Source organism: Pseudorasbora parva, chromosome 22 (assembly GCF_024679245.1).
Source record: "Pseudorasbora parva isolate DD20220531a chromosome 22, ASM2467924v1, whole genome shotgun sequence".
Classification (NCBI taxonomy): Eukaryota; Metazoa; Chordata; class Actinopteri; order Cypriniformes; family Gobionidae; genus Pseudorasbora; species Pseudorasbora parva.
In genome coordinates, this window is record NC_090193.1 from 34,922,611 (window position 1) to 34,994,699 (window position 72,089).

Below are 72,089 nucleotides of genomic sequence, written 5' to 3' on the forward strand. Positions count from 1 at the left end.
AGTAGTCAGTACCAATTTTGGTACCACAGCAAAATGTTGTTTTTTTTCTTCTTTTTTTTTACTATTTAAAAAAAAAATCAATTGAATTTAAAATGTTTATTATTTATGATGATAATTATTATAAGTAAATCATACATTTAAACATTTAAAGGCCGTATGCTGTTTAAAAAGTAATCATTGTTTATACATAAAATATCAAGTGAAAAATAAGGAACCATCTAGGCATAATTATTATTATTATTATTATTATTATTATTATTATTATTATTATTACATAGAGATGTAGTTACATCTACTGTATAGGCTGCAACAGTAGCCAAATATAGTCTGTCAATTTATCAACGTTAAACCAAACTTTTATAATGACGGGTTGCCATGAAGACCTTTGAGTGTCTGTGTTCATATGACAGCTTACTTAATAAAATGTTAAATTCTCATGAAGTGACAGTTTATGTGTCCGTGTGTCCTCATAGTAGCACACGGCAGAGACACGCGAGTGTGTGTGTGTGTGCACGTTCTGGCGCGCGCTGCCGCGCCCTCGCATCTGCGCCTGTTATTCACGCAGAGACGCAGAATTTGCAGGAGTAATATTTAAATAGTAATTTGCAGTTTAATATTCACAGACACTAGTATATATTCGGCTACAGTTTGGAGCCCTGCGCTTGGATTAACACGAAAGCTGCGTCTACCGAATATACTCGAGAGTCGGTACAACCGGTAATACAGAAATGCTGGTATCGTCATTTATTTATTTTTTTATTTCACTACCAACATCGTACTAAAGTAGCCTACCTGTACCTGTGACAACCCTACATTTGCATGTTTACATTGACATAAAAAAATAAAAAATTCTAAGTCAGTCTAAATTAGCTCACTCTGATTAGATGCAAAGTAGCCTAGGATTTGGCGAGCTACTTCCAATCAGCCCACGAGCTACTGGTAGCTCGCAAGCGACGTGTTGGAGACCCCTGCAATAGTCCATAAACCGAATCAAGAACTCCACTCTGCGCTCAATCACATGCAAAATAATAAAGCACCAGGACCGGATGGCTTCCCTGCTGAGTTCTACATTCATTTTTGGTCAACCTTATTCCCACTATTCAGTAGAACAATAACAGAAATAAAACAAAATGCTAAATTCCCATCCCACATGAACACAGCGCTTATATCACTCATCCCTAAACCTAACAAAGACCACACCCTCACATCTAACTACCGTCCTATATCACTTATAAATGTTGACATAAAAATTATCAGCAAAGCATTATCCTATAGAATTGAAAAAATAATACCACATATCATCCATCCTGATCAGACCGGCTTTATAAAGGGTAGACACGCATCCAACAATACTCGCAGATTATACAATTTAATGCATTACTCATCAGTACAACAGAAAGATACTCTCATTGCCACCTTAGATGCAGAAAAAGCTTTTGATAGGGTCAACTGGAAATTTTTATTCACCACACTACAAAAATTTGGCTTTGGAGAGTCATTTATTAACTGGATCAAGATTTTATACACATCACCGTCTGCCACAGTCACAACCAATGGACTAACATCACAAAGCTTTGCACTGCACAGGGGGACGAGGCAAGGATGTCCACTCTCTCCATCTCTATTCACCATTTTTATTGAACCTCTAGCAGCAGCCATCCGCCAAAACCCATCAATCAAAGGCATTGAAACACCACAACAAACACATAAAATCTCACTTTATGCAGATGATATTCTACTATTTATACAAGAACCTCTAGTGTCTTCACAAGAAATAATTAAAACAATCCAGTCTTTTTCAAAAATCTCAGATTACGCAATAAATTGGAACAAATCATCCATCCTCCCTTTACATAAAACCAAATGGGATGTGGCACCCCACCAATCACCCATACCTATATGTCATGATCACATCACTTACTTAGGCATCAAGATTTCCTCCAGACTGTCAGAGTTGGTAACACTTAACTTCACACCACTACTAAAAAAAATAGAAGATGACTTGCTTCGATGGCTCAACCTTCCAATCTCCATAATTGGCAGAATAGCAGCAATTAAGATGACAATTTTACCAAAAATCAACTATCTATTCTCAATGATTCCAAGCCACCCCACACTCACCTGGTTTAAATCATTAGACTCCATTATCACTCGCTTTTACTGGAAAAATAAAACACCAAGGATAAAACTCACCACACTACAAAAAAACAAGGCTCAAGGAGGACTAGAAGCACCAAATTTTTATTATTACTCGATAGCTAACCAACTGCAATACATATACAAATGGACCCACCCCACCCAATCCGATATTATATGGCTAGATATAGAACAATCACTCTGCAAAGAATTAAATATAGCTGACATACCATTCCTCACAAAAACAATCAAACAACACACATGTTTTAAGGCTGTAACTATAGCCTCCACTCTGACAGCCTGGTGGAAATTTCACCAAATCACAAATTCTGTACTAGCTCCATCTATCCGCACCCCATTGTGGAACAACCGTGACTTCATTAGCAATAAAAAAATACTGAACTTTCACACATGGGCTGAAAAGGGTATCACTCATATTAACCATATTTTCAAATCCAACACATTAACAACATTTCCGCATTTGGCCCAGGAGTTTGGCATCAGGAGCAATGAATTTTTAAAATACCTGCAACTCAAATCTTCTGTTCTGGCAAAAATAAACATCCGAGCCACAAATTTAGAACTTCCACCAGCAATATCAGACTTGGTTAACATTTCATCTCCAAAGAAACTTCTCTCCAAAATATACAAAATCATTTCAAATCAATTTCAGACCATATACTTACCAACAATAAAATGGGAAAACGATCTCTCAATAGTTCCTGATGCCAACTTCTGGACCCAAATCTGTAAAAACATCTATTTCATGTCCAAAAATGCTAATCTTCAATTGATACAATACAAAACACTTCACAGAACACACTACACGGCCAATAGATTAGCTAAAATGGGTTTCACATCAGAAATTTGCACACATTGCAGTCAGAAATCTACAGATACATACATCCATGCAACCTGGCACTGCACTCCAATCAAACACTTCTGGGAAGAGGTCACACAGTCATTATCCACTATAGTGGGCTGCCACATCCCACTATCGCCCTCTCTTTGCTTGCTTGGGGACCTCACTATAATTACAGATAAAACTATAAACTTTAAAACTCTCCTCATAGCCCTAACCATTGCCAAGAAAACTATCCTCATGAACTGGAAAACCCGTAACAAAATACACATTAACCACTGGAAAAATCTTCTCACCGACTTTATTACAATGGAATACACATCTCTCCCCTATAATCCCTCATCTGAAAGCGACCTCTGCCATCCAACACTTTCTGACCTCTTACAACTCTGAATCCTCTCTCTCTCCGTAACTCCGTCTCCTCCCATCTCTTAATCAATCCACAGGCATTACTGCATAATTCCAATTATTGTCAATATTGTTTCATTGTTTCATTATTGTTATTGTTATGATTGCTATTATTTATTATTATTATTTTTATTATTGTTGCTGTTTCCATTGTTGTCTTTGCTTTCATCATTGTCGTCATCATCATCATCATCATCATCATCATCATCATCATCATCATCAACTATTATTATTGCTGTTTTGGAATTTCAAACCTGGTTTTCATTGTCACCACTACTACTATAGTAAAATCGATTGATTATTTCTAATTTTCCCCCTAATCTTTTCATGTGTTTTTAATGCACCACAATGTAGAAGAGAAATGTGTGTTTGTATGTATATTTAAATTGGAAAACCTCATAAACACTAAGGCAGGTAGGACAGGCGAGAAATGGTTTCTCTAGGACAGCATCTCTGTCCTAAGTTGAGACACTCGCACAATGTCCCCCTTCTTTTAATGCACCTTAGACACTACACACAACATAAAAATAAAATAAAAAATAAAATAAAAAGTATAGGGACTGAAAAGATGTGGGGGGAGGATTATCTTATATTATTATTATACTATGTGAAACTTATTGACCCATTGAAAGTGGTGACAATGATAAATATTACATAGGAAAATAAAAAATAAAATAAAAAAAGGGACACTGATTATTACAATGATGATGATGATGATGGTATGATGATGATAAGTGGTAGTGATAATATAATAAATAATAAATGTGTAATTTTGCTTTTGAATACACACCCACACCTACACTCACCCACACACACCTTATACATTAACACACTTTTATTTCACTTCTAGAACTATGTAATTACTCGATTGTCAATTACTGCACTATTGTGGTTTGTATGTCTGTATGTCAATAAAAAAAAAAAAAGAAAAAAAAAAGAAAAAAAAAAAAAAAAAAAAAAAAAAAAAAAAACCGAATCATGTCCTCATAAACTGCGAGTAAAGACACACAAATGTTAACAGGCCACTAAATACATACCACAGAGACGGACGTCCTGCTGTTGCTGTTTCTCCTGTTCAATTTATTTCAGCCTGATTCTGGATCATGTATTAGCTGAATCCGATCGCATACTTGAGTTTCTCCACTGCTTTGTGCACGCTCGTCATTCTTTAGCTCCGCCCACACGATACGCCTCCAGGCGCTCTGTTTTTTCCGGAAAGACTCGGTACAGCCCATATTTCTTTTATAAATATAATAAAACTAAAGACTTTTCGGAGATATGAAGGATGCAATACTACTCTATTGGTACTCAAGATTGACATGAGATTGACTGAAACTGAGTGTTTCACCCCCCCTTTAAAGGTAGGGTAGGCAATTTTGGAGCAGCTAGTTTTGGAAGCATAGTTGCGTCCAAAATGACACATGTATTATTTAAAAAAAAAGAGTCAGAATTCTGAAATATAAACTTGCAAATGTGTGATATAAAGGCATAATTCTGACTGAGAAATAAAGTCAGAATTGTGACTTTATATCACGGAATTGCGAGTTTATATTTCAGAATTCTGACTTTTTTTCGCAATTACTCTTTTTTTTTTTATTTAGTGGCGGAAACAGGCTTCCATAATGATACTGTGACGAAAAAATGTCATTTTACGTTTGCCGAGATATGTCATTTTTACGATATAAGACGTAAGATCTCGTTATTACGACATAATTGAGTGAAAAAAATATGTATCACCTTGCGGTTCAGGGCTTCTGTACTTCCATAGATGCCCCTCCACTATAGGTATTACCTCATGTGCTTTTGGGATTAACATAAATACTATTTGGACATGAACCCTTGCAAGTCAAAATTTGAATGCGATCAGCCTGTAATCATGACTTCAGAAGTGGGAAGTACGAAATTTCTGATAGCACATGAAGGCGGCATAAAGACAGTTGAGCGCTAATTAATTTAGTTAGTGCATCATCCTAATGAACGCGATTAGGGCCATTAGTCTTTAACCGAAAAGTGTGACTTTTGACCGTGTCAACACGCAGTTTGTCCTTGTCAAGGCAATTTTTTACGCGTTTCTTTGACACACACATTCTGGTCACACTGTTTGTCCGCGTCAACGCGCCAACACGCACAGCAGCCAATGAAATTGTTGTATTTGAGACTATATTGGCATATGCGATGCAATGGTACCTATGGCTCTGGTTGGTATATATAGGCCTACTTATATGTCAGATGTCATATTTATTCATGAAAGACGTGGTAATGGTATGCTGGTATGCACGTGTGATGCTCTAGTCTAGGCTAAGTGTTTCACTTTTAAATATTTGTTATTATAGGCAAGACAAGACCAGTGTTGATTTGAGAGGCTAAAGCGTTGTGTTCACTGTCGGCCGCTTGGTCGGAACTTAAAAAAATAAATTTAACAAACAAAAAAAGGCTCAAAACATTTTTCTAAATTAACTTAATAAAGAAACAAAACGAAATATAACTAATTTGACATTAAAAATGAAACTGAATTTTAATGGCTGTAACAATGTGTAATAAGGAGGATACAAAAGGGCCGGGCTAGGGCCTAGACTGAAAAAAAAGTCCGTAAAACTAGGGCACAATGTAGCCTACTGTATAAATATGAAGGAATTTTCAGTAGGCCTATTCGTTTTTTTACAGGTGTTATACCTGCATTTTGAATTACACATGGCATTAGTTTGTGTTTTAAGGGTCAACGGAAATTTCCGTAATTTTATGCTACTGGATATCTAGGCTACTGGCAGAAAATTTACATTTTTCGTTTTTAGATTTGTACTTTTTGTCTACAAGCTTTCATTTTTCACAAAAGACAGTAATTAATGCGAGTAACAAAATTATTTTTAAGAATTAAAGCCATGTTTATAGGTAAATAAAATATGAATGGGCTAATATAAATAAAAGGAATCTGAAAACATTTAAATATAATGAACTCATTTTATTATAACACTTATCAGCCTGCAGCAGTCAACATGATGTTCGAGAGAGAGAGAGAGAGAGAGAGAGAGAGAGAGAGAGAGAGAGAGAGAGAGAGAGAGAGAGAGAGAGAGAGAGAGAGAGAGACTAGCTACATTAACCTTAGGCTATTTTACTCTAGGATAGTAGCTAGTCAGTTAGGTAATTTTAGCTCATTCGTACTGAGACTTGTAGAACATGTCCCTCCACACATTAGCGCTGAGGATGTTTCCCTACACGTGTGTAACTCCATTGTGCTTGTTTGATTCAGGATATCCTCAATAGTAGTCTTCCTGTGCTTACCGGGACAAAATGCGGGTCACCATCCACAGGAGACAGGCAAAAGTTCAAGGAGGAAACTGGAAGTGTTTGACCAGGTGTGGTGCAAAAGACTCAATTCATTTGGGGTTACCAGAGAAATTTGGCATTTTAATGCACAGTACAGATTATTCTAGCATATAAAAGAAAAACAAAAAGAAAAAGCAAAGGCAAATGCACACAAACAGATCCAACTCTTGAAATTTTAATGGAATTTTTTTGAATAATTATTAAATTATTCTCCCACAGTTGAATAGAGCGAAAACATGATACAGTGTTTTTCACAATATTTCACAGTATTTACAAACTCCTTATCAGTGCCGAAAGCGTCGCTACATTACCGTAGCGCCTCCTGCTGGTCTCCAGCAAACACACACTTGGGTCTATGCCAACCTAACAACCCAATACACTCCCAGTTCAGTTAAATATACAAAACAAGTAGAAATATTAAAGATATAAGGATAAATGAAACATTATCTGTACATTGTTTCAGTACATTCACACACAAAAACTGATCTTAAATAAAGCGCAAGCTGTGAAGCCGACCTGTTTGGTATCATAAAAATTCAGACACAGATGCTTCCTGTAAACATCCCTTTTAAGAGAAGAGGTTTAAAAAGGGACATTTACAAGGTCATTAGAGAAAATAACGTGTGTGTGTGTGTGCATATATATATTATACATATAGACATACACACACACACTGAGGTGGTGCTATGAAATGTCTAAGATGTTAAAATTTACTCTGTTGCACCATAAGTCTCAATTCCAAAGGGAATAAACAGTTGTGGCCACATTGAAATTTTCATATTAAAGTGGAAAAATATAATCTCGCTTCAACAAAATTAACTTTTCAAAAAACAGGAATGGTGCTTGTAACCTCCCCCCCTCCCCTTCACATTAGAAATATCCTTCACATCAAAAAAGAAGATTGATAAGAAACTAATATTTTACAAACAGAAGTGGTTTTCTTGGTGGACACATTCACATATGTACATCTACACATATCTTGCCATTGCACTCCTGTTATATCAAATTCATAGCATTCTTCATGCATGTATGGAATATGCAGTTTATATAAATATGTTTGATTTTTCAGTCATCAGTTATCAAGGACCATAAAGTGACAAAGATCTAAATACATCAACTGACCTTAAATGTTGAATCTTATGGAAACCTTCAAGAGCATATCTGGGTCATACTTCACAAAATTAAGAAAAATGACATTATGATTAAAGAATGTTAAGCTGTTTTCCCCCTTATGGCAAGTCTATTTGTAAAGTACATCTACAGTATTTTTAATAAATGTATTTATGCTTATTTTATTTAGAATTTTTGGAGAATCTTTAATGGTAAATTTTCCAGTATGCAAATACATTTTTTGTGGCAATATGACCTGGAAATGTTTTCACAAGATTTACCGTAAAATCACAAGCCAAGTTTTAGATCTAAACAGTGACAAGTGAACAGAAGCGAAAGAAAGTATATTAGCACAGCGCTATCAGGCAGTTCCAACTCATTAGAGAAACACTGGCTACAAAATTATTCATGATTTTGTTGAAGGGCCTCTTGCTTTCAGTCGTCGCCTGCGGCTCAAACCGTTTCATTATTAACCTGCACCTGACACAAAGCCAGAGACACCTCCGAGATTTCACTGTGACCCCACGGCACCAACGCAGCGTCTAGCTTCAGTTTCAAGACGAGCCATTCTGAAAATGACGGCTGTACTAACTGATCAGGGACTGATCTGATTGGTCAGTAAAAGGACACTTGGGTTCAAGAAGCTGCCAGAGAGATAGTGATTCCAGTTATCCAGATGATGACTCCTGAGTGGTGCAGGTATGACGTCAGAACCCGGACGTCTAATTCGCTGCTGGTTCCTTTGAGATTTTCCTATGGGGTTCAAAATGAAGACTGTGGTAAACATAACTGGACGATACTTTGACGTTTTGTTCTACAACGTACACTGCACACACTCACCCAAAGTCTCATCTACTTATTCAACATTTCTGTGTGGATGTGTGTGTAACTTACGTTGTAGTCAAGTTATGTTTACCACAGGCTTTATTTTACACATGGATTGAAAAACCTCATAGGAACACCTGGAAGGAACCACCGGCAAATTATTCTTCAGGGTTGGGATGTCATACCTGCACAACTCAATAGAGAGCGATCTCCCAAAAGCATTACAGGTCACATTTAACCACAAAATTAACAACATTTAGCATAAAAAGCAAGTAGAGCTCTCCAAATTCGTACCACTTTACTTGTTCTTCTCAATGATTTCCATTGGATTCTCATTACTTCAATAGTCATTTGAAATGTGCATGCTAATTGTCATGGAAATAATGTTACAATGCAATACATCTTAATAGTCACAGAAAGGCTTCTCTTTGCAAAATATAATTTCTTTTTCTTTTGGGGATATGGCCTGGCATGCTTTTGATAGACTCCCCCAAATATCTCTCCTCTGAGTTTACAGTACAATGAATGAGGGACTAAAATGGTGCAATTCTTGGCATTTTCGATATGCATGACGAAATAAAAAGATGAATTTTGTGCTTTGCGGGGCTCAAACTAGTTTCTACTGGAATGTTTTAATCAGACAAAAAAGGACATCATTATATAGCAGAAGCATGACAAAGAAATAAAATGCTATTTAAATAAAGAGGCTGGGAATTGTGAACTTATCTTCTATATTGAAGTCGAGAGAATTTTAGATGGACAGTTTTGAAACTAGATGGAATTCTTACCGTTTTGAAAGGGGACACTTTAAAACCCATATACAAACAGAAAGTCCAGGTATTTAAAGGGTTAGTTCACCCAAAAATGAAACTTCTGTCATTGATTACTCACCCTCATGTCGTTCCACACCCGTAAGACTTTCGTTCATCTTCAGAACACAAATGAAGATCTTCAAATCATTGACAGCTACGCAACTACCACATTGACGCTCCAAAAAAGTAAAAAAAAGAAAGAAAAAAAGCTCAATTCATATGGATTAATTTTTTGATTTCTTTATTCATTTTTTGAAGCTTTAATGTGGTAGTTGCGTAGCTGTCAATGATTTGAAGATCTTCATTTGTGTTCCGAAGATGAACGAAAGTCTCACAGATTTGGAGCGACATGAGGGTGAGTAATCAATGACAGAAATGTTCTTTTCGGGTGAACTATCCCTTTAAGGACCTTCTCAAGTGAAATGGAAATTACATTCCTAAGTATGTATTTAATATTCTGAACTTAAATAATCTTCTCCTTTTTGCTCCAGGACACTGAGTCCTCACAGATGGTGACCTGAATCAAACTACACAACACTGTTACATAAATGTTGCCCCCTTTTCCAGTTTTGGAGAACCATTAGATTGACATTTAAGGCGGGGGTGACATTAGGAATGAGATTAGTGATCATTGAGCAGATAATGACTTTCAAATCTCAGTTTGAGCTTTGCCAGGTGATGCAGGCACATTTAGGACAGAGAGCGAGAAAAGGAGGGGGACGCGGGAAGCAGGCTGTAATATTCCACAGCCTCTGACAAGTGGAAAATTCAACAGAACTTCTCACAACCATAAAAACTAAATAGGTGGAAACACGGTCCAACAGACATGGAGGTTTCTCGCAGCCCTGACTTCTTGGGAATGTCTGAAGTAAGGTGCGATCGACTTCATTGGTTACTTAGTTACTTGCCTTTTAGCTGACGCCATTCATCCAAAGTGACTTACGGAGGACTTATTGCAGGGGTTAAGTAATTTGCTCAAGTGCGTAATAGTGCAGGACAGGGCAGGATTTCTTGACCTCAGTAACTATCTAGTTTCTGAGTCTCCCCTGACTGACCGAAAACCTTTGTATTAGCAACCCAGATTTTTAGCCATTACCCCAATTTCTTCACATTATTAAAGCGCTGTGAGATCAATCTGAAAGCATTAGCACATTTTCCGATCTTTGCACATTTGTCATTGCAAGAGAAACAGACATTTTGACACCACAGGTGAAGATGTTTCAGAACGCCTGCAGTATCAACAAACATCCTTGCTGATCATCACTACAGGCCTCCTTCACAGCAAATCATTCTGCATAAGTTTGCAATGGCTCTCACACTGCAAAACCCATATCAAGAAGTTCCCAAGCAAAGTCGGCTCCAAGAATGGAAGGACTACTTTGGTGCAAAATAAGTGCCCTGTAACAATTAATAAATAAATTGTATTTAAAACATAAAAACACACTCATTTTATGGGAAACTTGATCAACTAGAAGTGGAGTCCCAAAGAGAAACATTTTTGAAAAAGGAATCAAGAATTTGTGGAACTAAGACTTGGCAGACAAGTTGTCAACCAGTCTTTGCAGGTCCCAGTGCTCACCCCTGCTGTACCTCATACCCTCCCCTGACTGTAAAGGCCTCTGATTCAATGGTCAAACGGTCAACAATGAGGCCAGCAGATACCAGCGCTGTCCCCTCAGTTTTGATGTCTCATTTGGGGATTTCCAGAGCCATTAATGCAGGTTTGGTCTTGAAGTACTGATTGAAACGTAGCACGGCATACCTAGAAAAAGAATGAGACAAAATCAGAAATGAAAGTCAAAAATAAGAATGGGATTGAATTAGTTCTCAGAAATTATTTTTTTTATTATTATTTAAGGGCATATTTATCTCCAGTCACTGATATAATATTTTTAAGCAGATATTTTTAACAAAAATAAAATCATACAATGAGTCAATCATTTATGTTAAAGCTGCAGACAGTCAGTTTTGCCTCTTTGTCACCATCTCTGTTTGAAAGCTGCAATTGCAGTTAGTTGTGGAATTATTATTTTTTTGTGGGTTGTGCATTGTCACGGCTCTTCGCTGATGATTGTCATTTTGAACTTTCTGGATTACAGTCTGCCATCATAATGATAAGTTTAATGAGTCCCGCTGCTGTGAGAAAAGACTATAAATGATCCGCCACCTGCAGCATCTTCACATGCGAGCCGGACTCCTTGAGCAAAGACGTACTCCTATCAAAAAATTTCCTGTCAAAGTCCATCAGTACCACTCAATCTGGCTAAGTTCTGAACACTTAATGGATATGTACTTGCTCAAAAATTTATTTTGGATAATATATATCTTTTTTTTACCAAAGCAAGTTACAGACTGCAGCTTTAAATATTTTAGTGGAAGATAGTTTTGACCAATTATGGCTGTTATTTATAAAATCAACACATTTTTTAAATGCATTTATGTGTTAAGTATTATGTTTGTAGCCCTTTTGTGTAGGCTATAATATAAAACACAAATAAATGCATTATTAAATATAACTATGACTGCAAAATCATTTTCAAATACTGAAAAATACATTTAAAAAAATGTTATGGTTCCTATTAAATATATCAAATATTAGATAACATTAAAAAAGGCATTACAGAGGCAGCATTTAGTCAATTTCAGTGGCCTTTTTGCCCCGAGACCTGATTTCTTTTGCTCAGAAAGACATCAAACTTTAAATAAATTTACATAATAATTTTGATCCTTTTTTTTTACATGCAAAGAGGCTGATTTTTTAAACAGGCTGTAAGACCCCCCCGATCTCATCTGCGCAGGCAGTGATTTGTTGATAAAGGTTCAGCATGAGAGGAACCACGACCTGTTGCTTGGAAACTGGCGATGTAGGAAGTTTACAGAATATATTACTTGAGCCAGTTTAATAAAAGTGAGCCACGACACCAACAAAAATATCCTCAGCCTACGGATGACATAACTCACCCCCTCCGAGAAACCAAGTTGAGAATAATTTGAGTAAAGTTTCATTGTGCTACAGTACAGATTCACAACAGCAAAGATTTTGAGTGCGGTTTAGGTCAAGTGCCATAGTCACAGATGGTGGCAGGCCGCAATTCATTTGGCCTGAATCAAATCTGCTTTCACCACTTGAAAAGGAACACCAATGACAGGTTTCTATGGGGAATAGAAATAACAGTCCACACCCATTCATGCGCAGTATGTGGGGGAGTTTCATATAAGACGTTTACCTCCAACTGAGGCATTCATACAAAGATTCAGCTCTAATGTATTAAGTTGCAAAGACAATGGACATTGTTTTAGGACTATGTGCTATGAACCCAAGAGATCTAACCTTCAATTTAGGTTTTAAGTGTTTCTGTCATCTGTTAGATGGTTTGAGGCAATTTCTGGTCAATGAATCACTTGGAAACTGAACTTTGGCCAAATTATAGGTCCACTTACATAAAATAATATATCTAAAAACACAGTCAATGCATGAACAAGTTAAATCTGAAATTAAAGGTTATATAGGTCACCATATTTGTAATATTAGCAGGTATTTGTTGTTTTGTTTTTGCGTTTTTTTTAAAAGGATATTCGTCTGATTTGTGGTCTATTCTGGATTTTTTTCCATGTATAGAATTTAATATTAGGTTACAAAAGTGTATTAGGTTACTTGCGTGCTTATTGGCTGCATTAGCTGCCTCTATTTTGTCACTTACTGTACACTCTTTATCTTCCTTTAACAACCATTTCTCTTGCTGATAATGATCTTTATGCCTGTAAATAAATCCTCCCTCATCACAAGAGATGAAAGGTTTGCTGAGCTGGATATGCCGCTTACCCAAGGAAGTCAAACTCGATGGTGGAGTACTTGGCTTGGATCAGGGCCCAGAAACCCCAGAAGAAATGCGAGGCCTGCCAAAGAGGAAGAACAAAAACTTTAGGGGAAAGCCTTCCAGCTCAGTCCACACACAGGTCTACGTATCACTGGCAGCAATCATTATGCAACAAGCTTGGGATACAATACCTTGGAATAAACAATCATAAATCAACTTCATAAATCCTGCACTATCAAAACCTCTTCTCTGCACATGCAGCACTTACCAGAGCAAATTTGTTGACTTGTACGTAGAGTGTTTCCAATTCACTCTGGCTCACCTCCTCACCCTTCTTGGTAAAGAGCTTGTAGGCCTGCAGGTAAGTGTGCAACCAGTCTAACTGCATCTCTCGACTAGGATAAAGGTTATAGTCGGGTTCACTCATGCCTAAAGAACACACACACACACACACACACACACACGTAATGTAAATCAGTTCCCAGAGCATCATATTTTATGAGTTATATTTTATTACGGTGCTTACCTGCAAATTCATTGAAATGGTTTCCAATGTCAAAAGCTTGATAGTTGTAACTTGAATATTCATAATCGATGAACCGAACATGACCTGAAAAAAGCAAGAGGTTTTGATTTGTAGTAAACAAGACAAAATATCAGTCTTAAATACCTTTAGAATTAAAATCCCTGAATTGAATGCCTTAAGTGAAAAGTGTAAACACTTTGCCTCTATGCTGTTGTCAATATTGCTTTGTTTGTTTGAGCGGCCCAAATTCTGGCTCAACCAAATGCAGGACGTCATGTTTGCCTAAACAATAAAACACGGGAGGAAGCATGGAAGAGGTGGCGGTGGTGTTTGAGAAACCTGGCCCCAGCCAACATTATTGCTATTCTAAACTGTTGCTATATGAGTACTAAGACATGATATGCAGTACATTTCAAAAGTTGGGGTCAATAAGAGTTTTTGTTTTCAAAGAAATTAACACTTCTATTCAACCATGACACATTAAATTGATCAAAAGTGACATTTATAATGTTACACAAGATTTGCATTTCAAATAATGCAGTTTTGTCTTTTGAATCCTGAAAAGTATTATTCTCATCACTGATAATCAGAAATGTTTCTTGAGCAGCAAATCATCATATTAGAATGATTTCTGAAGGATCATGTGACACTGAAGACTAGAGTAATGATGCTGAAAATTCATTTTACATTAACATTTCACAAATTTCACACTATTACTGTTTTGATCAAATAAATTCAGCCTTGATGAGCATAAAAGACAAAAACATCCCCCAAAATATTACAGACTTTATGAACAGTTGAAATTACACTATTTTCCCCACTCGTATGACTTCGGTTACACCAGCAGAACAGAAAAGCTGTTCCAGAAACAGAGCAGTTTAGTGCAGTTTGATAAAGTGTTTATGATTATTAAAGCTAACTTTTGTACACAATAAGACCAGGGACATTTATTATAATATATTATTGGTAAATAGGGTCAATTTGATTTCATATCGTCATGATGTTGACACAATACGCACCTTCCTTCACGTCGTGAATGATGTTCTTGCAGAGCAGGTCGTTGTGACAGAGCACTACAGGAGAGCCCAGCTGCGACAGGTGTTCCTTCATCCACATCATTTCCTGTTCAAGCACTTCCTGACTAGGCACTTCCTGCTGAATTCTAAATAATAAAAAACACAAAGTTATCAGTTGAGTCAAGCAAATGTTTGTTTAGTAAACTATTTGGTAAGACTTTATAATAAGGTTTCATTTAGCATTAGTTAACATCAACTAACAATAAATAACACTTCTATCTACAGCATTTATTAATCTTAGCTAATGTTAATCTCAACATTTACTAATATTTGTCTTATCATTATTTCTCAATGTCTCATAAAATATATATATTTTTAATCTATCTACTGTTTTAATTATCCTTATTTCTCATTTTATTTTTTTTACACATGGTATTCTTATTTATTATGCATACGTTAACACTATTTTAATTCATTTCTATGTAAAGCACTTTCAATTGCTATTGTGTATGAAATGTGCTGTATAAATAAACTTGCCTTGTCTAATAAATTTTTTTTTTAAGATCAAAAGTTGTATCTGTTAACATTAGTTAATGCACTGGAAACTAATATTAACTAACAAAGATAGATACATTTGTTGCAGTATTTATTCAACTTTGCTAATAAAATTTCATAAAAATACATGTTCATTGTTTGGTCATGTTATCTCAGGTCCATTAAACAACATTTTCTCACGGTCAAGTTGTTCCAAACCTGTATGAGTTTCTTTCTTCTGTTGAACAGAAAAGAAGATATTTTGAATAAAGTTGGTAACCAGCATGTTGATGGGAGCCATTGACTTCAATAGTTTTTTTCTTTCTACTATGAAAATAAATGGCTGAGCTGTTTGATTACCAACATTCTACAAAATATCTTCTTTTATGTTCAACAAAAGAAAAAACTTCATACAGGTTTGGAACAACATGAATGTGAGAAAATGATTTTCATTTTTGTGTGAACTATCTCTAAGTAACTAACACAGTTAACAAATGGAACCTTATTGCAAAGTATCACCAACAATATCAACTAAATACTTAATTAGGCATTTAGCTTAACAAAGGATGGATTAACAAAAGAGAAATTAAGACTGTGATAATGTGGTCCAGTCCCACCAATGAGAAGCCTGTCTGAGTGACCATTCTCCCCTTATAATGGGCTTAAGGAGCTATTTCTAGAATCTCCTTTTGCCGTGAAGCGGCTCACTCAATACCCAGCAGTCTCTCTGCCGGATCTGTGATTTGTTTGTTATGAAAATTATGACTTGTATGAAGTATCAGAAAACTACAAAGTAAAATCGTCATGTTAGATATTGGAGAGGGCTATAATCTCTACCAGAGAAACTCTTATGAAACTAATACTCTAATGACTGATGACGTAAATGACTTTTAATGTGCATGATCTCTGGCTCCTGATGAACGTCAGAATGCAAACAGCCTCCAGCTTTTAAGAGCGGGCATCTTTGTAAGGAAGACAATTGAGATGATTGTGTGACATAACAGCGCTGAACAAGAGATTAGATGGACAAATGCAATCCGGGTCTCATGAAACACCTGTCTTAGCAAAATTTAAATTCAAACGGGTCTCATTCAGTCAGATTTCTGAGTTGTGATGAGTTATGATATGAATTTCATTTAGACAATTGAAGATTTAAAGGGGACCTATTAAGCTTTTTTTACATTTTAAAATTAATTTTATTGTGTAATGTTGCTGTGAGCATGACAAAGTTCTGAAAAGTTACAAAGCAGAAAGTCACTCCACTGAGTTAAGGACCAGGCATACTTGATTTTCCACATTGTCGTCTCTGCACAGCTTTCAAAGTATACTAAACCGCAGATGAGACAAGTTAGATAGACAAGTTCTCTACAAGACATCAGAGGGCAGCACTGAGTCCTGTCATTTACAGGCCATTCGCTCAGAAGGAAAAAACAAAGAAAAGATTTTTGCATGCAAACTTTTGAACAAGAACCAAAAAAAAATAAAAAAATGTAGAATGACATGCTGCTTTGTGTACGGTTCTTGGTAAAGCGTGTTGTTTTGTAATGCCAAATTGTGGGCTCTTCTGTCTCAAAATTCACCTTGCATGTACACACACCATTCATCCGACACATTACGACACATATTAACGACTGAGGGTTACCTGACGTTAGAGGCTTGGTCTGTGAACTCCGTGGCCACTAGCGAGAAGTACTTGCGCATTTTGATCCACAGGTTGGGTTTGGGGATGCAGCCATTGTGTGCGTGGATGGCGTGAATTCGGGCCATTTCACGGGCGATCAGTCTGCCAATAATAACAAAGGAAGACAGGTTGGTCAAAACAGCAATGCTCAATTTCAGCCTAAACACAATGCCTGGAAAAAGCTGTTTATGTGGAAAATGGATATTATTCCAAGGTCACCTGTGTAATTTGTGATACGGTTCACTGTGTGCCTGGAAGGAGATAATGTGACCCTCATGAAGCCAATGAACACTTCGGTCCGAATGCACATTAAATTTGTAGTTAGCTAAGACTATATGAGGAACATTTCCACAAGCCATTCTTTAATATTTAAAGATGTTTCAAAAATGTGCCTATTATAACAGCTTATATGCTTTTTATCATTACATAGATTACAATTTTATTCAGCAAGGATGCATTAAATTGATCAAAAGTGACAGTGAAGGCTTTTACATTGCTTCAAAAGATTTCTATTTCAAATAAACATCACGACTGTTTTCAACAGTGATAATAATTAGGAAGGTTTCACAACATCAGCATATTAGAATGATTTCTAAAGGATCATGTGACACTGAAGACTGGAGTAATGATGCTGAAAATTCAGCTTTGATCACAGGATTAAATTACAATTTAAAATATATTCAAACAGAATACAACAATAAATAATATTTCACAATATTATTTTTACTTTATTTTTCATCAAATAAATGCAGCCTACAAAAAACTAAAAAAATCTTCTGAATGCCACTGTAAACTGATTTCAGTATGTATGAAAAAACTATTTTTTCTTAATTTTAACTCATCACATTGCATTCTGAGATTCTCTTATTTGCTAAGAATACATGATCTTAGCATCTGGTCAAATTAGATATAATTATGTAATTAGCTTAATAAATATGCATGTAATACAAGATTTTGGACTGAGCTAAGGTCAGGTTTAATGACTTCAGTATTATGGTCAAAAATACTCCAAAATATAGGCCAAACACTAAGATCAGAAGTACTCCACGTTCTAACCCAAATGCTAAAGTCAAAAGATCAACCAAATGTGTTATTTTTAGAACGAACACCCACACTTCTATTTTGTGCCTTGTGCCTAACGGACCCACCTGAGTAACACAGGGTCCCTGACGTCTTGAGTATCCAGAGCGCGTCCTTGCATGAACTCGTAGCAGATGCCATTCTGGAAGGTGCAGTAGAGTCGAGGTGCGCAACCGTTGGCGTGTAGAACTTGGAAGCTCTTCAGTTCATTGTCTCGGTCCACGATCAGCTCCGTCTTGTTGCCGTACACCCTGACCAGCACCACATCCTCATCGCAGTCCTCCACATAACACCCCACCAGTTTGTTAGTTGTGCCATCTGTGAAAAGCTGAGGGGACCAAAAAAAAACATAAGGATGTCATGAACAAACATATCAACTGCAAACACAGCTACTTTCCGTTGCAAGATGCATATACATTACAGTCAAATTGAAATGGCATTCAAATGCAGTTTTATTTCCGTAATGTGATGGATGTGAATGACTGAAACTACTTAACAGTGACTGTCAGTGGGACAGTATATGGCCTTTTTCCAAATCACATATTTTAATAATCATCATAAATTAAGCATTAGGTTTTGATATCGGCTATTATGTTACCTTTTAGCGGTCATGTTTATTAAATATTTTATTAAACTTGAAAAATACACATCTGTGGAAAGACTCAAGGTTCCATATTTGATTTTGTGATAGCAGTGATATTGTGACAAAAATGGACTAACAGGAGATATACAATCTACCTGACTTTACTGCAAAAACATGCATTCTTTTAATTCAGCCAAGAGGTCACATAGTGACATATCGATTTGCTACTAGTCACGTCTTCATGTGACGCGAAATTTGCAGGTTAGCTAACCAAACTTGAACTTTGGAGTGCTTCCGGTCTGATGCATTCACACGTGGGCTGTGTAGTTGTAACCACCTATTAGCTCTTGTATGTTTGCACTCTAAATATAGAGAGAGTACTTTTATTATGGTTGCATTTGATTTGATTATTGGTATTTTATGATTTATATGGTATTTATTTCAATTTGTGGAAAGGAGTTCAACTGGGAGGTCACAAGGCCTAAAGCAGAAGTTCTGGAAGCTCATAATTCATGTGCAGTAAGGTCTAAAGAGATGCATGTGAAATCATAAAGGAGAGAAGCCAGTCAGTTGAGTCGGTGGGAAAACCTTTTCCAGCACTCAAGTATTGCGGTCTTTCAATGCATTTGATAATTCGTACTTAGAAAGTAGAACTTAAACGACATTCATTACAAGATGATTAGTTAAAGAGTTTCAAAATGCACTATTTTTCCAGTTATGAATTTTATCATTGAGGATTTCTTAAATAGTGTGCAAAAAATCTCGTCTCATCTTGTCTCGTTCTCGTGAAGCTAATCTCGTGTCTCATCTCGTGAGCTCGTCACACCCCTATTGAACATACACACACTTCTTTAAAAAAAAAAAAATTCTTCTTTGTCCCCTTTAAAAATGGACCAGGCCTGTTTTTTAAAGCATTAATTAATATTTAATCTATTTAATTTAGATGTTCACATCTATGCTCAATAAACTTTTAAATCTGAAAGTTAACATATTTTAAAGATATTAAAATGAAAACTAGCCATTGTCAATCTTTCAAATATCAATCATGATGGAGCAGCATATGATAAATTGGCAAGACTCTAAATGCTTTGTCCTTGAGACAATGTATTCCACAATTCATTGCACTGGCCTCGCCACCCACCAATGCATTTCTGAGATTCCTGAAATGACTAATGTACAAATAGCGGCAGTGGTGGCATACAGAGAATGAATTCATCTCTGAGCAGGTGCTGTTTTGACAGTTCAACAGTTTTGTCGAAAGGTTACAACACTTACAGTAAAACTTGCAATGAACCTCAATAATAAATGGGTTTAAGATCAACTGTGCTGAGTGAACTATCTGAGCAAACTTTGAAATTAACAGCAAGCAGAAAGTGATATGCCGAATATAAAAATAGTTTGAATGGTCAGTGTTTACAGTTGAGTCCAGGTCAGGTGGTTATCATCAACAAACACAACACAATGACTAACCCCTTTGGCCAGTGTCACATGACCATGCGTCTCTCCTAAACGGCTGGAACGCCAGGGCTCATCTGATGAATGGCATCAAAATGCCACGCGCCAACAGAGCAGCTTTATTTTGAGCATTCTGGCTTCATTCAAAAGGACTGTACCAAAGCAGCCATGAACAATATGTTTGGGCACAATGCATGTTTTTCATTGATGAAAACTATGCTGGCTATCTGTAAACAGTACCCATCTGTGTGGAGGTAGAACGATATTAGGTTCATTCATTTCTGTCTTCAAAACAGTGGCAAACACAACTCATGTTATGGCTCAAGAGTATGGGGGTGAATCTCTAAAATATATTTGAGTCATAGGTCAGGTCAATCCAAAATCATAAGCATGCAAATGTGAAAATGAAGTCTATTTTCTAGGACTGGGAACAAGGATTGGCCAGCGTAAGAGTTTTGGGCCATTCTTTGAACGTGTACATGTATTTTTGTCTCATGCAAATGTAGATACATTGAATATCGCTGTGTGTTTTGCTGATTTAAATGTCACCTAGGTTACATTATCTAGCTGGCTGACGTAGTTAAGGTTTTGTTGAAATAGCAACAAGGACTTGAGAAAAGGAATGGGTTATATTATAAACTAATCAGTAAGGTTTGCATCATAAACAGTCATATTCCTGGAAAAGTGTTGTGTGGATCCATAATGTGTATTTAAAGGCACAATATGTAAGTTTGGCTGCTCGAGGTCGCTTATTTAATACAAAGGCATAGCTTGATGACGCCGTAAAAGAATGTGCAATTATGAGAGTTGTTGTCTTCACCTCCACAACTAGTCGATGGAAAGCAATCCGAGGAACACAGATATCATGTTCATCGATGAGCTAATGCACTTAAGTTGAGAGCCTTGACATTTTACGTTTCTGTTTTTTTTTACATTTCAAGCCGAGTTTGCAGTCGTTCGCTTCCACTCTTTTCATTTAGTTGTTTATGCATATTTTACCATTAAAGTTTGCCCTACTCCTTCCCTGAACTTTGTTACAGTTACGTTTGATCACTTAAATTCAAATTATTTTCATGAAACCGCCACAAGTACTGACTTACTACTCATACAGGTCACTTTATTTAAAAAAATTAAATTGTGGGGTTGCGCAACGCTGTTTTACTTGGTCAAAACCATCATATTAAAATATATCTGAGTGTGTTGAAAGTTGTGTCATAACCAGGGCTTGACATGAACTTTTTTGCTCACCAGCCACTATGGTTAGTGGTTTTCTGAAGTTATTAGCCACTCAGCATTTTCACTGACCACAATTTTGACATTGATACCATGAGGAAAAACTGCCATATCGATATTTTGGAAACACTTTACAATAAGGTTTCATTAGTAAATATTAGTTAATGTATTAACTAACATAAACTAACCATGAGCAATACATGTGTTACTGTATTTGTTAATCTATGTTAAGTTAACGTTAGTTAATAAAAATACAGATGTTCATGGTTTGTTCATATTAGTTCACAGTGCAGTAACTCAAGTTTTAGATTTTAATATTGTATTAGTAAATCAATTCAATTCGATATTGATTATTGTGGATATATTTCAGATACATTACATGGCAAAGTTTCTAATGTTGTAAACTATACATGGGTGTCAGTTGGTACTACATTACTGTATTAATTTAAATAGAAACAAATTACACTCAATATATTTTATATTAATAAAGTTATAATACTAATTTTATAATCACAAGATCATATTTCTACTCCAATTTTTTTTTTTGAAATATTGTGGAAATTGCTGTGAATAACAAGCGACAACTTCTCACGTTGAGCACACAAGTGTCTCGTTTAATCACCAAAAAACAACAGAAACAAACCCCCCCCCCAAGTGGGTGTTAACCAACGTCAAAAGTCAACGCGCATCAGACAAACTTAAAGGGACCACGATCCCTGAACAGTACTGTGTTAATCCTCAGCAGTATATAGAACCATATTTAATAACAAGAGTGAATTATGTACGTCTCATTCACTACAATATAAACATTTAAATGGTAGCAGTCAGGGCTGGACTGGGGCTAAAATTTGGCCTCGGCAAGCCCAGCATATTCGGCCCCTGAGTTCTATGTGAATGTTTTTGCTGGGGTTAGGGCCTTTAATTGGAGTAAATAAATAAAACTAGGACAATTACAAATAATGATAGATATTATCGAAGTTGCTGCAAATGCAGATAAACTTAATATTGCACATGACAGTAAAGCTCTGATTATTTTGAGATAAGATGCAGTAAAATAAATTTACTGCTTTTAAAATGCTATCAGCATTTACTCACTCTCGTGTCGTTCCAAACCTGTATGACTTCCGTGAAACAAAAATTTTTTTTTGAAGAATGTTGGCAACCAAGCCATTTTGGTTAGGCTACCATTTGAATATTGTATGAACAAAAAAACAAAAAACAGATTCAAATTATTTTATTTTATGTTACACAGAAATAAACTCATTTCTGAAATAAACTCATTTCTCAAGGACCGAGTGTTGTGGAGCTGAGCACGGCCGCTGGAGCGATTGTTACACAAACACACGGCTCGTGAGTACCGGGACTTTTATTATGACGGGACGGGACACTGCACTTATGCTTTTTCTGGTCATGAGTATGAGGTAACTCAGCTCTGTTTATCATATTAGATACATTTATGTGTGTTTAAAATTATGTTATGACGTTACTCTGTGTGTTCGCTCGGCGCTGCTGTGGCATGTTCACACTGCTAATAGAAAAGCGCTTCTGCAGAATAAAACCGAGGGTAGCGCAGATATGACGCGATTGACAGGCGACTCCCTCAAACGCTATACTGAAACGTCCCGGTCCTTAGGTAAAATAGCAATTTTCTTACAATTTACAAATAGTTGGAAACATTTGGGATATTGTAAGAACTCAACTGAACAAAATATATAACACTGGCCTAGTGGTTTTTGGATATTTTACTGCAAAAATACTACATAGTGCACCTTTAAGTAAGACACTGATATCTATCTTTCATGAGGCTATCACTGAAATATAATTTAATTATATTTCATTAGATCTATTCAAAGGTTCATAAAACTTTTAAAGACTGTGCTTTAGACTGTGCTTAAGACTGTAGTTTAACTGTAGGCCAGTTTCATTTAAATGTAAGATCATGGTAGTCACAGGGTAAAAACATAAGACTGTAAAACCCCATGCTCCTCATTATATGGCTATATGGTTTCTAAATATATAAAACATATATAATAAACTATTATATTTGAAATTTAAAAAATTGCAAACACCTGTAGAAAATACGAAAACAGCCTCTATAAAAAGTGATTTATAGTCTGTGATTTATAGTTTATACGGTGAACGTTTAATCTGTCAACTAGCTCTTCTTCACCTTCGTTGCTCTGGTTGGTTGTAGCGCTATCCAATCGCGTGCAGAGGGAATATGAAAGACGACCTTTATCCAGCACCTCGGATTGAGCTGTCAATGGTGAGTTTCCAGACCCAACATCTTGATGTGGGTCAGGCTTGTCAGGCTAGCTCACCGTAATAATGTGTCTAATAAAACATTATTATTATTAAAGTGTCTTTGGTGTTACCATGGTTCTTACGGAAGAAAAACTGGAAAACGAGTGTAATTTGGCTATGACATCACTGACAGGTGACATTACACAGGTTAAAATGGCTGATTTCTCCGGATTTAAACATTGCTGAAAACATTTAGGATAATGCAAGTACATAAGTCATCAAAACATCATTGTTCTAGTGGTTTTTCGGAAATTGAATACAAAAATCGTACAAATTGTGGCTTTAATTGCAATTATAAATCACAAAAATGTATATGAATATAGCTAGAAAATGTGTTATCTGACAAAAACTATTATTTAAAAATATTTTGAGAGCTCTATACATTCCAATTTCTATTACTGATTTACACTTCATAGATCATTTTTAGGAAAATCATGTTAAAATGCAAGTATCAAATATGATCCATAAGGCTTTTGAGGAATGTTTATTTGTACATCTCTCAATCATCATTGCATTTCAATGCATTATATGTGTTGTCCCAACAATTCAAACTGCAGAGCTTAAAACTAATCACTAAAAACTTAGATATCATCTAAGGCATGTTATTGGGCGATATAGAGCAAAAAATGTTTTGTTATATTGTTTATAAAGACCTCAGTGATTCACATTTACATCAATTTCATCATACTTTTGGCCATTTAAATATCAGCAACTCATATTTTGGCTCAGTTTAGGCCTGTAAATACATTTTGGCTGTTTTTTTCCCTCCTCGAATACAAGCTCCATATTCTCACTTTATCAGTCATAATATATGATACTCGAGAAAAAAAAAGAAAAAACATTTGCAAGCAGTATACATATATTGCTTAACAGGGCTAATATTATAACATTAATAGCAAAAATAGCAAATATCTACTATTGCATATTAAAAAGCTAACAAAAACCCTTAACATCTAAGAACAAAAAGGATTAAAAATATATCAATATAAAACTGCTATAAATGACAAAGGAATGCATTACAGTAAAGATATTTTGGGACGAAAATGTGCTTAATATCATGATTTAAAAAAAAAAATCAAATGATTCATCTTCTTTAAGTGCACAATATAATATTTATGCATTTCCCTTGCTCTTATCGGGTGTGAAATATGATTTGTACATGTTCTTGAGAGCTTTCATGAGATTCATTAGTGACATGGACTGGGACACACCGTCTCTGCTTAAAGACAAACAAACAATAATTACACTGTTCGTTAGTAAGCTTCATTTCCAATCAGATGAAATGATAACACTTAAACATATATGACATATTCAGCACGTGAATCTGCTTATCAGTGCAATAATGCAAAGTTTATAACTGTGCTAAACGTGTAGCATTTCTGGCTTTGGGTGGAGATGTCAGGTCAGCCAGTAAACGTGAGTCACAACGTCTAATCAGGATATTAAAACAGCTGCATAAGGATAAACTCAAGGCAGCATTAAGGGAAGCTTGCTTTATTACTATTAATAACTGTATTAAAGTTCTGAATATTGTGCGCCTCCTAAATAAATGAAAAATTTTTTTTTCCATTGTAATCGTGAAACACTGATTCGATTATGCAAATACAATAGGCTGATCACTTTTGAATAAAATGTGTTTTTGGGTCGAGTCAATCTAATCAGATCAAACTAGTTTCAAACCAGAACGCCAGGTGGGAGCTGCTCTATCTGTGAGATAACCTCTTATTCAGAGGTGATAAGGAACAGCTGACCTGTGTCAAGGACAAAAGAAGAAAAACACACACATATTTTATATATACACTTATAAAATATGCGTGTGTGTGTGTGTGTGTTCATACAAGTACATCAAGATGATGGCAAAACATGCACTTTATTTATAGGGATAATTCACCCTAAAATGAAAATTCGGTCATCATTTACTCACCCTCAATATGTTCCAAACCTGTATGAATTTCTTTCTTCTGCGGAACACAAAATAAGTTATTTTAAAGAATATGGTTAACCAAACGGTTAATGGACCCCTTTGACATCCATAGTTTGAAAAAAACAAATACTAACTGAAGTCAATGGGGTCCATCAACTGTTGGTTACAGTGATTCTAAAAAATATCTTCTTTTGTGTTCGGCAGAAGAAAGAAACTCATACAGGTTTGGAACAAATAGAGGTTGAGTAAATGATGACATAATTTACATTTTTGGATGAACTAACCCTTTAAGCAAAGTCATTTCACAGAACTTACGAGTTATTGAGGTGTCAACGTGGTTAAACTGGGATATGCAAACATAACTGTGTTGACACTATGCTGGATACAAATGACCTTAACACAACATTATAATATATATATACAAAATTGGAGATTTTTTTATTTTCATTTTAATATTTTTAGCTACGTAGCAAAGCAGTCACCACCAGCTGGCCAGTGACGTATACAGGACGTATACGCACATCACGTTAAAAAAATTAAAACCTCTTTTCTTAACTGGCGCAAATTGTTAAATTATGACTTTACCAGTTGTGTTAAAGAATTATGTGTGATTACACTGGGTGTAATGTCCAGCAGCTGGCTAAGTTAGCCAGGCTAGTTTGGAACGTCACTTATGCGGTCATAGCTAATAATATGACGTGATAACGCATAAAACCTTCAGCGTCATTCACGCTATATGAAAAATCTATATTTCACAAGAAAAATGAAAAACGCAAAAAAAAAAGAAAAGAAAAAAAGGCCCTAAACACGCCTGGAGTGGATTAGCTCTAGCTAGTCACACCTACCTTAGTACGGATCAGGTTCGGGTCCCAGCCTGGTCTGAGCTCTTTAATCAGCTTCATCGCCCCTTCCGTAACATTATGTTCGTCCACGAATATCGGGAATTTTCTGATCGTCGGTGACCCGACCGGCACGTGGATCTCCGTCTCCATCATATGATTTAACTGTCTATTAATGCCCGACATTAAAGTTTCTGAATCTATAAGTATTAAATAGCTATGTTAGGTGTTCAATGGGTCTAAAGGTTTTTATTTTAACATGTACTGGAGGTCCAGTCCGGTCTAGTATGTGCAGAGAAAAAAGGAGCGACTCATATGCCGGTACCGTTGCTTTCTGTCATCACGGCAGGAAAAAACGGCGCTTCTTCCTTCTGTAGGCACCGCCCACAAGAAATCATCCGATGACGGAGCCCAGCTCATGAATAATAATTAGATTATGCTGACGAGCTTTACAACCATCCAATAGCGAAGGACTGGCTTATTAATATTGATTAGATAAAATTACGTCGCTTTGTAGTCTTCCATGGTAAAGGTTGTGGCTTATTAATATTATGAGAAACACTGAATTGTAAGAACCTGGCTTTGTGTCTCTCAATAAACATATGCTTATTATTTAGCCCTTTTTAAAAAGTATAATCTTTTATGTACCGTGGTATTAGAACGAAAGAACACTATATGAAAAAAATGAAGTCACAGTTGAACCTGGGGAAATGTAAACAATCAGAATATTTAGCCAAGCATAAAGGACTGCGTTGTCTAAACTCATCTTAGGTTTACTGTAATCATTCATGAGTCATTATCGCATGTAATGATTTCTATGAATCAGGCATTCATTCAAAATTCATTTTTTATAACATGAGCTAAAGTGCCCTCTGGTGGATAAGATTCCCATACCACAAGGTTCATGATAATGATGTGAGTTAGCAAATATTATAATTATATTACAAAATATATTAAATAATTTGTGAATAATATAAAAGCTGCAAAAGAAACATTAAAATGCAGCAGAATGTCGCAGAGAAAAATAAAACACAAAAATGTCAGTTTATAGTTTTATTTATATTTTTTTATATTATATATATATATATATATATATATATATATATATATATATATATATATATATATATATATATATATATATATATATATTTGTATTTTCATTTTTTTGTCATTTTTATAAAACATGTTTTTATTTTTTATTTAACATTAAGTTAAATGAGAAATTAAATTATATAATTATAAATGATAATAATAAATAATAATTAAATTAATATTTTTTTGTAGCCTATGTTTTAGTAACCTTTTTTTAGTTAACTAATAACCCTTGTAGATAGCAACATTCAACCACTAGATGTCCCCACAACTTCTTCAAAGAGTGGACTGGCACAGAGCCTGCGTCCGAAAGCCTACGGTAGGGTTACCTCATGAAACTGATCTCTTCCAGACTTCTTCTGAGGCAGCATAGCGGTTCAATAATCTACTATAAAATAAAGAGAGCTTTGGTGGTAATAATAGTCTAAATTTTAATTACAAAAACTGTAATTTCACTCTAGAAATTCTATCAAAAGTGGAAAACGTTGGTCAAAAACGTACATTTACACAAAAACTGACCACCACGTTCAGACACCGGCTGCATCCGAATTAGCATACTTCTATACTAGCCTATAGCCTATAGTAGGCTAAAAACACTATATGTGACTAAAGAAGTATGTCCGATTTCACAGTAGGGGAGAGTGGGGTAAGATGAGCCAGTGGGTAAGCTGACCCACCCCCTTTATCTTGGCAACCGTACACTCTTATTATTATTATTGCCTTGTGACTATATATTTTGGAACGACCCATCATTTCTGCCAGACTGTAAAAGAAGAAAAACATGGGAGCAGTGGAATGCAAACTCTTTAAAAACTAAATACATTTTTTTGCATAAAAGATGTAATGTTGTTACATCAAAGCTAATTTGTCCAGGTCGAAAATATTGATGGTCCATATTGGTGATTTAGCAATGCATAAAACCATGCAAATAATTTAGCTAAATATTAGGCTGAACTGGTAAGCTAGCTATATTTTGTCCAAAATGGCTGCTATGGGGCAGAGTGAGCCAAATGTTGTGGGGTAAATTGAGCCAGCATTTTACAGCAGCCTTATAAACAAATAAACAAATTAAAATCAAGAGATAAACTAAACCAGTTGCATATTACATTGAAAATGAACAAATGTATACTTCAGAGATTTGACTTAAGTGCCGTATGATTGGGTAGCCTAACAATGCCCAAGCACCTTTTCTGATAAGAACCAGAAATCTTTCCACCTGTAGTCCCTATTGGTCTAACATGATCAACATTGCAAAATAATAATAATAATAATAATAACATAAAACCATGCCATGAACCTTTTGACTAAAATATTTATGTTTCAGTGACATTTATTTTTTCATTAATTTTCATAAATAAGTTTTATTTAATTTTACTCAACAAACTCTTTTTGGGAAGATTACAATTTGCTGTTTAACATATTGTTTTACAAATGCAAACGATTAAATATATTAACATTATAGCATCATTTGATTGGTTTTATGTTAAGCTTTAAGAAAGTATGAGTATTTGTAAAAGAGGTCAATTATCTTTTATATTTCAAATGGGTTTGATTCAGATTCAGTAGTAACCTGGGGTAAGTTGAGCCCACTTTTTTCTATTTTATAAAAAGCCATATTTTTAGAACTCTTTGTCATAGATGTATTCTGATAATGTAAAATGTTAAGAAACTTCCTGAAATTTCTTTAGATGCTTTCATTTCTGCCTAATTTTTTCGTATCTTGAGGATCACACAAGTAAAAACTGGCTCATTTTGTCCCACTCTCTCATCAGAAAACCAAGTCAGCTGACTAGTTGCCTCTCGCCGCCTTGCAGGCAATGACTTGTAAGGCAGCGTTCGCGCACAAAGGCGTCTCAGGAAACTGACTTCTGAGGCAGCGTAAAGTTTAATGATCTACAGCAAAATAAACTGAGCTTTAGTGAGAACTATAAACAAATATTACTACAGTAATAATTTCTCACTACAAATTACATCAGAAGTGGAAAATGTCGTTTAAAAATGTACACAAACTGACCAGCAACTGAAGGATACATCTATGCTGCCTTCAAAAATCAATTAGATGAAGGTTTCTCAGGAAGTGAAGCTAACATGTGCCTTGATGCCTTCCTACCTTGAATTGTGTCCTCCGAAGGCAGAATTTTCTAGTTTTCGGACACAGTCAACTAATGCTGGTCACATGATATGACAGCATGGCGGATGTAGTGTGTCCAGATTACATTCACACTACACACTCATACTATATAGCACATACTTTTTAATGGTTGTGAAGTAATTTCAAATTCTAATGTAGTATACCTACTCAGACAGTGATTTCAGACGCTGTGAACTGACACTGGTAGATCATGTGATAATGACAACATGGCGAATGTAGTACATCTATGCTTCCCTACTATATAGTTTGCGAAAAACAGTACGGCAACAGATTAGTATGTCCGAATTCACAGTATTCGAAAAGCAGTCCCAGGATGACCTATTACTTCCGATAAGATTCTGATTTGCACATTTGATTGACACTTTACACATTTTAACATGGGGCTCAATGAGATTCTGCTCCCTTCTGGAGCCTGTCCCTAGCGGCCAGTCAAGGAATTGCAGTTTAAGTCACTTCCGTATGGCTTCAAGAGAAACTGCGGGAGGTTGCCAGTTGTTCAAGACGCGAAACAGCTTTAAAAAAAAAAACCTTAGTGGTGTAATACTGATGTATTTTTTTGTCTTAGAATAAAATGTGAAAGTGTCTTGAGCTAGTGTTCACCACAGACCTTACTTTAGCAATTTAACCAAAATCCAATTAAAAAAACACACCGACTTCGGGACGAGGGAACCGGAAGTGCTAGTCCTAAACTGGTCCTAAGAAGCTAGCTCCAGCTCATGAGCAACTAAAGACCAGCTCAAACCTTTTTTTCAACAGGGATAGGCAGTGAAGGACATATGCCGTCTTTAAAAATCGATGAGATGAAGGCATCTCTGAGGACAGGAAGTGAAGCTTTTGGTTTCGTACGTGCATTGATGCCTTCCTACCGTGGAATACATCCTCCGAAGGCAGTATGTTCCAGCTTTCGGGGACAGCCACTGATTACAGCATGCAGTATGCGAAAATACGCACTATACACTGTTGCATTCCTCTTTATCAATTTCAACTGGAAATATGCTATTTGAAGGAGAGGTCCTACAACACTAATTAACTGATTTTATTTTCTATTTTAAATGCTTTGTAAAGTCCAAAAAATGATATGACTGGAAAATTAGCCATTAAATATATACTTGCTAGTAGTATACATTGTTTTTTTATTAGAAGAAATAATATGTTCTTGCTTGTCTGTGTGGGTCTGTAAAATATTCCATTAATTAATTTGACATGTCTAACAGGAAACAGTCTCTCAAGCATGGTTTTCTGTTTCAGGGAGCATAAATGAAAGGGCCACTGCACACACTGTCATGCTTTCACACTTGCAGATACACGTCTCTGTCAACTGTTTCCGTCTTTAGTCAGGGATTCTCAATTGTTCTTGAGGACAGGAATGTTGTGTGATTTTTCTGAGGGGGTTGGTTGCTTGTCAATGTATCCTGCAAACTTTAAACTTGTTTCTGCAGAAGCACCGCTAGAGCGGTTCATGCAAACCCAAAAGACTTCGGGAAATATTTGCTCTCCAAATGAACACACGATGAATTACCTGTTCGCTGCTTTGTAAGGGGTTGTTCTTTCTGGCCCAAAGATCTCCACACCCAAGACAAATTCCCATTTCAAAGTTCATGTTGACACTTCTTGTGCAGTAAAGATTGCACTGGATTCCTGCTTTCATACACACGTGCAAATATGAATGCAGACATATTCACTTTACATTTAGGCTATGCATTCATTGTATGTTCACACACACACACACACACACACACACACACACACACACACACACACACACACACACACACACACACACACACACACACACACACACACACACACACACACACACACACACTCACTGTGTATACTCACTGTGGGGACTTTCCATATAGGCATAATGGATTTTAAAGGTCCCTTAGAATGAAAAATTGAATTAATCTTGCCATAGTTAAATAAAAAGAGTTCAGTAAATGGACATCACGTACAGTGAGTCTCAAACACCATCGCCTCCTCCTTCATATGTAAATCTTATTTGTGAAAAACACAACGGAAAAGCTATTTTCAACATAAAGCCACCTGTGACGCAATTGCTGGGGTCCTTAATATGTACGTCCCTAACATTTGCATGTCAGCCCATGTTCATTTTCAGGCAGAACTGCGCAGCTGAATAATCGGGAGTTCAGCAGATAAACAAGTATCACGCGAGGATCGTGAAAACGGCAGATCATGGAAATAAATGTCATGTTCCAGGCTGTGCAGGGGACGTGAGGACTTTTCATAGCCTTCCCACAGATAACAAATGTCAACAGTCATGGTTGATGTTTATTTTCAATCGGATACCGCAACAATTTTATTCATTTTTTGTACAGATTGCTCAGCCCATTTCACAACGGAGAGTTTTTCTAACCTGGGGCAATATAGCAGGATTCGCTCAGTGTCTAAAACTGAAGAAAGGGCCGATTCCAATATTTCTGCAAAGAGTAAGTAATGATTTTATCCACTTCTTGACTGTCGAACCCATTTCTGATTAAATTGAAAGTTTCTTAGTAAGACAACATTACTATAATATCCCTGTGTTGTCTAGATCTAACGTAAGATGCTATTACTGGAAACTCCAAGTAGCACATATAACAGTTTATCAAATGACAAAGGTTAATATTATTTCCTGCCAGTGTTGGCATACAATACAACATACGTATGTCGATCCCTTTTGACAGATTGAAATCTAAATTAGCCTATATTTCATCATATTGCAACACATAACTCAGAAGCTAACTACGTTTACTGTTTAGTTGCTTACAGATCGTGCACTCGATCCTTGTAGCTAACGTCACCTTCTTCACCATCTAAGCTGAAACGATAGTCGTTTGACAAGGCTTCGTCAATTTGTTAAATGAATATCAACTTTTGAGAACTTAAGTATGATTATTTTGCAGCGAGTGAGTAGTAAACATAACACTGACAATTTTGCATGGCTTCTACATTACTTTGTTTGGCTAAATAAATCGACTTTTACATCAGTACTCTACTGTCAAACTGTAACGTTACTGTAAACAACATATTTACAAGCTACCCAGTTCAGTTTGTGATTCAAAGTTAAGAAGCTATCATTGTAAAATCATTGCAGTGAAACAGCCAATCAGAGCAGAACTCTGCATTAATATTCACGACCCTTCCAAATAAGGCAAAAACAGAGCATTACATCCTAGGGACAATTTGTAGGGTTGTAAATGGATCTGTAAAACTGTATCTGGTTAATTTTTGACCTTCAATAAGCCACATACCCTCTATTTAGATATCAGAGAACAATTTAAACTATTGTTTCAAATCATTCTAGGGCACCTTTAACTGTACATTCTATCCCCCTACACTGCCTCTGCCACTAAACCTACCCGTCACAAGAAACATTATGTATTTTTTTTTTTTTTAAATCCTTTAGTATGTTTATAAATCCATTTACATTGTGGGGACCGCTGGCTGGTTTATAAATATAATATATACATGCAAACACAAGCACACATTCTGTGAATAATTACCTGAGCATGCACAATATACAGATGCCTGCTTGCTGGATAATTTAACAAAAAAGGAGACAGATGGGTTCCCAAACATATTCATGATCGGCTCTTTCACCCCACAAGGCTGCCATAAAACGGGCACTTCAAAAGTCACTTTTTTTTACAGATGCATGTTTGTCGGGCTTTACAGTACACAGATGGTGCGGATACATGCATGTAATGTTTTAACAATTTACATAATAACTATATGATAATTCTATTATTAGCCTATTTTACTTGAAATAAAGTGCTCTTTGTTTGAAAACTAGGGTGTGCACTGATTGATGGTGAACGTAGAAACAGAAGTACAACATTTACCTGGATCAACATCTTTGTTGATCTTAGAACAACATTCCAATCAACCACTCATATTTGAGGGATAAGTTTACAGTTTATGTCAAGATTAGGTTTTTACAAACACGGTTATGCTTCACATATCATTTATGTGACTTTAGGGTAAGTTATGGTTATGATTAGGGATACAGGGTTAGGGACCTTATTTCTTAGACATGAATGTTATTCCAAGAACATCTTGCTTGGCAAAAGCACAGTAGTTAACTTAGGCCCTGTTTACACTAGTGCATTTTCATTTCAAAACACGTATTTTTTACGCCTGGCCGACTTGAAAATGCTGCAGACCCAGAAGTTTTTAGGGTTTACAAGACAAAGATGTACTAAATACAGACGGCCACATTGTCAAAACGATCCCGTTCACACGAATCAGAGAAAACGACTAAAATGGCTGTACTGTGCACGCCACACCAGTAGAGACTTTTGTTGTTTACATGGAGACTGTATCATGGTTTTCGAAAATGCACAAGTTTTCCAGTTGAAAATGGTGTTGTGTAAACATATTCTTAGTTTGAAAAGGGCTGCGTTTCAGTGTAAATGGACCAAAACTGAGACTTTTGAAAACGAATGCATGGCTGCCGACATTACGCTACCAGAACACAACAATCAGTGGCTATTGTTTTACGATAAACTTAGACTTACAATGCTTTTGGGAAATGCAGCCCAGAGCCGTCTCTCTCAACAGCTCTGTAACAGACTAGCCTCGACGACCGTATGAACAATAACACGGAGGTGGAACTGCATGCTTTGCTGAGTTTGTGGTCCTTTTTATCAGCCATTGTATAGTATTATTTTATAATACTGCAGCTGCCTAAATGCAAAAGGGAACTGTTTACACTTGTGCGTGCATGCACACATTGTAGTGTGATGATGGAGATCGCAGTGGGAACTTGTCTGGCTATCACCAGACCAAACTCAATTTAAAACTGAACATTGAGTCTGTTCTGTATTTTCTACTGTACAAGAGTCAACGAGCATTATTCAAATGAATCTGTACACAATTGGATAGTCCTTCAACCAATCAGACCACAAGAGGTGTGATCAACGGGCAACGATCATTTCTCTATCCGTCATCGTGTTAAACCCGCCAATAGCACGCCAGGTGGATAAGAAAGTCTGTGATTGGTTCCCAAAAAAGGTTCCCAGGCTGGGTTTAGTATAGATGAGAATCGTTTTCATTTTAAAGTGCTGTAGACATGGCCTTAGCTCTGAGACCTGATTTAGAACACCATAGCAACGCCCTAACAACCACCCACACAATATTGTTAACTTAAGCTAAAAAAAACTACTACTACAAATATTTCATTAATTAAAATAAAGTTCAAATAAGCTCAAATATAAACATTAGTCTACATGAAAAATGAAATGACAATCAGGGAAATAAAAAAAGGAAAATTAAAAATAGCTGAAAAAGCTGAAATACTAAAATGACAAAAATGTAAATCGAAATCAATATAAAGAAAAGCTAAATAGAAATATTAAAAAAACTAGTAAAAATGACAAGAAGCTTGTACAGTTTATTTAACTAAAAATACAGCTAAAAATAAGCACCATTTTGTAACCGAAAACAGAAAATATATTTTTAAATAATATATTAGATTTGGTTTCCCTATGCATTGTTTGTTGCATTTAATACAATTCAAGGTCCTTTAGGATATTTTCAGACATAAAGTTTCTTTTAACATTGTAAATATTGTGGCCTTCCATCATTCCTGTAGCTGAAACAATAGAAAATGACACTACCAAGGTCATAAGTTTAATTCTCAGGGAAAGTTTCTGCCAAATGCCTAAATGTAGCTAATCTAAATGCTCATAATTCACACTTGAAGTTTTCCCAGTTCATTTCACTAAAGCTCATTTCTGTAAAAAGGCAGAAGTGACATCATCAAAGCCCCATTCCGTCTGTGGACTGTGTTTGCAAAGTTCCGTCGGCCATCTGCACTGCTGTCAGAGTTTTTACGTCTTCCTTTATGTGTTTCATCCTTCTTCTCTACACAGACGAGCCCTGATGATTTTAACCACCTCTGCTGAGTGTCGGGCCACACACCGTCCTGCTTTAAACGGCCCTCCGGGTCTCTTGTAAATCCGCCAAAGCTGCTGTGGTCTCCTGCAGGTCTTTACAGCACGAACAATACTTAATTTAAAGGCTGGGGATTTTACTGTTCCTGCTTTAGCTATTTTTGCACGCGGCATCTGTTGTGTGCAAAGCTATAGGTAGACAATTGCATTGAAGAGTGTTAAAGAGAAGCTGGTTCATTTGGAAGGAAGAGAGGAGAGGCTCACTAAACAGGTGGCGGAAACACATACTCCATGAATAATGAAAGAAAGATTAGTGCTTCAATAGATTGTTTGCTTTAAAGTTTTTTTGCTTCCATTCAAAGTGAAAGGTCACAATGTAAATGAGTGGAATGAGTTATATAATAGCAAAATATCAAAGAGACAGAGCCTGCAGGGTGATGGACTAGATGTGCTTATGAGAGTAAATCAAGTTTCATAACTTTAAGGTTTATTCGTCACCAAAAGTAAATGACAAGATGTACATTCAAATGCATTTACTGGGAGTGTATATATATTGAGTGTATATTGCATACACATTATCATTCAAAAGTTTAGGTCGGTAATATTTTTTGAAGACTGTGGTGAAAATCAAGTTTTTAATGTTGTTTATGTCATAAATCAACACCGTTGCTGAGCCTCTTTAAAACTGAAGTGAAAAAAAGACTGGTTTGAAATCACCGATGTTTCTTATGTCACAAATTACCTTGTAACCAATCACGTCAATGTGTGGGTGGGCTTTATCATAGCAGAGGAGTCTCAATAGAAGCCAGTGAAAGTGGGTGAAATATATGATGTATATTGCGATGTTATGATGAACTATATGCCTTTCTCCACTGACGTTCTGAGTTGTTCAAAGTGTTCTAATAATGCTGATTATTTAAAGGCAGTCGTCTGACTCTGAGATGGTGAACGGGAACATGGTTTGTGTACCATTAGCAACACATCATTAGCTGTTTGACATAAGCAAGCAAAAGGCTAATCATATTAATTACCGTTATGTGTCCGAAGTTGTAGAGAGCGATACATAAACGCATTACCGTTCTGATACATCGACTTGTAGATGAGCCTGTATGAGTGAGTGGAGGCGGGGCTCATTTATTTGTGAGCCCCATATAGACTAATAAATGAAGCAAGGGTGTAGAGTTAGGCTACATTCAAGCTATTTTAAGGCATGAAGAACCTTTTTTTTCACAGGAAGAAAAAAACATTTAAATACTGTGGGGCAAAAAATAATTTAGTCAGCCAGCAATTGTGCAAGTTCTCCCACTTAAAAAGATGAGAGAGGCCTATTTTCATCATAGGTACACTTCAACTATGAGAGACAGATTGAGAAAAAAAATCCAGAAAATCACATTTGCAAATTATGGGGAAAATATGTATTTTCTCAATAATTAAAAGTTAAATACCCTTTGTTGGCAATGACAGAGGTCAAACATTTTCTCTAAGTCGGCACAAGGTTTTTACCCTACATTTTCCCAATCCTTTTCTGGATCATCCAAATGCTCTCTAGCAAACTTCAGACGGGCCCGGACTGTTAAAGACTTGGATTCCCATCCTAAACATAGACAAAGTTTCAAAAACTAATGTTGGACGTTTGATGGAGTATTTCTGTGTGAAAAATACTCCTTCCAGTTTCTCACAAGTTTCGGAGAGTTTTTTTCGAGTATGGCTCAGCTTGACGTTAATAAGAGCGGAAGGTCCTTGTATGGGCTGTACGGGCTCTTCTCCCGGTAGGGTGCGCGCGCGTGTGACTAGAGCGAGAGAGCAAATGATTGATGAACGTGTTCTGAAGCAAATGATTGTTCTGAAGATGAACGGAGTTCTTACGGGTGTGGAACGACATTAGGGTGAGTCATTAATGACATAAATTTCATTTTTGGGTGAACTAACCCTTTAAGATGAGGTCAGATATGTTCTCTGAGACCAAATCTAGGTCAAGGATGGGTGTGTTCATTCACGTGAATGTGTATGAGCATTGGTGTTTGTCTTTACCTGCTCATACACACACACACATACAGAAACTTCTAACTTGCATTGAGTTCGAGCCACAGAAGCACATATGGACTGAACAAAAGCCAAGATTCCAAACCCATTAATAGAGCAATTGCCTTCCGGAAACAAGGTCTGTATCTTCTCCCTGTGGCCCTTTGACCCCGACACCTCTATGACAATGCCGTGGGCTTAGAAAACCTTTCAATTTCAAATAAGCTCCTTTCAAGCAAAGTAAACAGCTTTAGAAGAGCAGCTGCAGGTTTGGGTGTGAATGGCTAAATGTGATTCTCTATTGATCTGGGGGAGTTTCGTTTTCCATGCACAGCATTACAATCCCATTTGCCTGAGGACGGCTCTGAAAATCTGAGTAATCTGAAAAAGATTACAGAGAATAATCTGTCAAAGGAAATGACACTGATTTCACGCATCATTAGGAAGCCTATTGAGAGAATAAAATGGTGAGCCCTGGTTATTAAAGCACTCTCATCACTCATTCAGTTTGGCTTTTGTGTTTTGTTTGCCTTGATAATTTTCTTCAAATATAAAGTGTGGCAACTAAATGTTTCCTCAAATCTATCTCCAAACACAAGAGAAAAACAATTAACACATTTGTGATGTTGATGTTTTACCTGTTGACTAGCTCGAGCAGGTGAACAGGTTTCTGGATAATCTTTAACTGAGTTGGATGTGGGATGTTTGCTGTTCTTCAGATTGTGGGCCAAAGAAACTGTGTATTTATTCTTGGGTTACACTTGAACAGAAAATTCCAAAGAACAAAGTTAATTTATCAAAGCAATTGGGTCTAAAGTAGGAGGTCAATGACTGTCATCTTGCAAAACAATATCATACTTAGTGGTTTATCATGGATAATGGATCATTCCTTTATTAAAATATTATTTAAAATTTTTACAATTACGCATGTAATGAAGCAAACATGAAAGAAAAGCTTTAAATACTTTAAAAACTCCATGTGTTGCAACACCCTGGCAACACAATGCAAAAATAATGGTTTTATTGTGGATGATAGGTAATTCATTAATGATAAATAAATATTAATCATATTAATCACCTAATCATATACATTAAATGATAGATTAATATTAATGTTATTACAATAGTTTCATTACTACTTATGTTTGATGATGCACACATAACTTCAAAACACTGTGGCAACTAATAAAATCCAAAATAATTTTAAATTTATGGATAGTGGATAAATAATCCATGCTATAATTAGTTCTGTCAAATCAATTAATTGTGATTGATTAATTACATCTAACATAAAGGTTTGCGTGTGTATATACACTATACCTAACAGATTATTAGTAACACCATACTAATACTGTGTTTGACCCTCAAATGAAGACCCTCAACTGAAACTTCAGAACTCTCTTCTGCTGTTGTAGCCCATCCGCCTCAAGGTTGTGCGTGTTGTGGCTTCACAAATGCTTTGCTGCTTACTTTGGTTGTAACGAGTGGTTATTTCAGTCAAAGTTGCTCTTCTATCAGGTTGAATCCATCGGCCCATTCTCTTTTGACCTCTAGCATCAACAAGGCCCACAGGACTGCCGCATACTGGATGTTTTCCCCTTTTCACACCATTCTTTGTAAACCCTAGAAATGGTTGTGCGTGAAAATCCCAGTAACTAAGCAGATTGTGAAATACTCAGACCGGCCCGTCTGGCACCAACAACCATGCCACGCTCAAAATCGCTTAAATCACCTTTCTTTCCCATTCTGACATTCAGTTTAGAGTTCAGGAGATTGTCTTGACCAGGACCACACACCTAAATGCATTGAAGCAACTGGCATGTGATTGGTTGATTAGATAACTCCATTAATGAGAAATTGAACAGGTGTTCCTAATAATCATTTAGGTGAGTGTATATATATATATATATATATATATATATATATATATATATATATATATATATATATATATATATATATATATATATATATAAATACATACACAAACTTTAATGTTAGATGTGATTAATCATGATTAATCGATTTGACAGCACTAACTCTAAATGATATAATGATTTTGATGGTGTTTGATAAGCCAGATATTAAAAAAATATCACAAGTCAGTGGTTACCTCCGTAAGTATGATTTTGTTGGTCCAACATCCCCAAGACATAAAAATTCAATGGAGAATTTGGCTGCCCTAAGAAGAAAATAGCATTGGGCTATTTTTGGGCTACTTTTGCCAATATAGGCAATTGGATACTTTTGTTGCACGGACCTGGCAACCCTGCAAAACACCCTACCAACCACATAGTAACCACTCATGATTGAGGCAACAACTTCTGCATTAAAAGCACATTTTACTGTTTGCACCAGACAATGATAAAACTATTTTATGAGATTAATGGACCCTTTTAGATTGAAAATACAAACATGCAAATGATCTACGATAAATTATGTGTGCTTTTCTGTAAAATAGCTCACTCTCTGTGGAGTCTGGACTTGTCTCATCAAGACCTGACAGAAAGCAGCAAATGTATGATATCTCACATCTAGATGGACAATCTGGCGCTGCACAAAAAGATATAACACGATTCAAGCAGATTTAAGACATAACAACAAAAGTAGGACAGAGATCCACTGGTGATTCACCTTCCAGAAAATGCAAAAAACAATGACAAAACTAAAACAACGGCGGCTACTTTACCTCAGTGTTTGAACTCCCCTTTCAACAAAAGCACTTTTCTCTGAATCACTACACCTAAGAAGACAAAAAAAAAAAAACTACATGACACATGACCGAATGAGCTATCAGGTATAATTGTGGGAGTATTTCCTGTGGGATGACAGTTTTTGTCATGAACTAAGATGACAGGCTATTAAGGTGAGACAGTTATTTCCGGAGTGGTATCTGAGAGACACTAACAGAGGACTTTTGTATCACGTGCCTTCAAGGGTCCTTTAGTAACGGGAAGTCAACCTACTGTAAGTTCCAGTCAAGAAACAAAAGCTTGTGACTCAAGCTACAGGCCATTTTCTGATGGGCTTTGTATAGAGAAATATCTAGTGTCATTATCTATCTATCTATCTATCTATCTATCTATCTATCTATCTATCTATCTATCTATCTATCTATCTATCTATCTGTCAGATGTTTTTTAAATGTCATAAAATGTCACAGAACACCATTAAACATAAATAATACATCATTGATGGAAATTACATTGTATTTATTACACACACACACACACACACACACACACACACACACACACACACACACACACACACACACACACACATATATATATATATACACACGTTTTATTTTGTTTTTTATTATTAATTTTCTTTATTGTAAATACAATATTTTGCACTCAGTTGGAATAAAAGGCGTAATGTTATGCCTTTTATGGACTTATATGCTTTTTAGGCTTTGCAAGGAACCATTTATATTCTAGACTTATGGGTGTTCCCTGTTTCATTGAGTCATGCTAGAAAAGTCCCTCAAAGTGATATCTAAACTTAGATAAAGCTTCTATTCAAAATAATTCACACTACCTGTATTAAGTGTCTTCAAGCTCCAAAGAAGATCACTTCTTTTTGGTCGCGGTCCAAAAAAATCCCCAGTCTGAAGTGAGCTGTGATTGGACGGATCTGAAAGCTTTCACGTGCCATGGAAACACACACACACACACCTCTGTCAACCCAAAGGGTGGAGTGGGTCTTTTGAAGACAAGACGCACACAACCACACACCCTGAAGGAAGAGGTTGAGGGAAGAATTTGAAGTCAGCAGTGCAAGTAGATTAAGTTAATATTTTTAAGTGAAACTTTAGCACCTATAATGTAAAGCGTTACCTTTTATACTTATATCTGGTTAGTTTGCAACCATATAGAGCACATGTTGCAAATACACAAGTGTTGTCTGAAGAAGGTGGGTATGTAGAAGCCCGGGTGTTTAGTGGATGTCTTCAGTCATGCAGGTTTCGCGGATCCGCGCGGCGCGTAAAAGCGAGTGGCTCAAATGCGCTCTCGCGCACCACTTCAGTCCAGACCCCTGCGTGGAAAACGAGATCGTGGTTTTGGCTACCGGCGTGGACCAGTATCTCCAGGAGGTGTTTCATCACCTGGCCTTTTACAGCGGTGATCTCGTCTCGGATGAAGACTTCAGGAGTCTCTGTTTGATTTTGGGGGCTCCCGCGAGCGCAGGGACTGAGAATAGTACCTCAGAACAACTTCCTCGCGTGCTTAACTTTAAAGAATTCCACGCACGGCTTTGCGGATTTTTCTCGCTTAAAGCGCAGGAAATGCAGACTGGAGCTCGACTCCCGGTCAGCGAAGAGACCGAGCACATCGAGCGCGAGATCAGGCTCCGGTGTCCCCGCGTCCGGAGGAGAAAGTGCGTCAGTTTTGATCTGTCTACCGATCATCAGAACCGAAAGAGGGCCGGGAGAAGATCCGGACACTCGCAGAATCTGGATCATTTGCAGAGTTCTGCTGTGGAATCCACGAAAAACGCAGGTAAGACTTACACACAAACAAACACACACACACACACACACACACACACACACACACACACACACACACACACACACACACACACACACACACACACACAGGTGGACAAAGTACACAACTTCATTACTTGAGTAAAAGTTATTACTCCGTTACAAATGCAAGTTGTAAAAACAGATTTTTAAGTAAAAGTACATAAATATTTGTTTTCAAAAGTGTTTAAGTATTAAAAGTAAAAAAAAAATGTATGTCAACACATTCTTTTTTTTATTGTTGTATAAATGCACATTATGCCATCATGGTTTAAGCCGCTCCATCCAACATAGCATACGACTAACTTAAACTCATTTAAATACTTGTATAAAAGTTACAAAGCTGCTGTCACTTTAAAGCGGATCCAATACACTGATACACATCTGATATTCTCCCAACTGTTTACCTTCACTTAAGACAATCAGCTTTGTTTATGTGAATACTCGACAAAATGAACATTTTGACATCCGTTTTCTTCCATTTTGCTATAAACTATAAATCAATAAATGCTGTGAAATCATTGAACTTCACGCGACCCTACAAGAGTGATAACTGAAAGGCTTTCTGCAAAACCCAAACCTTTTAAAAGAAGAAAAAAAAATCATCCACTGACTCTCAAAGCTGCTATAAAAACAACTTTTGACTTTGAGGACCTTGATAGAAATGTAGTGGAGTAAAAAGTAGAATATTTGTCTTTCAAATGTAGTAAAGTAAAAGACATAAGTTTCCAGAAAAATAATACTCAAGTAAAGTACAGATACTCAAAAAGTGTAAAAGTACAGTACTCAAGTAAATGAACTTAGTTACTGTCAAAACACACACACACACACACACACACACACACACACACACACACACACACACACACACACACACACACACACACAGGAAACATTCTGCATTTTTACTTAAAAAAAACAAAAATTACAAATCCTGCATCCTGTACAAATCTCTTCACCCCCCCTCCCCAACACACACAGGTGAGCCTATTTAATAGCTGTATTTTCCCATCCAAAAACTCAAGCCTTAGGCAACATTTTTAGCCTTTACTGATAATTAGTAAAGATTTATTTATGGGAGATATAGATATATTAATCGCAACAAAAATAAATAGTTTATATAGTTTACATAATATATATATATATATGTGAGTGTACTGTGTATAATTATTATGTATTAATTTTTTTATATTTTTATATAAAATATATATATATGCAATATATACATGCAAATATGTTTTAAATACTGTATATACCGGCATTTGTGTGTGTATTCACAGCACTTAAAATAATTGATTATTAAATAACAAAGAAGCCTTATAGCTACCTTATGTGTTTTCAAATGCATTTGGATTTGGTCATTACTGCAGGTGTAATTGTACTATATTTATTGCAGTGAATATTAACCCTCAGAGGAGATGGCAGGACCAGCTAGAGTTGGAGAACGCCAGTCTGAGGGAGCTGGTGGAGGACTTGCGTTCAGCTCTCCAGAGCAGCGACGCGCGGTGCATGGCACTGGAGGTGGCGTTACGCCGAAAAGACGCTCCGCCACAACACACTGCTGGCAGAACCCTGGAGAAACAAAACTGTAGCGCTGGGGGAAAAACAAAAGCACGACTATCCAAACACATGGAATGGGACACCAGAAGAGGCCCTAAAGACCTCCTGCGAGAGCTGGAGCTGATCCGTGCTTCACGTGATGGACAGCTGGAGGAAGCCATGAGGTTTAACCAGAGGTTAGAGGAAGAGCTGATGGCAGCTTATGAAGAGCTCGGCAGGATGCAGGAGATCGTGGGCAGTGTCAGGACTGAAAACGCACGGATTAAGAAGAGGACAGAAGAGGTCAGAGGGTCACTGGCCGCAGGGCTGAAGGGTGTGAAGGCCTTACAAGACCAGGCCAAACAAGCTGACCTTCTCAGAGAACGAGTACAGAGTCTGGAGAACCAGCTGGAGAAGTTCAGGTAGAACTTTTATTCATCAAATCCTATCATTTCAGTCACACGCATGCACAACTACACTACAAAAGATTGGGGTCAGTAATTATTTTTTTAAATGAATACTTGAGTTATAGTCTGACAAGTTAGACCCACATCAAGATGTTTGGTCTGGAAACTCACTATTGACAGCTCAATCCAAAGGGCGGGATAAACGGTTGTCTTTCAAACTCCCTCTGCACGCGATAGGATAGCGCTACAACCAACCAGAGCAACGAAGGTGAAACGGAGCTCGTTGATAGATTAAACATTCACCGTATCCGGTCGGCAAAACTCTGAACTCATCTTCCTTTCTTAAGAATGACTTCAGTGCCGTTCTTTGTTCTTTTCTCAGAGAAAAGCTTAACTCCAAGTCTTCCAGAGTCGCGGTCAAAGCTGATTCGAAAGACCGCCGTTCGCCAGATTCTGTGTTTACTAGAAGCACGCAAGCGCAACTCGGCCGTCATTATGTTAAGCCCCGCCCACCGACTCTATACATGATGTGATTGGCCTGGCAAAAGTTAGGGGAATACAGCTCAGAAGGGTATTGAGAGTTGCTAGACGACACTCGTGGCAGATTAGATTTGCTGCCGCTAGGGTGCGTCTACATTTCTAGGCTACTTCAATTATTCAGCAAGGATGCATTAAATTGATCAAAAGTGACCGTAATAATGAAAGATTTCTATTTCAAATAAATGCTGTTCATTTAAACTTTCTATTTATCAAAGAATCCTGAAAATAAATGCATCATTGTTTTCACAAAAGCTTTAAGCAGCACAACTGTTTTCAACAATGAAAATAATCAGAAATGTTTCTCGCTCATCAAATCATCATATTAGAATGATTTCAGAAGGATCATGTGACATTGAAGACTGGAGTAATGATGCTGAAAATTCAGCTTTGATCACAGAAATTAATTGCATTTTAATATATATATATATATATATATATATATATATATATATATATATATATATATATATAAAATACATCTTAAATTGTAATTATACAGTATGTCATAATATAACAGTTTTTTTTACAGTATACAGCTCTGAAAAAATTAATATAGCACTTAAGAGAGCACTTAACATTGAGAAATCAATGTTAAGTGCTATATAAATTTTTTCCAGAGCTGTATATGATCAAATATCGTAACCTTAGTGAGTATAATATTTCTTTCAAAAAATAAAATAAAGTAAAATTAATTCATTTGATCATAATTAAAGCTACACTATGTAACTTTCCATCCACTAGAGGGCGCCTATTCAAAACAAAGGTGTAGTTTGATGACACCAAGTTTAAGCTCAGAATCTTGGGACACGTGGTCTTCACATCACAGCCGGTGGGAAAGAATCGGGATAGGACTCTGGCAGAAATCATGTTGATGGATGCAGTTATTAACGTTACTGTAGTATGAAGAAGAGCAGGAGCGAGTGTTGAGGAGCTGAGCAAGGCCGCTGGTGCGATTGTTACGCTAACACGCCTCGCGAGCAGCGGGACTTTTATTATGAAGGAACGCAGTTGCCGGCGCCATTTCCGCTTTTCCGGTCATGAGTATGAGGTATCGCAGCTCTGTTTATCATATTAGATACATTTAAGTGTGTTTAAAATGATGTTATGACGTTACTCTGTGCGTTCATTTGCCGGCTGCTGTGACACTTGTTCACACTGCTAAGAGTAAAGCGTTTCTGCCGACTAAAACCGGAAACCGAGGTTAACGGAGATATGATGCCATTGACAGGCGACTCCCTCAGACGGCCCGGCTCCTTAGTTATATAGCAATTTTCTCACAATTTACAAATAGTTGGAAACATTTGGGATATTGTAAGAACTCAACTGAACAAAATATATAACACTGGCCTAGTGGTTTTTGGATATATTACTGCAAAAATCCTACATAGTGCACCTTTAATCAAATTATTTTGAACCAGTTTACTTCAACCACTAGTTGCAGCAATACAAAGTTCTGTCATAAAACTCTAGATGGCGCAAGCTGGTCCTTAACTCAATGTGCTTGCAATCACATGAGCTCGCTGCTCAACTTTCAAATACTTGGTCAGTATTTACTGTAGCAGCAGCAAAGTACTCCACTTGTATAGAGCTGCTACGGGTAATTCATAGGCTATACTGTACAGCAGCAGCATATCTTACTTGCTCACAGCTGCGTGTCATGTATAAATTTGGCATTAGCTAGTACTTGCTCTGCAGCAGCAGTGTAGCAGATCTATTCCACCAAGACCAAACATATGAAAATTGTCACACCCATTACCATGCCAAACATTCAGAAAACTGTCATGACAGAAATACTTTTCTTAGACCCAGAACCAACCACAAAGGCGTTCCCAGACAAGAAACCATAATCAACACAAAATATTGCATAACTGTAAGATTTTTACCTGCACTGATGCTCCAGAGTGGATTCTGGCTTAAGTTAGTGTTGATGAGTCAAGGAGCAGGGGTTTGGTTATGACACACATTAGTAAGGAGCAGCGTTGAAGGGCACGTAGCAGGCATGCTTGATTTTCCCTTGACAGATATTAATGACCTGCCTTAATAACACAGGACGGCACAGTTTCCTGCAAACGGTTATTAGTCATTTGCTTTCAAGAGTGAGTATTACAGCAACTTATTCAAAGCCTCTATTACAGCATCTAACTCTACATGTCTTATTATATCCTGTGAGGAAGGATATAAGGTAGGCCTGAGTCCAGACACGAGTTTAAGCAGGTATGTTGGACGGTCAGGGACCAAAGATGTCCATGGTCAGTGATTTTTAAAGTGCTGGCTCATTAGTCTCTTGCATCTATGAACATTATGCAGTCAGATACTGCAAAGATCTGAGAAAAAGTATACAGAGACATAAAGTCAGAATTGTGAGATATAAAGTTAAAATTGCGAGATATAAAGTCAGGATTGTGAGATATAAAGCCAGGATTGTGAGATATAAAGTCAGGATTGTGAGATATAAAGTCAGAATTGTGAGACATAAAGTCAGAATTGTGAGATATAAAGTTAAAATTGCGAGATATAAAGTCAGAATTGTGAGATATAAAGTCAGGATTGTGAGATATAAAGTCAGAATTGTGAGATATAAAGTCAGAAATTAGGGATATTTACAGTTGTACTTGCGAGTTATAAAGTCGGAATAATGCTATATAAAGTACAAATTGTGAGATATAAAGTCGGAATTGTGAGATAGAAAGTCAGAATTGTGAGACATAAAGTCAGAATTGTGAGATATAAAGTCAGAATTGCGAGTTATGAAGTCAGAATTGTGAGATAGAAAGTCAGAATTGCAAGTTATGAAGTCAGAATTGTGAGTTATAAAGTCAGAATTGTGAGTTATAAAGTCAGAATTGTGAGATATAAAGCCAGAATTGAGAGATATAAAGTCAGAATTGTGAGATATAAAGTCAGAATTGTGTGATATAAAGTCAGAATTGTGAGATATAAAGTCAGAATTGAGAGATATAAAGTCAGAATTGAGAGATATAAAGTCAGAATTGTGAGATATAAAGTCAGAATTGTGTGATATAAAGTCAGAATTGTGTGATATAAAGTCAGAATTGTGAGACATAAAGTCAGAATTGCAAGTTATGAAGTCAGAATTGTGAGATATAAAGTCAGAATTGTGAGATATAAAGTCAAAATTGTGAGATATAAAGTCAGAATTGTGAGATATAAAGTCAAAATTGTGAGATATAAAGTCAGAATTGAGAGATATAAAGTCAGAATTGAGAGATATAAAGTCAGAATTGAGAGATATAAAGTCAGAATTGAGAGATATAAAGTCAGAATTGAGAGATATAAAGTCAGAATTGTGAGATATAAAGTCAGAATTGTGAGATATAAAGTCAGAATTGAGAGATATAAAGTCAGAATTGAGAGATATAAAGTCAGAATTGTGAGATATAAAGTCAGAATTGAGAGATATAAAGTCAGAATTGAGAGATATAAAGTCAGAATTGTGAGATATAAAGTCAGAATTGTGAGATATAAAGTCAGAATTGCAAGTTATGAAGTCAGAATTGTGAGATATAAAGTTAAAATTGCGAGATATAAAGTCAGAATTGTGAGATATAAAGTCAGGATTGTGAGATATAAAGTCAGAATTGTGAGATATAAAGTCAGAAATTAGGGATATTTACAGTTGTACTTGCGAGTTATAAAGTCGGAATAATGCTATATAAAGTACAAATTGTGAGATATAAAGTCGGAATTGTGAGATAGAAAGTCAGAATTGTGAGACATAAAGTCAGAATTGTGAGATATAAAGTCAGAATTGCGAGTTATGAAGTCAGAATTGTGAGATAGAAAGTCAGAATTGCAAGTTATGAAGTCAGAATTGTGAGTTATAAAGTCAGAATTGTGAGATATAAAGCCAGAATTGTGAGATATAAAGTCAGAATTGAGAGATATAAAGTCAGAATTGTGAGATATAAAGTCAGAATTGTGTGATATAAAGTCAGAATTGTGAGATATAAAGTCAGAATTGAGAGATATAAAGTCAGAATTGTGAGATATAAAGTCAGAATTGAGAGATATAAAGTCAGAATTGTGAGATATAAAGCCAGAATTGTGAGATATAAAGTCAGAATTGTGAGATATAAAGTCAGAATTGTGTGATATAAAGTCAGAATTGTGAGATATAAAGTCAGAATTGTGTGATATAAAGTCAGAATTGTGTGATATAAAGTCAGAATTGTGAGACATAAAGTCAGAATTGCAAGTTATGAAGTCAGAATTGTGAGATATAAAGTCAGAATTGTGAGATATAAAGTCAAAATTGTGAGATATAAAGTCAGACTTGTGAGATATAAAGTCAAAATTGTGAGATATAAAGTCAGAATTGAGAGATATAAAGTCAGAATTGAGAGATATAAAGTCAGAATTGAGAGATATAAAGTCAGAATTGTGAGATATAAAGTCAGAATTGTGAGATATAAAGTCAGAATTGAGAGATATAAAGTCAGAATTGAGAGATATAAAGTCAGAATTGTGAGATATAAAGTCAGAATTGAGAGATATAAAGTCAGAATTGAGAGATATAAAGTCAGAATTGTGAGATATAAAGTCAGAATTGTGAGATATAAAGTCAGAATTGCAAGTTATGAAGTCAGAATTGTGAGATAGAAAGTCAGAATTGTGTGATATAAAGTCAGAATTGTGAGATATAAAGTCAGAATTGAGAGATATAAAGTCAGAATTGCAAGTTATGAAGTCAGAATTGTGAGATAGAAAGTCAGAATTGTGTGATATAAAGTCAGAATTGTGTGATATAAAGTCAGAATTGTGAGATAGAAAGTCAGAATTGTGAGAAATAAAGTCAGAATTGCAAGTTATGAAGTCAGAATTGTGAGATAGAAAGTCAGAATTGTGAGACATAAAGTCAGAATTGTGAGATATAAAGTCAGAATTGTGAGATATAGTCAGAATTGTGAGACATAAAGTCAGAATTGTGAGATATAAAGTCAGAATTGTGAGATATAAAGTCAGAATTGTGAGACATAAAGTCAGAATTGCAAGTTATGAAGTCAGAATTGTGAGATAGAAAGTCAGAATTATGAGATAGAAAGTCAGAATTGTGAGATAGAAAGTCAGAATTATGAGATAGAAAGTCAGAATTGTGAGATAGAAAGTCAGAATTGTGAGATATAAAGTCAGAATTGTGTGATATAAAGTCAGAATTGTGAGATATAAAGTCAGAATTGTGTGATATAAAGTCAGAATTGTGAGATAGAAAGTCAGAATTGTGAGATATAAAGTCCGAATTGCGAGTTATGAAGTCGGAATTGCAAGATATAAAGCCAAAATTGTGATATATAAAGTCAGAATTGCGAGATTTTAGGTTGGAATTGTGATATAAAGTCAGAATTACGAGATATAAAGTCAGAATTGTGTGATATAAAGTCGGAATTGTGTGATATAAAGTCAGAATTGTGAGATATAAAGTCAGAATTGTGTGATATAAAGTCAGAATTGTGTGATATAAAGTCAGGATTGTGTGATATAAAGTCAGAATTGTGTGATATAAAGTCAGAATTGTGAGATAGAAAGTCAGAATTGTGTGATATAAAGTCAGAATTGTGTGATATAAAGTCAGAATTGTGAGATAGAAAGTCAGAATTGTGAGACATAAAGTCAGAATTGCAAGTTATGAAGTCAGAATTGTGAGATAGAAAGTCAGAATTGTGAGACATAAAGTCAGAATTGTGAGATATAAAGTCAGAATTGTGAGATATAGTCAGAATTGTGAGACATAAAGTCAGAATTGTGAGATATAAAGTCAGAATTGTGAGATATAAAGTCAGAATTGTGAGACATAAAGTCAGAATTGGAAGTTATGAAGTCAGAATTGTGTGATATAAAGTCAGAATTGTGAGATAGAAAGTCAGAATTGTGAGATAGAAAGTCAGAATTGTGAGATAGAAAGTCAGAATTGTGAGATATAAAGTCAGAATTGTGTGATATAAAGTCAGAATTGTGAGATATAAAGTCAGAATTGTGTGATATAAAGTCAGAATTGTGAGATAGAAAGTCAGAATTGTGAGATATAAAGTCCGAATTGCGAGTTATGAAGTCGGAATTGCAAGATATAAAGCCAAAATTGTGATATATAAAGTCAGAATTGCGAGATTTTAGGTTGGAATTGTGATATAAAGTCAGAATTACGAGATATAAAGTCAGAATTGTGTGATATAAAGTCGGAATTGTGTGATATAAAGTCAGGATTGTGTGATATAAAGTCAGAATTGTGTGATATAAAGTCAGAATTGTGAGATAGAAAGTCAGAATTGTGAGATAGAAAGTCAGAATTGTGAGATAGAAAGTCAGAATTGTGAGATAGAAAGTCAGAATTGTGAGATATAAAGTCAGAATTGTGAGATATAAAGTCAGAATTGTGAGATATAAAGTCAGAATTGTGAGATAGAAAGTCAGAATTGTGAGATATAAAGTCAGAATTGTGAGATAGAAAGTCAGAATTGTGAGATAGAAAGTCAGAATTGTGAGATATAAAGTCAGAATTGTGTGATATAAAGTCAGAATTGTGAGATAGAAAGTCAGAATTGTGAGATATAAAGTCCGAATTGCGAGTTATGAAGTCGGAATTGCAAGATATAAAGCCAAAATTGTGATATATAAAGTCAGAATTGCGAGATTTTAGGTTGGAATTGTGATATAAAGTCAGAATTACGAGATATAAAGTCAGAATTGTGTGATATAAAGTCGGAATTGTGTGATATAAAGTCAGAATTGTGAGATATAAAGTCAGAATTGTGTGATATAAAGTCAGAATTGTGTGATATAAAGTCAGGATTGTGTGATATAAAGTCAGAATTGTGTGATATAAAGTCAGAATTGCGAGTTAAAATGTCACAATTACCTTTTTATTTTTTATTCTGTGGCGAAAACAAGCTTTCATACTCCTCTGTCTCTGTCTGCAGTTTATGAATTAGCGATTACACACCGAAGGCGAGTGCTAACAGCAGGTTTCAGTATCATCAGCTAATAAACTTCTGTATGCTTAGAAGCATTTCCAGCATGCATGGCTAAATGCCAGTGCTAAAACTTTAGCTCACGTTAACCTTGCAATCAATCAGGTAGAGGGCTGGCTTTCAGTAGATGCTTAGCAGATTAATATCTGGGTTAATATTTCATTATTTGCATCGCACAGCGCTTATGTAATGCTCATTCCTCACCTGGAAAAGCAGGTTGAAACCTGCCAGGTTCCTTGCTCAGAAAATCCACACATGCAGTCCTCTTTCAGTCATGTGATCTTAAACATTTTGATTCCAAAGATCTTTGACTCACCTGCACAGATGTCTATTTGATGATGTTTACAGTGCTTTATGACTTGTTCTTAGGGCCCAGTGCACCTGCACAGAGCTGAATACGAACAGAACCGAAACACTAGCTGAACCATGTAGATCCGGATTTTCCTCCCTCCATGATGATTCCCTCATCAGAAGAGGTAAGGAGAACAAAAAACAATCATAAACAAGTCAAATTCTCATTCAGAGCTTAAGAAATAACTTTTGTTGTTGTTATTTTTGGCATGCACAGTCTCAATAGTCGTGGCTATGTTCAGGATAGAACATGTGCACTATAGCTACTGCATAATGCATTAAAAGAGCAGAGTGGAGAAATTAAAGTTGGGAATTAACAGTACACACAAAAAGGAAAATTCTGTCACTATTTACTCAACCTCGTGCCATTCTAAACCCATTAGATTTTCATTTATCTCCGGGACACAAATTAAGATATTTTTAATGAAATCTGAGAGATTTCAGTCCCTACATTGATAGCTAACACTTGACGCTTCAAGAAGTAATTTCTCGTGTTTAACCGCATGTCTGGGCTTCTGCAAGAACCAATGAGATTCATTCTCGTGCGTCAAGCAGTTTCAGTTGAGCTTGTGTTTATGTTCACTGATCAATATTTATATGCAAATAAAAGCCTAAATTAAATTAGTTCATCATATAAAGTCTCTTCAGAAAATCTGGACTAAACTTCTCAATTCATATGGATTAGTTTTACAATCTCGTTATGAACTTTTTGGGACAGAAAAGGTTTGGAACGACATGAAGGTGATTAATTAATCACTGAATTTTCATTTTTGGGTGAACTATCCCTTTAAAGGCAGTAGTAGTCATGTGATGTCTGTGCAGAAGAAGGTCTGCAGAGGTCAGTAGAGGGTCGGGCAGCATCAGATGAGGAAGAGGAAGAGAGAGGCATGGATGAAGGACAGTGCTGCCACCTTGAGGTCAAACGGCTGATTAACAGATTACACAGCTGTGCTAAAGGGTAAATATATTCTAAATATCAAGCAAAACAAGTCTATCATTTCTTTTCTGTGCTTTTTGGCCACAGTTTTTTCTGTGCTTGCATTAATTGGACATGTTCTTCTTCTACAGGTGTCAGAAAGCTGCTATCTGTAACTGGCTTGTCTCTCAGAGCTCCGCTCACAGCAAAGAAACTAAAGGTTATGCATGGATTCATCAAGCGGAGGAGAGGGAGAATGAAGCAATAAAGGTGAGAGTTGAAGCAGAAACTACAGGATTGTCATCCACCACATCTTCTCTAATGAACCCTTGCTTTTTCTGTCACATTCTGCAGATGAAGCAGAAAGAGGTGGACAGTTTGAGAGCTCATCATTCCCTGGTGGAGGAGAGACTGACTGATGCGCTCACTTTACTGCTGCAGATACCACATAAAGTGAGAATTAGATTAAAAACAAGGGTCTGGTTTCACACAGACAGGGCTTAGATTAAGCCAGGATTAGGCCTTAGTTCAAATAGGACATTCCTGTGTGCATTTTGAGACAAAAGCAATGACAAAACAAGTTGCGTTCTGTTAAAACAGCTCAAACATGTATTTTAGGCTAGGTTTGTGAAACCGAGGGGTAGATTTTTACATTTTCTGAAGGGGGTTATGGATGGATGCTTACTGACTCACTTCAAGATGTGATACGAATCTCTTGAATCCTTCATTGTAAGACAGTAGGACTTTTTTGGCCACACTCCTCTAGGGTTTTTATTTTATTTATTTTTTAACCAAGCAAAACCCATTAAATTCTATTTTAAAATAATATGTAGTTTTATAAATATTCACAAATATGTAACGCGTTATATTTGATCAGATTTAAATGTTTTATATGTTTAAATATATCCCTCATATATTTTGAACAGTTGAATCTGTTATAGCTGCAAAGGCTGGGACAACACCATATTAAACCCTACGGATTAAGAATGGGATGTCATTAAAGTTCATGTGCATGTATAGTGTATATACCCATATTTTGAAAAAATGCAAATAGATCAATCAGTTCTGTAACACTCGTCAACAAACGTCATTGAATGTTTGTTGTAGTCTAATTAAACGGAGTTCAAAATGCATGCTTCTTACTATATACTTTCACAGTATATTATATACTGGCTTATATTTATTTTAAAAACATGTGAAACACATGTACAACATCATTGTTGTCACATGCCCTTTATATACTCTACTAGCTTAGTTCTTTCAATCCAATTAGTGTACTAAAGTCTTGAGGTTTAATAATCAAATCAATGAGCCAAGAAAAAAGTTTAGGCTAAAATATGGCTGTATCAAGTCAAGTCACCTTTATTTATATAGCGTTTGCACAATACAGATTTGTTGTTTCCAAGCAGCTCTTTTGTTATAGTCATAGAGTCAAGTCATTGCATTGTGGGATCTATTGTTCCTCTCAGTTCTTTGCTAAACAGCACAGTAGAGCATCATTGATAAGTCCACACTGCCACCTAGTGACTCAATAACATAATAAAAACTTTTGTGTTCTCACCCCTGATAGAGAGTCTCTCGCCGGATCTTGGGGAAAATACTGATCAACACACTAGATCTGTGTAGCAGAAAAAGTCACGGTAAGCTCCGCCTAGATGTGTTTCCTTTACTCTCTTTTCTTTTATCCAAAACTGCTGGATAATCTCCCCTATCGTGCTTCAGACTGCACTCCAGTGTTCCAAGTGGTGGACACACTCTGCCAGCAGCTCCTGTCCTGTAACCTCCTGGATGGAGGAGAGGAGGAGGTCAGCACTGGGTCACGACCTTCTGTGACTTCAGGTCACCCAAACACATCCAACCCCCTGCTGATGTCCTGCTGAGAGCTCACAGATGTCCTACTTAGGACACTTTCTATGAGGGTAAAAATTGCTGTTACATCATTTTTTTTTAACTTTTATTATTATTATTATTTTTAAATACACAAATTGTTACTAGAGTTATAACGGGGCTGTTATGTGTCATATCAAATGTCATAAAATATGACATTAATAAGATATTATTAATAACATCGCGCGTACAATTTTTTGTTTGACCTCTTTAAGTGGACAAACATTTTCTCACCTTCTTCCACTTGTTTAAAAAATGTAAAAATGTATTACTAGTCCTATTTTGTACCCTATTTGTGAAAAATCTTAAACCAACGAAGTCAATTAAGCCATGAAATCAAAATGGACATTCCTATTGTTTATGGAATATTGCAGTATGTATTGTAAATAATTTATCTGCGCACATAATTTTTTAAAATTCATGTGCCCTCATCATTTTTAACCAAAATATCTTCCTCCTCTCTTTTACAGCGACTTCTCTTCTCTGAGGATGTGTTTACTGGCGTGAGGGCGGGGCAACCTGTCACTCACATGAGATCCACCAATAGAAAACCACTACCATCCAATCAATTCACCACAGAAAAATCCAGTCCTGCCCTGCATTTTCTCCTGTTTCTAGAAGCCATTGGCGAAGTTTCACTTGGATATATGTCACAATAGGGAAGAAAAGACTATTGCAACTTCTGTTTCATGCCTACCTATTGTTCTCCAATCTCATTACATAGTCTCCTGAAATCTTTCCAAGTGTTTACTCTTGTTACGTGCAAGACATGAATTGGTGCACATTATAAGACGCTTTAGAGTTCAGTATCACTGTGGTGTGTTACTGTAATTTCTCTGCAAAGCACTTAATCTGTGTGAGAAATGCTATGCTCTCATATGACCCTCTTACAAAATCCTTTTTAATAATTATATTTATGCTATTAAATAATATGTCATATTTGATCAAATAAAAATACAACTTTTTTTAAAAAAGAAAACACTAGTGGATGTTCATGTGGTGAATGTGTCACTGATACCGGACTGTCACATGATGTTATTCAGTGGAGGATTCCTTATGAAACTTCAACCAGTTTTTAATTAGGAAGTAAAAAACAATACTACCTGGTTTTATATGTTATTATCTAATGCAATGACTTTTAACCATGTAAGGAGTGTCATAAGAACTGATAGTCAGAAAAAAAAACTATTTTTAGATTATTAAATGGAGCTGTAATAAAGCGTGTTTTTTGTATATTTGACACTTCAGGGTTTTATGGTTCATGCAGTATGGTATAGGTGAATATGGAGGCCCAAATAGAACAAAAATATGAAATTTGGTGCAGTTGCTGATATTTATATGGCCAAGAAGTAAGATCTGATGTAAATGTAAAACAGTGAAATCTTTCTAACAATATATCAGAGACTAAAAATGCATAAAATATATAATGCAATGAAATTTCAAGCCTATTTGATCCTTGCATTTTAACATAATTTTTCAAATAAGTTATTTATGGATTAACAAGTTAACCTAAGTGTAATATTACGTTCTTACGGTTACTTAAAAAAATCAATGAAGATTTCACAGCAAAAAGATCAGTGGTTATACAATGATATTAAAAGGCATTTTACTTATTAAATATGATACATTAGGCTTTATAGGGGTTAAGCGGGTTTTCCGAATTTAGTATTTTTTCATGTCATTAAATTGTTTAGACCATAAGAAACAAATTGGGAAAAAATTATATATGAAAAATTATATTTCATTCATGTTATGCTCTCCTCATAAGCGGAGACCAGGACTCAGACTTATTAGATTTCAGGAATTTTGTTTAAAGCTGATTCTTAGCTATAAAAGATATATTGAAATTAATTGATATACAATTTTGCATTACGCAATATGTGTGTAAAATGACCATATGTGGGTTTTCCTATTCAATGCAATGTATCCATATTGTCTAATTTTGTGTATACATTTGTTCTTGGAGCAACATGCAATGAAAAAAGAAGTGTAATAATGGACTCCCATTATTACCCAATAGTTGGCAACATTTTCATAATAATATCTTATATTTTATATGAATATTTTCCTATTCACTTGTGTCTCCAAAATGCCTGACAAACATGATTTAAGTCCTGGTGTCCTCTACAGTGGACATGTATGAAATCTACGCCCTGTTTTGTAACAAAGTCATATTTTAATTAGAAACTCCATTACATTTTCCTGCGATGTTGATTTATAACACACAATTTGAAAATTGATTTAGATGATAACTACAAAATATATTTCCATAAGAGTGCTAAATTTGATCATTCAGTCATTTTTAAAGACCAAGGAGTTGTTGTTGTAGGTGAAACCTCAAAATAAATTAAAGCTGCGAGCAGCGATGACGGGCCCAAGCCGGTGGCACCGCCACCCCGGTGGCATCAGCTTACCTGTGCACAGCAGGCCAATAGGCATTTAATATGGAAAATAAATAAATAAACGGACTATGTCAAAGTCATTTGAATTCACCTCATTAACAGCAGCACTTCTCTTCATGTGTTTTTGACCTACCGTAGCTTGTGATTGTTCACCAGTCTTATGCTGCAAAAAGCATGCTTGTTTTTATTTCAATATGTGTGGCATTCAATATTTTTTTTTAATATAAATAATTAAATAAATTAAGCCAAATCACAGAAACCGCAACAATGATTTTAATATCAGTGTCAGGTAAGAGTAATAAGCGTGCATATAATTTATGGAAGTTTATTATAAACAGCCACTTTTATAAATTCATGTGAAATTTAATTTTTTTTATCCATTTGAATTCTATCAATAAATAATTAGTTTAAAGAGGTGTCATACGTGATCTTTGCAAACACAGCACATGACCTTCTTTAAAGCCCATGTTATAGAAAACAATTAAAAGTATTAGGATATCACTTTCAATTATGTGCAAATGTATTTTTTGCAGCTCAAAATATTGTAAGTTCAGAAGACCAGTATTATATATATAATACCTTTTTTTTTTTTTTTACTTATTTTTCACAATAAAGTGATAGATATTGCTGATAGCAATTATGATATGAAAGGGTTAAAATATGAAAAAACAAGAGACAAGGCGACACAGACAGAGTGAGAGAGACCCCCTCCACACACACACTCACACACACACACACACACACACACACACACACACACACACACACACAGAGTGAGAGAGACCCCCTCCACACACACAGAGTGATCCTGAGAGAGTGAGGGGGGAGGGGAATGACAGACACAAAATCTAAACAGTGAGTGAACATTGTTTTTATTTCACTGTCTGAAAACACTGTTTTACAATAACAACAATAGTTTTATCTTCAAAACAGTGTTCCTAGGACATATCCAACCTGGTTACTAAATAAGGCTACACTCCCACCTTCTGGTTATTCTATATTTAGTTATTCTATATTTATATTTAAACAAAAGGCATTAATCTTCTCATTTTTTAAGTTACACACACTACTTTTTTTTTAAAGACAATTAAATGTGTTTTTTTTTTTGTTAGTAATGTTTTTTTATATTTATATTTTTTTATTAATAATTATTTGTATTAACACAATTATTTAACTAATTATATAAAACAATATTGTCAATGCCCTACAAATAAACTGGTTTTATACATTAATTTTTTTATTCAAACCCAGAATAAAATGTTTTATCCTTTAATGCAGGCCAAAGCACAGCATTGAGAGGTAATCTTTTTAGACAGAAGAGTGGCTCACACACACACACACACACACACACACACACACACACACACACACACACACACACACACACACACACACACACACACACACACACTGTAGAAATCAGTGACACGTGTCCCCATGAGTCTGTGTGCATTCAGGTTGAAGTCCCCACCAGGCTAGAAAAAAGAACACACACACACGCACACACACACACACACACAGTAGTAATGCTGAAGTATGCTGCAGGCAACTCTTATCAGTTAAGCCAATCCACCATCCCCCATCCACAACACACACACACACCCACCCACAAACACACACACATACACACACACTCATGTCTGGTTCACTATCTTTCTGGGGACTCATAGACGTAATGGTTTTTATGCTGTACAAACCATATATTCTGTCATCCTACACTGCTCCTGCCCCTAAACCTACCCATCACACAAAACTTTCTTCAAAAGAACTCATTCTGTGTGATTTATTAGCTTTTGTACCCATTGGGAAGTCCCCATGAGTCTGTGTGCATTCAGGTTTAAGTCCCCACCAGGCTAGAAAACCATTCACACACACACACACACAGAGGCAAGGTTTTTTGCTTGAAAACTTATACAATATTGCCCTCTACTGGTCATTTAAATGAGAGCATAAGTGTTGAAAAAAAAAAAAAACAAACAGTGTGATATATAGAATAACCAGCAGGTGGGAGTATAGCCTTATTTATGAACCATTACTTGTGTCCCAATTTTGTCTTTTTTAGGCTTTTACTAAGGGAAAACCGTTTGAGATATCCAATAACCGTTCGCATTTTAGCATCTTCTGTATATTTACTTCATGTTGTCCGAGTTTGGAGGAGATTGAATGAATCGCTTTTGAGGAGAAGGTAAAAACTCAGAGCTCGCTTTGCCACTTCTTGTTATCTTCCAACCAAATTATCTGACTTCCTGTTGGTCAGAGCTAATGACTGTAAATTAGAAAGTTGTCCGGCTCGAAATGTACAATATATATACCGAGTTTGGTGAATGTAGATAAAACTAACCCCCCCACTTTGGACAAAAGTGACACACTTCCTGCTGCCAGTTGGTGGCGCTATAACTTTGACTCACAAAAGTCATATCCATGTGATCGGCCTCTTACAACGAACACACAGCTGAAGTTTCATCAAAATGAATTAATGTATGCAAAAGTTATAACACACTTCCTGTTTCCCTTTTCTCGCCATAAATTTGTCTCTTCGCCACGGCCAAACCGTTCGAGGTATCAAAAAGTTGCTCGCAATTTAGCATCCTCAGTGTCTTGACTTCATGCTGACCGAGTTTGGTGCTGATAGGGTGAATCGTCTAGGAGGAGTATCGCAAATTCCAGAGCATGCGTTTTCCGAACAACCCATAATAGCTCACTTCCTGTTGGGCTGACACATAACTTAGAGCACGAAAGTTGTTCGGCCCGATGAACTCTATATGTGTACCGAGTTTCATATGTGTACGTGAAAGTGTGTTTCATTTATAGACCACGTTTTCAGACCCCACTTTAGGGGGCGCTGTCGAGCCCCCCTGCCACGCCCGGGTCCCAGCCTCAGCCCGGCTCTGATGGCCGCGCATTCTGATGCGTGTGCAAAGTTTCAAGAGTTTTCGAGCATGGGAAGGGCCCCCAAAATGCCCAAATAGTCGGGTTAAAATAATAATAATAATAATAATAATAATAATTAAAGCTGCGAGCAGCGATGACGGGCCCAAGCCGGGGGCACCGCCACCCCGGTGGCATCAGCTTACCTGTGCACAGCAGGCCAATAGGCATTTAATATGGGAAAAAATAAATAAAGGGACTATGTCAAAGTCATTTGAATTCACCTCATTAACTGCAGCAACTGGTGCTGCTATGACCAGGAACCACAACAGTCACATCTCTGAGATCAATTACATTTTATTCATTAATTTTATGTCAGATGATGTCAAATGTCAATTTCAAAATGAGTGCAGAATACTGTCCAAATGCTGAAGTTGTATTATCCTTACACTTCTCTTTATGTGTTTTTGACCTACTGTAGCTTGTGATTGTTCACCAGTCTTATGCTACAAAAAGCATGCTTGTTTTTATTTCAATATGTGTGGCATTCAATATTTTTTTTAAATATAAATAAATTAATTAATTAATTAAGCCAAATCACAGAGACCGCAACTATGATTTTAATATCAGTGTCAGGTAAGAGTAATATGCGTGCATATAATTTAAGGAAGTTTATTATAAACAGCCACTTTTATAAATTCATGTGAAATTTAATTTTTTTATCCATTTGAATTCTATCAATAAATAATTAGTTTAAAGAGGTATCATACGTGATCTTTGCAAACACAGCACATGACCTTCTTTAAAGCCCATGTTATAGAAAACAATTAAAAGTATTAGGATATAACTTTCAATTATGTGCAAATGTATTTTTTGCAGCTCAAAATATTGTAAGTTCAGAAGACCAGTATTATATATATATAATACATTTTTTTAAACTTATTTTTCACAATAAAGTGATAGATATTGCTGATAGCAATTATGATATGAAAGGGTTAAATTATGAAAAAACAAGAGACAAGGTGACACAGACAGAGTGAGAGAGACCCCCTCCACACACACACACACACACACACACACACACACACACACACACACACACACACAGTGAGAGAGACCCCCTCCACACACACACACACACACACACACACACACACACACACACAGTGAGAGAGACCCCCTCCACACACACACACACACACACACACACACACACACAGAGTGATCCTGAGAGAGGGAGAGTGAGGGGGAGGGGAATGACAGACACAAAATCTAAACAGTGAGAGAACATTGTTTTTATTTCACTGTCTGAAAACACTGTTTTAATATATCAACAATATAGTTTTATCTTCAAAACAGTGTTCCCTAGGACATATCCAACCTGGTTACTAAATAAGGCTACACTCCCACCTTCTGGTTATTCTATATTTAGTTATTCTATATTTATATTTAAACAAAAGGCATTAATCTTCTCATTTTTTAAGTTACACACACTACTTTTTTTCTTTTTTTTTAAAGACAATTAAATGTGTTTTTTTTCTTTTGTTAGTAGTGTTTTTTTATATTTATATTTTTTTATTAATAATTATTTGTATTAACACAATTATTTAACTTATTATATAAAACAATATTGTCAATGCCCTACAAATAAACTGGTTTTATACATTATTTTTTTTATTCAAACCCAGAATAAAATGTTTTATGCTTTAATGCAGGCCAAAGCACAGCATTGAGAGGTAATCTTTTTAGACAGAAGAGTGGCTCACACACACACACACACACACACACACACACTGTAGAAATCAGTGACACGTGTCCCCATGAGTCTGTGTGCATTCAGGTTGAAGTCCCCACCAGGCTAGAAAAAAGAACACACACACACACGCACACACACACACACACACACACACACACACACACACACACACACACACACACACACACACACACACACACACACACACACACACACACACACACACACACACACACAGTAGTAATGCTGAAGTATGCTGCAGGCAACTCTTATCAGTTAAGCCCATCCACCATCCCCCATCCGCAACACACACACCCACCCACAAACACACACACATACACACACACTCATGTCTGGTTCACTATCTTTCTGGGGACTCATAGACGTAATGGTTTTTATGCTGTACAAACCATATATTCTGTCCTCCTACACTGCTCCTGCCCCTAAACCTACCCATCACACAAAACTTTCTTCAAAAGAACTCATTCTGTATGATTTTATTAGCTTTTGTACCCATTGGGAAGTCCCCATGAGTCTGTGTGCATTCAGGTTTAAGTCCCCACCAGGCTAGAAAACCATTCACACACACACACAGAGGCAAGGTTTTTTGCTTGAAAACTTATACAATATTGCCCTCTACTGGTCATTTAAGGGAGTGCATAAGTGTTGAAAAAACAGGGGGAAAAAAACAGAAAAACAGCCAGTGTGATATAGAGAATAACCAGCAGGTGGGAGTATAGCCTTATTTATGAACCAGGCACTTGTGTGCTTATTTTGTGTTTTTTAGGCTTTTGCTACGGGAACACCGTTTGAGATATCCAATAACCGTTCGCATTTTAGCATCTTCTGTATATTTACTTCATGTTGTCCGAGTTTGGAGAAGATTGAATGAATCGCTTTTGAGGAGAAGATAAAAACTAAGAGCTCGCTTTCCACTTCTTGTTATCTTCCAACCAAATTATCTGACTTCCTGTTGGTCAGAGCTAATGACTTTAAATTAGAAAGTTGTCCGGCTCGAAATGTACAATATATATACCGAGTTTGGTGAATGTAGATAAAACTAACCCCCCGCTTTGGACAAAAGATGGCGCTACTGAGCCCCTCTACCACGCCCGTTTCTGAATCTTTGCTTGCATCTTCTGGACAGCATGTCTGATGTGTGTGTTGAGTTTCATGCAATTTCAAGCATGTGAAGAGTCTCAAAAACACCAAACAAGATTATTAGACTTTGACACGTTGCCATGACAACAGTTTTTCTAGAATCAGGAATCCATTCATATGTCTATATCTGCTATGTTTTGACATAATACTGATGAAGTTTGAAGTAAATCGGGTGAAAATAAGATGGGGATTTAAAGCAATTTTGAAAGTGACACACTTCCTGCTGCCAGTTGGTGGGGCTATAACTTTGTCTCACAAAAGTCATATCCATGTGATCGGCCTCTTACAACGAACACACAGCTGAAGTTTCATCAAAATGAATTAATGTATGCAAAAGTTACAACACACTTCCTGTTTCCTTTTTCTCGCCATAAATTCGTCTCTTCGCCACACACACACACACACACACACACACACAGTGAGAGAGACCCCCTCCACACACACACACACACACACACACACACACACACACACACACACACACACACACACACACACACACACACACACACACACACACAGTGAGAGAGACCCCCTCCACACACACACACACACACACACACACACACACACACACACACAGAGTGATCCTGAGAGAGGGAGAGTGAGGGGGAGGGGAATGACAGACACAAAATCTAAACAGTGAGAGAACATTGTTTTTATTTCACTGTCTGAAAACACTGTTTTAATATATCAACAATATAGTTTTATCTTCAAAACAGTGTTCCCTAGGACATATCCAACCTGGTTACTAAATAAGGCTACACTCCCACCTTCTGGTTATTCTATATTTAGTTATTCTATATTTATATTTAAACAAAAGGCATTAATCTTCTCATTTTTTAAGTTACACACACTACTTTTTTTCTTTTTTTTTAAAGACAATTAAATGTGTTTTTTTTCTTTTGTTAGTAGTGTTTTTTTATATTTATATTTTTTTATTAATAATTATTTGTATTAACACAATTATTTAACTTATTATATAAAACAATATTGTCAATGCCCTACAAATAAACTGGTTTTATACATTATTTTTTTTATTCAAACCCAGAATAAAATGTTTTATGCTTTAATGCAGGCCAAAGCACAGCATTGAGAGGTAATCTTTTTAGACAGAAGAGTGGCTCACACACACACACACACACACACACACACACACACACACACACACACACACACACACACTGTAGAAATCAGTGACACGTGTCCCCATGAGTCTGTGTGCATTCAGGTTGAAGTCCCCACCAGGCTAGAAAAAAGAACACACACACACACGCACACACACACACACACACACACACACACACACACACACACACACACACACACACACACACACACACACACAGTAGTAATGCTGAAGTATGCTGCAGGCAACTCTTATCAGTTAAGCCCATCCACCATCCCCCATCCGCAACACACACACCCACCCACAAACACACACACATACACACACACTCATGTCTGGTTCACTATCTTTCTGGGGACTCATAGACGTAATGGTTTTTATGCTGTACAAACCATATATTCTGTCCTCCTACACTGCTCCTGCCCCTAAACCTACCCATCACACAAAACTTTCTTCAAAAGAACTCATTCTGTATGATTTTATTAGCTTTTGTACCCATTGGGAAGTCCCCATGAGTCTGTGTGCATTCAGGTTTAAGTCCCCACCAGGCTAGAAAACCATTCACACACACACACAGAGGCAAGGTTTTTTGCTTGAAAACTTATACAATATTGCCCTCTACTGGTCATTTAAGGGAGTGCATAAGTGTTGAAAAAACAGGGGGAAAAAAACAGAAAAACAGCCAGTGTGATATAGAGAATAACCAGCAGGTGGGAGTATAGCCTTATTTATGAACCAGGCACTTGTGTGCTTATTTTGTGTTTTTTAGGCTTTTGCTACGGGAACACCGTTTGAGATATCCAATAACCGTTCGCATTTTAGCATCTTCTGTATATTTACTTCATGTTGTCCGAGTTTGGAGAAGATTGAATGAATCGCTTTTGAGGAGAAGATAAAAACTAAGAGCTCGCTTTCCACTTCTTGTTATCTTCCAACCAAATTATCTGACTTCCTGTTGGTCAGAGCTAATGACTTTAAATTAGAAAGTTGTCCGGCTCGAAATGTACAATATATATACCGAGTTTGGTGAATGTAGATAAAACTAACCCCCCGCTTTGGACAAAAGATGGCGCTACTGAGCCCCTCTACCACGCCCGTTTCTGAATCTTTGCTTGCATCTTCTGGACAGCATGTCTGATGTGTGTGTTGAGTTTCATGCAATTTCAAGCATGTGAAGAGTCTCAAAAACACCAAACAAGATTATTAGACTTTGACACGTTGCCATGACAACAGTTTTTCTAGAATCAGGAATCCATTCATATGTCTATATCTGCTATGTTTTGACATAATACTGATGAAGTTTGAAGTAAATCGGGTGAAAATAAGATGGGGATTTAAAGCAATTTTGAAAGTGACACACTTCCTGCTGCCAGTTGGTGGGGCTATAACTTTGTCTCACAAAAGTCATATCCATGTGATCGGCCTCTTACAACGAACACACAGCTGAAGTTTCATCAAAATGAATTAATGTATGCAAAAGTTACAACACACTTCCTGTTTCCTTTTTCTCGCCATAAATTCGTCTCTTCGCCACGGCCAAACCGTTTGAGATATTAAAAAGTCGCTCGCAATTTAGCATCCTCAGTGTCTTGACTTCAGGCTGACTGAGTTTGGTGCTGATCGGGTGAATCGTCTAGGAGGAGTATCGCAAATTCCACAGCATGCGTTTTCCGAACAACCCATAATAGCTCACTTCCTGTTGGGCTGACGCATAACTTAGAGCACGAAAGTTGTTTGGCCCGATGAGCTCTATATGTGTACCGAGTTTCATATATATACGTGGAAGTTGGTTTGATTTATAGACCACGTTTTCAGAGCCCACTTTAGGGGGCGCTGTTGAGCCCCCCTGCCACGCCCGGGTCCCAGCCTCAGCCCGGCCCTGATGGCCGCGCATTCTGATGCGTGTGCAAAGTTTCAAGAGTTTTCGAGCATGGGAAAGGCCCCAAAAATGCCCAAATAGTCGGTAAAAAAAATAATAATATATTAAAGCTGCGAGCAGCGATGACGGGCCCAAGCCGGTGGCACCGCCACCCCGGTGGCATCAGCTTAACTGTGCACAGCAGGCCAATAGGTATTTAATATGGGGAAAAATAAATAAAGGGACTATGTCAAAGTCATTTGAATTCACCTCATTAACTGCAGCAACTGGTGCTGCTATGACCAGGAACCACAACACTCACATCTATGAGATCAATTACATTTTATTCATTAATTTTATGTCAGATGATATCAAATGTCAATTTCAAAATGAGTGCAGAATACTGTCCAAATGCTGAAGTTGTTTTATCCTTACACTTCTCTTAAAAATAAATTAAGCCAAATCACAGAGACCACAACAATGATTTTAATATCAGTGTCAAGTAAGAGTAATATGCGTGCATAAAATTTATAGAACTTTATAAACAGGAGAATATTTGAAAATTGCTCTAATATGCCACATGTATCACAGCAGCTGGTGCCACTATGACCACAAGCCACACCTATTATGAAATTTAAATATAGATTTTTTTTTAATGCATTAGGATATAATGGGTCACTCTCAATTATGTGCAAATGCATCTTTTGCAGCTCAAAATTTTGTAAATTCAGAGGGCCAGTGTTTAATTAAGATATAGTATTTTCTTTGTTGTTTTTACATATTTTTCACACTAAAGTGATAGTTATTTGTGATAGCCTCTGATATGAAGGTTTAAATTATGACAATCAAGAGACAAGGTGGCACACACAAAGAGTGAGAGAGATCCCCTCCACACACACACACACACACACACACACACACAATCAAAATGAAGCTGGCACCATCCCCCTACAAACAGACACACACACACACACACACTGAGAGAGAGAGAGAGAGAGAGAGAGAGAGAGAGAGAGAGAGAGATTAAACATGATTTTCAACAAAACAAAAATAGTAAAATCTAAACGGTGGGGAAAAGTTTCAAGCCACACTCATGATGTAATTTAAATATAGATGAATTCTAATGTAATGGGATATAAGTCATTTTCAAATATGTGCAAAGTTATCTTTTGCAGCGCAACATTTTGTATTTATTACAGTATTTAATTCAAGGTATTTGTAGAGTTTTTTTTTTTTTTTTAAACTCATTTTTTTTTACATTTGTATTAGCCTATGATATGTAAGGGTTCAATTATTACCATCGAGAGAAAGTGACACACACACACACACACACACACACACACACACACATATCTGGTTCACTATCTTTTTGGGGACTCACCATAGACGTAATGGTTTTTATGCTGTACAAACCATATATTCTGTCCCCCTACACTGCTCCTACCCCTAAACAGTAGTAATGCTGAAGTATGCTGCAGGCAACTCTTATCAGTTAAGCCCATCCACCATCCCCCATCCACAACAACAAACCCCCCCCCCCCCACACACACACACACACTGTAGAAATCAATGACACATGTCCCCATGAGGCTGTGTGCATTCAGGTTGAAGTCCCCACCAGGCTAGAAAAAAGAACACACACACACACACACACACACACACACACACACACACACACACACACACACACACACACACACACACACACACATACACACACACATATGTCTGGTTCACTATCTATTTGGGGACTCACCATAGACATAATGGTTTTTATGCTGTACAAACCATATATTCTGTCCTACACTGCCCCTGCCCATCACAGGAAACTTTCTGCATTTTCACATTTTCAAAAGAACTCATTCTGTATGATTTATAAGCTTTTGTACCCATTGGGAAGTCCCATGAGTCTGTGTGCATTCAGGTTTTAGTCCCCACCAGCCTAGAAAACCATTCTCACACACACACAGAGGCAAGTTTTTTTGCTTGAAAACTTATACAATATTGCCCTCTACTGGTCATTTAAGGGAGAGCATAAGTGTTGAAAAAAAACACACAAAAAAAACAGTGTGATATATAGAATAACCAGCAGGTGGGAGTATAGCCTTATTTATGAACCAGGCACTTGTGTGCTTATTTTGTCTTTTTTAGGCTTTTGCTAAGGGAAAACCATTTGAGATATCCAATAACCGTTCGCATTTTAGCATCTTCTGTATATTTACTTTATGTTGTCCGAGTTTGGAGGAGATTGAATGAATCGCTTTTGAGGAGAAGGTAAAAACTCAGAGCTCGCTTTCGACTTCTTGTTATCTTCCAACCAAATTATCTGACTTCCTGTTGGTCAGAGCTAATGACTGTAAATTAGAAAGTTGTCCGGCTCGAAATGTACAATATATATACCGAGTTTGGTGACTACAGATAAAACTAACCCCCCACTTTGGACAAAAGATGGCGCTACTGAGCCCCTCTACCACGCCCGTTTCTGAATCTTCGCTTGCATCTTCTGAACAGCATGTCAGATGTGTGTGTTGAGTTTCATGCAATTTCAAGCATGCTAAGTGTCTCAAAAACACCTAAAAAGATTATTGGACTTTGACACGTTGCCATGACAACAGTATTTCAAGAATCAGGAATCCATTTATATGTCTATATCTGCCATGTTTTGACATTATACTGATGAAGTTTGAAGTAAATCGGGTGAAAATAAGATGGGGATTTAACGCATTTTTGAAAGTGACACACTTCCTGCTGCCAGTTGGTGGCGCTATAACTTTGACTCACAAAAGTCATATCCATGTGATCGTCCTCTTACAACGAACACACAGCTGAAGTTTCATCAAAATGAATTAATGTATGCAGAAGTTATAATACACTTCCTGTTTGCCTTTTCTCGCCATAAATTCGTCTCTTCGCCACGGCCAAACCGTTTGAGATATCAAAAAGTTGCTCGCAATTTAGCATCCTCAGTGTCTTGACTTCATGCTGACCGAGTTTGGTGCTGATCGGGTGAATCGTCTAGGAGGAGTATCGCAAATTCCACAGCATGCGTTTTCCGAACAACCCATAATAGCTCACTTCCTGTTGGGCTGACGCATAACTTAGAGCACGAAAGTTGTTTGGCCCGATGAGCTCTATATGTGTACCGAGTTTCATATATGTACGTGCAAGTGTGTTTGATTTATAGACCACGTTTTCAGACCCCACTTTAGGGGGCGCTGTCGAGCCCCCCTGCCACGCCCGGGTCCCAGCCTCAGCCCGGCCCTGATGGCCGCGCATTCTGATGCGTGTGCAAAGTTTCAAGAGTTTTCGAGCATGGGAAGGGCCCCAAAAATGCCCAAATAGTCGCGTAAAAAAATAATAAATAATAATAATAATAATAACAAAAAAAAATTAAAGCTGCGAGCAGCGATGGCGGGCCCAAGCCGGTGGCACCGCCACCCCGGTGGCATCAGCTTAACTGTGCACAGCAGGCAATAGGCATTTAATATGGGAAAAAATAAATAATGGGACTATGTCAAAGTCATTTGAATTCACCTCATTAACTGCAGCAACTGGTGCTGCTATGACCAGGAACCACAACAGTCACATCTCTGAGATCAATTACATTTTATTCATTAATTTTATGTTAGATGATGTCAAATGTCAATTTCAAAATGAGTGCAGAATACCGTCCAAATGCTGAAGTTGTATTATCCTTACACTTCTCTTAAAAATAAATTAAGCCAAATCACAGAGACCGCACCAATGATTATAATATCAGTGTCAGGTAAGAGTAATATGCGTGCATATAATTTATAGAAGTTTATTATAAACAGCCACTTTTATAAGATCATGTGAAATTATTTTTTTAATCCATTTGAATTCTATTAATAAATAATTAGTTTAAAGAGGTGTCATACGTGATCTTTGCAAACACAGCACATGACCTCCTTTAAAGCCCATGTTATAGAAAACAATTAAAAGTATTAGGATATCACTTTCAATTATGTGCAAATGCATTTTTTGCAGCTCAAAATATTGTAAGTTCAGAAGACCAGTGTTATATATATATATATATATATATATATATATATATATATATATATATATATATATATATATATATATATATAATACATTTTTTAAACTTATTTTTCACAATAAAGTGATAGAAATTGCTGATATAGCCTATGATATGAAAGGGTTAAATTATGAAAAAAAACAAAAAACAAGGCGACACACACAGAGTGAGAGAGACCCCCTCCACACACACACATAGAGTGATCCTGAGAGAGGGAGAGTGAGGGGGGAGGGGAATGACAGACACAAAATCTAAACAGTGAGCGAACATTGTTTTTATTTCACTGTCTGAAAACACTGTTTTGCAATAACAACAATAGTTTAATCTTCAAAACAGTGTTCCCTGGGACATATCCAACCTGGTTACTAAATAAGGCTACACTCCCACCTTCTGGTTATTCTATATGCCGGTAGCTCATTGGTTCTCATTTTTGTCCTTAAACAAAAGGCATTAATCTTCTCATTTTTTAAGTTACACACACTACTTTTTTTTTTAAAGACAATTAAATGGGTTTTTTCTTTTGTTAGTAATGTTTTTTTATATTTATATTTTTTATTAATAATTATTTGTATTAACACAATTATTTAACTAATTATATAAAACAATATTGTCAATGTCCTACAAATAAACTGGTTTTATACATTCATTTTTTTATTCAAACCCAGAATAATTTTTTTTATCCTTGAATGCAGGCCAGAGCACAGCATTGAGAGGTAATCTTTTTAGACAGAAGAGTGGCTCACACACACACACACACACACACACACACACACACACACACACACACACACACACACACACACACACACACACACACACACACACACACACACACACACACACACACACACACACACACACACACTGTAGAAATCAGTGACACGTGTCCCCATGAGTCTGTGTGCATTCAGGTTGAAGTCCCCACCAGGCTAGAAAAAAGAACACACACACACACACGCACGCACGCACGCACACACGAACACACACACACAGTAGTAATGCTGAAGTATGCTGCAGGCAACTCTTATCAGTTAAGCCCATCCACCATCCCCCATCCACAACACACACATACCCACCCACAAACACACACACATACACACACACTCATGTCTGGTTCACTCTCTTTCTGGGGACTCATAGATGTAATGGTTTTTATGCTGTACAAACCATATATTCTGTCATCCTACACTGCTCCTGCCCCTAAACCTACCCATCACACAAAACTTTCTTCAAAATAACTCATTCTGTCTGATTTATAAGCTTTTGTACCCATTGGGAAGTCCCAATGAGTCTGTGTGCATTCAGGTTTAAGTCCCCACCAGGTTAGAAAACCATTCACACACCCAGAGAGGCAAGTTTTTTTGCTTGAAAACTTATACAATATTGCCCTCTACTGGTCATTTAAGGGAGAGCATAAGTGTTGAAAAAACAGAAAAAAAAACAGAAAAACAGCCAGTGTGATATATAGAATAACCAGCAGGTGGGAGTATAGCCTTATTTATGAACCAGGCACGTGTGTCCCTATTTTGTGTTTTTTAGGCTTTTGCTACGGGAACACCGTTTGAGATATCCAATAACCGTTCGCATTTTAGCATCTTCTGTATATTTACTTCATGTTGTCCGAGTTTGGAGGAGATTGAATGAATCGCTTTTGAGGAGAAGGTAAAAACTCAGAGCTCGCTTTCCACTTTGTGTTATCTTCCAACCAAATTATCTGACTTCCTGTTGGTCAGAGCTAATGACTGTAAATTAGAAAGTTGTCCGGCTCGAAAAGGACAATATATATACCGAGTTTGGTGAATGTAGATAAAACTAACCCCCCACTTTGGAAAAAAGGGACACTTCCTGGTGCCAGTTGGTGGCGCTATAACTTTGGCTTACAAAAGTCATATCCATGTGATCAGCCTCTTACAACGAACACACAGCTGAAGTTTCATCAAAATGAATTAATGTATGCAAAAGTTATAACACACTTCCTGTTTCCTTTTTCTCGCCATAAATTCGTCTCTTCGCCACGGCCAAACCGTTTGAGATATCAGAAAGTCGCTCGCAATTTAGCATC

At 36.5% G+C, this 72,089-nt stretch overlaps 2 protein-coding genes across 3 annotated transcripts; one reads left to right on the forward strand and one right to left on the reverse strand.

Annotated features, from left to right (window-relative positions):
- Positions 1–9,796: 9,796 nt before the first annotated feature.
- etnk2 (ethanolamine kinase 2) lies at positions 9,797–26,844 on the reverse strand. The gene is made up of 8 exons (XM_067430983.1): positions 26,477–26,844; positions 18,201–18,460; positions 17,014–17,154; positions 14,841–14,983; positions 13,822–13,905; positions 13,564–13,724; positions 13,301–13,374; positions 9,797–11,239 (listed from the first exon to the last, which is right to left on the reverse strand). Exons 1-8 carry the CDS (start codon positions 26,654–26,656, stop codon positions 11,167–11,169), a joined length of 1,116 nt encoding a protein of 371 aa, XP_067287084.1. The 5' UTR covers positions 26,657–26,844; the 3' UTR covers positions 9,797–11,166.
- Positions 26,845–41,344: 14,500 nt separating this feature from the next.
- On the forward strand, positions 41,345–55,822 carry si:ch211-112f3.4 (EF-hand and coiled-coil domain-containing protein 1). 2 transcript variants are annotated; one of them, XM_067431362.1, is made up of 9 exons: positions 41,346–42,141; positions 43,567–44,131; positions 52,009–52,115; positions 52,813–52,948; positions 53,059–53,176; positions 53,261–53,359; positions 54,477–54,546; positions 54,629–54,825; positions 55,264–55,820. In XM_067431362.1, exons 1-8 carry the CDS (start codon positions 41,586–41,588, stop codon positions 54,784–54,786), a joined length of 1,809 nt encoding a protein of 602 aa, XP_067287463.1. In that variant the 5' UTR covers positions 41,346–41,585; the 3' UTR covers positions 54,787–54,825; positions 55,264–55,820. The 2 variants fall into 2 exon arrangements, with proteins under 2 accessions (XP_067287462.1, XP_067287463.1); XM_067431361.1 differs by having other exon boundaries at positions 41,345–42,141; positions 53,059–53,359; positions 55,264–55,822.
- The last annotated feature ends 16,267 nt before the right edge of the window (positions 55,823–72,089 follow it).

Coding starts and splice junctions, on each gene's coding strand:
- etnk2 (XM_067430983.1), bottom strand. CDS start 26,656: ATGTCGGGCATTAATAGACAGTTAAATCATATGATGGAGACGGAGATC. Junction 18,461..26,476: donor CGAACCTGATCCGTACTAAG/GTAGGTGTGACT, acceptor TGGTCCCCTCAG/CTTTTCACAGATGGCACAAC. Junction 11,240..13,300: donor ATCGAGTTTGACTTCCTTGG/GTAAGCGGCATA, acceptor TTCTTTTTCTAG/GTATGCCGTGCTACGTTTCA.
- si:ch211-112f3.4 (XM_067431361.1), top strand. CDS start 41,586: ATGTCTTCAGTCATGCAGGTTTCGCGGATCCGCGCGGCGCGTAAAAGC. Junction 52,949..53,058: donor TTACACAGCTGTGCTAAAGG/GTAAATATATTC, acceptor CTTCTTCTACAG/GTGTCAGAAAGCTGCTATCT. Junction 54,547..54,628: donor GTGTAGCAGAAAAAGTCACG/GTAAGCTCCGCC, acceptor ATCGTGCTTCAG/ACTGCACTCCAGTGTTCCAA.